Below are 72,089 nucleotides of genomic sequence, written 5' to 3' on the forward strand. Positions count from 1 at the left end.
TTGAATGGTGGCTCTGCTCCCTCTCTGAGGCATGGATACTATTGCGAAATAACATCTGGCTGGACATGCAAAGTCAGTAGAGTCTCTACTGTCATTATATCTGAGGGACTGGGGTAATCTACTCAGTTGGGGCATGTATTCAGGGTCTTGAACCCTTCAATTGGTGGTTGGTCAGAGACTTCTGCAGTAAGAGTCAGATCAGATGTTGCACCCCATTTCTCTGAATATATGGAACAGAACAGTGAGGCACTAATCAACATTGTGTGAGTGGTCACAGTACATGGGGTGTCATTGTGTCAGCCTCACATCCATTTATCAGTCTCCAATCTATTCTCTGTGTTTGTGTCAGGATGCACTAATCTTCTGTGCAAGTTCCAATGGGAGCAATTGACTCTTCTGTATCTCACCATCTTCAATGACTACACATACATGGATATGAAGACCAGTGCTAGATTTGGGGAAATGGCACAGAATAAGAGAATAAACAGAGACACTGGACTCCGCCAAAATGCCACTTCTGTTGACTACTGACATTTGCAGGTTGTCTTTGGTGTTTAAAAGCAAAGAGCTTGCTTTAGTAATATGATATGGAAGTTATGCACTTAACTGTAAAAGTACATGGATATACCATAACAATATCTCTGTGTAACCCATTTACTGTGGTCTGTTGTGGAACATGCAATTCCTGAGACCAAATATATAAAATATTAGTGTCTCGAATCTATGTCTACCAATACTTCTCTCAATGCCACTCTCTTTGCATCTATGCACTTTCTGTGGAAGAAGTGGTATAGTTTCTGCTTGACTGTTTTATCAATACAAGATAATTAGAAAACATTCTGCAATTCCTATCTTATAAACTCATTTTAACATACCAGAACGTTAATACCTTATGCTTAGAAATATAAAGATTTCAAGAGCAACTAATCTTGACTTCAGAATACTTCCTGGTCCATTACAGGATAAGCCTCAAGTATATGTAACAATCCATCCGACATTAGGAGAGTTAAAGGATACCTTTTCAAGTAGTTCATAGTATGTTTCTGTTAGTAATTAGGTTTCTGGTTACAGAGGAATGCACCTTGGTGAAGCAGGAACAACAACCCTAGTCAAGGTATGTCACAAACACAATCTCGGTTCATTTGTGCTCACTCCCCGGTAGCTTGGCACAGAGCAGTGAGGCTTAATTTAAGAGGCAATGTGTAAATAATTTTTGCAACACTTCAAACAGTAAAACTGTGCAAACACCACACAAAATGATACCACAGCTAGTTAGAAAAATATAACTCAATGTAATTAATATAACAAGATGAAAACAATGAAAATCCAATAAGTACAACTTGAGTTATACATTTTTAAAGAATACATTTTAAAAAAGCACTTAGAAGAGAGAAGCACTAATCGGGGATATCTGCTTGTGCGGGACCAGGACAAAGCCAAGAGCTCGGCTGGCTTTGATGGAAAATGGGCCAGATACAGGGACCCACTTAGGTCTGCAGAACAAAAAGTACCTTGATCCTGGTCGCGTTGATGTCAAGGAAAATGAAGGGTGCAGCTGAGGCAGTGTGTCGGTTTCAATCCCACCACAGAAGGAGGTGCATCAGGGGAGACTCACAGATGGCAGAGTCCAGGATCAGATGCAGGTATGTTGGAAGTCTTTTATGTCCCTGAGACTTAAGAAAACAGAAGACCAGTCAGCTGGCCCTTTGAGTCACACTGCGGTATGGGGTGGAGAGATGCAGTTTCAGTCCTTCTCATTCCCGAGGAAACAGTCAAGCCCAAACTGCCAGGCCAGGTTCTCCCTTGACCAGAAACAAGCATTGCTAGAAATGGGGTCTCTAGATGGCAGTCAGGAAAAATCTTTCCCAAGTAGGGACCCTCACTCTGGTCAGGGTAAGGGAGATACACAGCTCAGATAATCTCTGCTCACCCCCTTGGCAGCTTGGCACAAACATTCAGGATTATCTCAGGGGCACTGTGCAAAGTATTTGTACAAACACACACAGTAATACAGGAAAAACACCACAAAAGGTCTCCACACCAGCTTAAAACAATAGCCAACATTGATCTAAATCAAACAAGACCAAAATGACAAACATCCAACATACACAAGCAAAGACATAAATGTTCAAAGTGAAAAGATACTTAATCCATAGAAATCAATGGATGCGTTGTTTTAGCACACAGTACCTGGTATTCGTCAAAAACAAAGCTGCACTGGTGAGCGTGTTTCAGAAAAGCAAGCGATGCATCAGCTCTTACTCGCAAGTCAGGCCATGCATTGATTCTTTCTCCACCAGGTAAGCAATACCTCTATTTTTTCCTTGCAGGGAAGGGATGTATTGATTTCCAGACAAGCAGCCTCAGGTCCGTGCAGTGATGTTGAAGATTTTGATGCCCATGGTCGATGCATGGAAAATTCTGACGCACTGTGCGGAGGGTCTGCTTTGAGAACGGTAGTGTGTCTATTCTCCAGCACTACTGAGCAAGTCAGGACTCTCAGCAGAAGATCCGTGGCACTGGCAAATTAAGTCTTTGATGTCCCTGAGACTTCAGAACAGGGGCAAGCTCACTCCAAACCCCTGGAATAACTTCACAAGTAGGTTTATAGAGAGCAAAGTCTAGTCCTTTCCCTCTTCAAGCAGAAGCAGCAGTAGCAGGCCAGCCCAGCAAAGCAACAGGCAGAGTGGCAGGTCCTCCTCAAGCATCAAGCTCTTCTCCTTTGCAGAGGTTCCTCTTAATCCAGACGTAATCTAAAGTTGTGGGGTCAGCAGTCCAATACTTGTACTCATTTCTGCTGTTGAAGTAGGCCAACTCCAAAGGAAAGTCTTTGTAGTGCACAAGACCCAGCCTCTCCCTTGCCCTGCCCCAGACACACACCAGGGGGTTAGAGATTGTATTGTGAGAGGACAGACACAGCCCTTTTAAGTGCAGGTGTAAGCTTATTCTTCCCACTCTAGCCCAGGAAGACTCATCAGGATATAAAGGACACACCTCAGCTCCCTTTGTGTCACTGTCTAGAATGAATTTATAAATAGCCTAACTGTCAGTCTGACACAAACGTGTATTCAGCAGCCAAGCAAAGGCACAGAATGGTTAAGCAAGAGAATGTCCCCTTTCTAAAAGTGACATTTTCAAATTTATAATCTAAAAACCAACTTTACCAAAAGCTCTATTTTTAAATTGTGAGTTCAGAGATCCCAAATGCCATATCTTTATCTGCTCTCAATGGAAAATTACAATTAAAAGATTTTTAAAAGCAATCCACATGTTTACCTATCGGTGAGATACCTTTTAATTACACTTGAACCTTCCCATGGGATAACCTAGGGCCACTCGTAGGGGTGACTTAGATGTTGTAAAAGGGAAGGTTTGGACCTGGCAAGTGGGTAAGCATGCCAGGTTGAATTGGCAGTGCAAAACTGCCTTTAATGGCAGGTCTGAGACATGTCTACAGGGCTACTCATGTGGGTGGCACAATCAGTGCTGCAGGCCCACTGGTAGCATTTGATTTGCAGGCTATGGGCACACATGGTGCATTATAAATGATTTACTAGTAAATCAAATATTCTAATAATCGATAAACCAATCACCAATACAATTTAGATAGAGAGCATATGCACTTTAGCACTGGTTAGCAGTGGTAAAGTGCTCAGAGTGCTACAGCCAATGAAAACAGGTAAAACAAAGTAGGAGGCAAAAATTTGGGGGATGACCGTACAAAAAGGGCTAGGTCCAAAAAGCATCCTGGGACCAGTTTCAGGATATCACTCATCATCAGCCAGGCTTGCTTGAATCCAGTGTGCTAAGGAAAACTTAGCGTAAAGAAATGACGTTAACCTTTGCAACACATCATAAGGAATAAATACGCTAATGCTGCAAAGTGGCATTAGCATGATTAGCTGCACTTTTTTATGCTAATTTCGTTAGCGCCAGGTAGACCTGGCATCCTTGGTGTGGTCTCCCCTACAGCTAAAGATTAACACCATTCTGGCTCAGGAGCCTCCCAAGGACAAGATTGAGGTGAGAGCCAATTTAAGTCTCATAGGTTACTAGAGGAGGTTTGTTAAGGAGTTTGACTCCCTTAACATAGATAACTTCCAAGAAACAGCCAAAGAAAGTGATCAGGTCCGAGTATTGCCAGACAGCTTTTGATGCCCTGAAGGCAGCCATATGCACAGCACCAGTGCTGAAGGCCCCTGACTTCTCTCAAGAATTTGTCCTGCAGACTGATGCTTCAGAGCATGGTGTAGGAGCACTGTTATCACAGCTAAACCAAGAGGGCCCAGATCAACCTGTATTGTTCGTCAGTATGAGGTTACTTTCCAGGGAACGTAGGTGGAACGCAGTTGAGCTCAAAGCTTTTGCTGTGGTCTGGGCACTGAAGAAGCTAAGACCTTACTTGTCTGGGACTCACTTCTGGGTTGAGACTGACCACAGGCCCCTCAGATGGTTATTACAAATGAAGGGTGAGAACCCAAAACTGTTGAGGTGGTCCGTCTCCCTATAGGAAATGGATTTTACAGTGCAATACCACCCTGGCACAGAACATGCCAATGCTGATGGTCTGCCCAGATTCTTCCACCTTAGTGAAGAGAACTACCAGGAGGGTGGATAGCTCTCCCCACTGTCAGCTGGTGGGGTACATGTTAGTCCTGGCATCCTTGACGTGGTCTCCCCTAACGTTTTGCCTCTACTTTCCCAAGTTGTTACTGTGTGCTGGACTCTGTTTTTGCAGTTTTTGTTGCTCTGCACTTTACCACTACTGACCAGTGCTAAAGTGCAAGTGCTCCCTATGTATAAATTGTGTATGTGCAAATGGCTTTTCCACAATTGGCATATTTGATTTACTAGCAAGTCCCTAGTAATGTGCACTAGAAGTGCCCAGGGCCTGTAAATCAAATGCTAAGAGTGGGTCTGCAGCACTGATTATGCCACCCACATGAGTAGCCCGGTAAACATGGCTCAGACCTGCCACTGCAGTGTCTGTGTGTCAAGTTTTAAACTGTTCATTTGACTTGGCAATTGCATTCACTTGCCAAACCTAATCCTTTCCTTTTTACACATGTAAGGCACCCCTAAGGTAGGCTATAGGTAGCCCCATGGGCAGGGTGCAGTGTATTTTAAAGGTGGGTCATGTATTGATGTGTTTTGCATTTTTTGACAGTGAAATATTGTCAAATTTGTTTTTCACTGTTGCAAGGCCTATCTATCTCATAGGTTACTGAGGACTGCCTTAAAAATCCTTAAAGTGCAGTTTCCCTTTAAGGGCAGATAGAAATGTGGAGTTTGGGGTCTCTGGCTCACAATTTGAAATACATCTTTTAGTGAAGGTGGTTTTCAGATTGTTAGTTCGAAAATGCCACTTTTAGAAAGCGGGCAGTTTCTTACTTATACCATTTTGTGACTCCGCCTGTTTGTGGATTCCTCGTCTGGGTCAGACTGATAATTGGGCTGTTTGTGCATCTATACTAGACAGTGACACAGAGGGTGCTGGGTGTAACCTGCATATACTGATGGGCCATATGGGCTAGAGTGGAGGGAGGAGTGGTCACATAGACGGGTCAGCTGCAATTAGCTGTGTGTGTCCTTGCATTGTGGGTAATGACTCCATCACAATGTCGCTTTAACACTAGATTGCAGCATTTGCTCCTCTAGGCACTATTTTTGTGTTTTTAATTGCTACTTGTGTATGGTGGATTATTATTGTATTTGGTCTTGTCTTATTTAGATAATTATTTACTATTTGTCTAAACCTCTGTGGTGTCCATTTTGTAGTGTTCCTCTGTATTACTGTATGTGTTTTTGCATATACTTTACACATTGCCTCTGGGTTAAGCCTTTCTGCTTGTGCCAAGCAACCAAGGGGGTGAGCGGGGGTTAACCGGGTGTGTTTCTCCTTTACCTTGGCTAGAGTGAGGGGCTTTGCTTGTACAGGGGGTATCCTGACTGCCAACCAAAGACCCCATTTCTAACATCACCATATTTGCAGCATTAACATAAAAAAGCCAGTGGTCAGGAAAAACAAATCTGGGAGCCACGATGGAGAATGCAGGTCAAGAGAGACCACAGAGATATTCCAATCAGCCCAGTACAAACCAAGATGGACCAGGAAATTCCAGGAGAAGGAGAAAAGGAAGTGGATGTGTCACTTCTGTGAGGAGGAGAATGACATCTTGGTCAAAGAGGTGATAGAGCACCAACACCATCTCTTTGACACCTCCAAATTGCCAATGGGTAGGAGGCAGGCCATGTGGCTAGCAATTGTAGATAAGCTCAACAGTGTGCCAGTGGCGAAGAGGACTGTCACTGATTGTAAGAAGAGCTGGCATGATTACAAGCGCAAAACTGAAGGGAAACTGTCCAGGAATGGAAAGGTAGCACTGCAGACTGGAGGTGGAAGTCCAGCACCACGGAAGGACCTGGATGAACTGGAGGAGATGGTAGCAGTGGTCATCCCAGACGTGAGGATGTGCCAAAATCTAACACCACCCTAGGGGTGGCGTTACTATTGTGCAACAAGGAGAAATGCTTTCCTTCCTCCTCGTGTTTTTGCTCCTCCTATATGTGCTGCATCCTGCACATATAGAGTGCAAATGGCCATAGAAGATTGCTTTAACAGCCATCCCCGCCCTATGGTACAAGATTGTCTGTGTTGGTTTTCTGTGTTGGAAAATGGATTATTGATAAGGGCAGGTAAGTACCTACACCTCGCATTAGGGCACTAATCTTCACTTAGGTCCAGTTAGGTCTCAATAAATGAAACCCAGCTCAACTCTTGGTAGCTTGACAACGTGCGACAAGGCTTAACTTAGGAGACATATGTGTAAAGCATTTAAAAATCACAAAACAGTTAATAAGTAAAACACAAATAAAAATCCAGCACCAATGTGTGGAAATAGATTATATTTTTATCTTTAAAATGACACCAAAACAATTAAAACTGGATAAGGAGAACCGGAGATATGATAAACTTCTAGATATTCTTCTAGATGTTCCTTTAAAGTTCTTTTGAGGTCCACGTTCACCCCAAGGTTCCAGAAGCTCTGAGATGCTCCTTGACACTGGGCACCACAGCAGTGCACCTATGGATGCACTACCTATGTTGGGGTCCCTAAACCCCCATGCCCTACCATATACTAAGGACTTATAGGTAGGTTGACTTAGCCAATTATAATTAGCCTAATTTGCATACTCATTTTATACAGGGCCCTGGGACTGGTTATCAGTACCCAGGGCACCATTAGAGTCAGGAAAACACCAGCAAAAAGTGAAAATGGGGGCAAAAAGTCAGGGGGCCTCTGCAGTCAGCATTGTTTTCTGACACTGCAGCAAAAATAGAGCTGGCGCAGGGGCCCACGCAAGGGTGCACTTTATACGCTTAAAAAAGGGGCATACCTGCGCATTGAAAATGATGGAGTGGGGTGCCTCCAAATGTGGCAAAGCATTGCACTCCATCATTTTCTAGTAAATCCGGGCCTTAGTTTCTACAATGATAAGGCAAGAGGGTCACAACTTATAATCCAACCATCAAATTGTGTTTCTTATCTCTTGTATTTCTTCATCTGAACTTCTTGTATGCCCTCTGCTTATGTGATTTAACTTCATTTGATGCTTCACTTCAACTTTGGTGATTTTGTACTTATACCACATGTTTCTGAGATTCATTTACATCAGTTTGAGCCAGATGTATCATCACAGCCCTTTGGGATTCGGAAATAGCGATTTTTAAGAAATCGCTATTTCCGACTTGCAAAGTGCCATGTATCACATTTACGATTCGGTAATAGCGATTTCTTAAAAATCGCAAATGCTATTACCAAATTGCAATACCGGCCCTATTCGCAGCTATGGGCTGGCCCATATCTGCGAATTGTTTGCATTTCCAAAATTGCGATTTCTGAACCAGAAATCGCAATTTTGGAAATGCAAAACCCCAGGGTGCTGGGGGGCTAAGGCCCCCTCTGCTGCACCCCAAAACCTTTTTGGGGGACTTGTAAGGTGCACACATGCCAAAAGGGCATGTGTGCTTTACATGTAAAATGTAAAAATGCATTTTAGATGCATTTTTGAATTTTGCACATGGTTACTACCAAGTTAAACTTGGTGGTAATTAGTGATTCCTAAAAGCCAAAATCACATTTAGGAATTGCTTGATACATGTGCTAAGAAATCGCAAATAAGGAATCCTTATTTGCGATTTCTAATTTAGAGAGTCGCAATTTGCGACTCTCTAAACAGGGTCGCAATTTTAAGGAATCGCTATTTGAGCGATTCCTTAAAATTGCGTTCAGAATGTATTTCATACATTCTGAACTGGCATTTTGCATTTGCAAATGGGCATGGTGGTCATTACAACCCTGGCGGTCGGTGTGAAAGCGGCGGTAAGACCGCCAACAGGCCGGCGGTAAAAAATTTGGAAGCACCACCTTGGCGTAAACCGCCAACAAAGACAGCCACTTTAACACTCCGACCGCCACGGCGGTACAAACAAACAGCGCGACGGTCACCGCCAACAGACAGGCGGAGGACAATGTACCGCCCACACTATTATGGCAGGCCAATCCACAACCTTTTCTGGGGCGGATTCACCGCGGATAAAAACACATCGGAAACAGGAATCCCGAAGGGAAAACGCACACCTCTACACACCCCACGAGGAACGAGGACGCCATGGACCCGGAACTCCAAATTCTACCTGCAATAGTCTTCCTGCTCCTCTACCAGGAGCACGAACGCCAGCGGCGAAGACCACGGTGAGTACTGCACCTACGACACAGGCGAGGGGGGAAGCAAAAAACAGGGACACACACACGCAACACCCCCACCCCCACCCACTACAACACACACACTAATACATATCTATACATTATAGTTACACTGCCCAAACCCCCCAGAAGAATGCAAAGACAATAGAAAATGACTGTAACCATTGTAATATATTAAAAGCAAGTAGGCAGAAATATATATATACACCATGCAAGGTCAATGAAGTCTTTATTCGATATTTCATCATAAAAGACATGATACACGTCATAATACTTATAAATTATCAGTGCTAATGATTAAAACAATAAATACAATATTTCGTAAGAGCTACTAAGAACGTATTAAATCTATCTAATGCTTCATTTGTTAAAAATTTTAACATATTAAAAAAAAAGAAGTACATTACTTTAAAAACTCAATTCTAAGGTTCAAGATAACTTACTTATCTAAAACATGTAACTGTTTTAGTAGTTCAGAGCGAATTATCCATGCCCACCCCAGGAATTTGGCCACCCCTATTGCTATAGTAGGTGAGAGATCAGTTTTAAGGATCCTATAAGCAGTCTCGGCCGATTGTGTGCCCAGGCTTTTGCATAGGGGTACCAACCACTTCTTCCTTGGGGCAGCATATAATGGACAGACAAAGAACAAATGGCTCACATTTTCCCGCATTTCAGTACACAATGGGCAATTATCTGGGCCTCCAGTGCCCCAGGTTGAGGTTAAGCACCTTAATGGTATTGAGCCCACTCTAACTTGGTGATATAATTTACGGTCCATAGGTTTTGTAATAACATCCCAGTACTTTTCAATTGCAGAGACATCTTTCACATGTACAAATGTTGTTGTAAGGGAACTACCTATAAGGGATGAGTGTCTTATGCCTACCACCCATTCCCAATATAGTTGTTTCAGCTCTTTTTTAGAAGGAAAAGTAGCTGAGTCTGGGTTGTGCCAAAGGGCACCTAGACCCATGGCACAAAGGCTGGTTCTAACACCCTTAAACCAACCAATCTTGTCGGATCCTAGGGTATCCCTTACCTCGAGGCATGCTTTCGCATATAATAACAGCTCTGGGGTAGACCACAACCTCCGCCAGAAGGCCAGGGGCCGAAATCTGGCTTGATCTTCCACCGGTTGGAGCCCCAGGTCATAAAAGAGCGGAATACGTGGGGATGACCTCGGGAGACCAACCGCCCCTCTAATAAATCTGTTTTGGGCCAGCATCAGTCGATCCAGATTGCTATAACCTCAAAGCTCTGCCCCATACAAGACTGAGGGAAGAATTCTTGACCTATAGATTTCCATAAGTGGGGACATCGGGTGGGTAAATGATCTTTTATATTCCTTAAGAAGGGCACCGCCTAGTTGAACATGTTTAAGTGCTTGGATATCAATCTGGGGTTTCCAACTGAAATTATCACTAAAATGCACACCCAGATATGTAAATTCATTAGTTTGCTCAAGAATAGCACCACCCATTTTAACCCTTGCCACAGTTTGTGTTCGACCTCTTAGTACCATGAATTTTGTTTTAGAAACATTTACTTCTAGCTCATGCTCGTTCCAAAATAACTCAAATCTGAATAGGGCCTGCTGGAGCCCTTGCCTTGTCTTTGATAATAACAAGGTATCATCCGCGAACATGAGCAATGGTACTTTCATTCCCGCTATCTGGGGAGCATCCATGGGATGTGTTGCAAAATATTTGGTAACCCCGTAATAAACAGGGAAAACAAGGTGGGAGCCAGGACACATCCTTGTCTAACACCTTTCAATACATGGAACCTGCCCGTAACCTCACCAGGCTTACCCCAGCGGACTTGGGCATAAGTGTATGCATGGAGATTCATTAGGAGTCGCACTAGAGCCTTGGGCATTCCCTGTTCCAGTATGCAATCCCATAGTTTAGTCCTAGGGACCAAGTCGAATGCAGATCTTAGATCCACAAAAGCTAAATACAACTTGCCCTTACCCAAAAAAACTGTTTTCCAATTTAACAGGGCAAAACGAAAGACTTGATCAAGGGTGCTTACATGAGGTCTAAAACCCGCCTGCAACTGAGTCAAAATATCTGAGTCTGTTATCCATTCCTGTATCCTCCCTAAAATGAGGCGCGCTATGATTTTTTGGATCGCATCAATAAGGCTGATAGGCCGGTAATTTGAGGGTACTGAGCGATCGCCTTTCTTGTATATAGGAAGGATTTCTGCCCCATACCAGTCAGGAATTTTAGCGCCTGCTGCAACTGCATTCACCAGGTGGAGTATATAAGGTACCCACAGGTCCTGGTCTTCCAAAAAAATGTCAGCTGGAATACCATCTGGGCCAGGGGCCCTCCCTTTGGGGATGTTTTGCAGGCAATTGATAACTTCAGTAGCTGAGAATATTAACGGCTCGACGGGCTCAAGACAGTAGGGTATAGTCTCTTCTACTGTATGACACCTAAACTGATCCTCAAAAATTTTTAACCACTGATGATTAGAGACAGATGCTGGGCTATAATGGGCGTCCTGCGAGATACCCCATTTTATGAGGTACCAAAACTTTTGCATATTGCGTTTGCCACAGGCTTCTGACAGCATAAGCCAGCGTTCCTCGTCCCACTTTTGTTTTGCTTTGCGTTTTGCCTCATTATAGAGTTTTATACAAGATCTAATCTGGCTATGATTTTTGTTTTTAGTAGCCTCAAAGAGAACTCTTTTAGTCTTGCTACACTCTTTATCAAACCAGGTAGTGGATGAGTATTTCTTGGTCCTAGGTTGTTTAGGGATAAATTTGATGAACAACTTTTTAAGATCCTGAAACAAGTCAGAATGGGTACGTATGAGTTCACTGTTAATCTCGTCCTGTGAGCCACAATTGTTTAAAAGCTCCACAGAACTAGACACTAAGGTTCTTATCGCCCTGCGGGCCCCAGCGTCCACAGCTATTTTGGGCCAGCGTACAATGACCTCTTTTTCTGTTATATTAGGACCACTGCCCTCAGACCTCTGAAAGCTGGAATCCCTTAAGGTCAAATCCAGCGGGTCATGATTGCTCTCTGGGCGTTCCGTAACTAGCATATCAACAACTGCAAACCACTGCCTCACATCGACCAAAATATAGTCGATACGACTACTGTGTCTGCCGTTGTTGAACGTATGCCTGCCCTTCCTATCTGACTTGACCCTTCCATTAACAGCTCTTAGACCCATATCCAGGCATAGCCCCTTGATATAGGTGGCTGAGCTCGACCACTTGGCAATCGGAGGTATCTCGAGTTGGGGAATACCCCAGGATAGATCCTCATCCTCGGTGAGCGGGCCGTCCTCTATACCCAAAGGCTCAAAACAAGTATTAAAATCCCCCATCACAATCTTGTGGCCATCGGTCGTTGTTCCTGATAGAATGTCATCCAGCATGAGGAGGGTTTGAGAAACCCTTCCTCCCTGGAGGCCCCTGACATAAATATTAACCAGCAGAATGTTTGTACCATGGTTTGACCTTATCTTTAAAGCAATTATGTCTGGACTATCAATTGTCACTTCTTCAACTCTTACACCCGCACTTTGGCGGACCCAAATTGTAAGACCTCCAGCAGGACGCCCTTTCTGGCCTCTAATTGCTGGCTTGCTAAAGGTCAGATACCCTACCCGAAATATCGGTGTGATAGCCCATGTTTCCTGGAATGCAATTATATCGCCCTGATCTATGAAGTCCCTCCAATCAGGAATACACTGGCTGGACTCCAGACCGGCTATATTCCAGGATATATACCTAGATAACATATCAACAGGCTCAGCTGAAGCAGATGGTGAGTCCGTACTAAAATTGGGTAATACAGACAATGTACCAACAGGGGTAATGTCAGGGTTATTACTTTGATCTGTGACAGTAGCCTTCCAACTTATGTCTTCTATGTGGGGGGATTTCAATAAAGTTAAATTAACTATTTCTTCTCTACCGATGAGTCAATCATTCTCATCTAGGAAGGATAACGGCCCATATTTCCCGGCAGTGATCAAGGGTTCAATGCTTTCTGATGGGAGCCAACCCCTGGGAGGATTAATGACATTTTTGTTAATCTGGGAAGGCACCTTCACCTCGGGATACACCGTAGGATAAAAATCTGGTAGTTCCCACGTGACAATTGGTCCATCTGCAATTTGCGGGCACCAGCCTCTCAAAAATGGGACCACATTGGTACTCCTGAAGTTAACTATTACCAGATCACCTGGGATATCTTTAATCATGTGGCCAAGCCAACCCACCCTTCTCACATTTAAGATTTTACCATCAATGGTAGGGGGGAGGGGTCTATTCTTAGTAAACCAGAAGGCTACTTTGTTTTTTAAGTCATTGTAACCTTCTTTTTTACCTGAACTAAGTTCTGGGACTCCTGACAATATACATACAAATGGAGCGGCCTCAGGTGGGAGGTCAATCCTAACATTATAGTTATTGTTGCGCTCTCTTGTTTCCTTATGGACTCGAGTTGGTTGAGGCCTACCCTCTAGGGACCCTTGAGTCACTTCGGGTTCCCTAGGTATAGTGGGCTCCGCCTCCAAGCTTGTTTCGTTGCATGGGGCTTTATGTCTTAAACTGCTGCCCGCATGTATTGCCTGCTCAACACAATTTCCAGATGGTAAAACTAGAGGTACCGTTAGTACATCTGCTGGTGTCGATGTTATTTGTACCCTCAGATTATGAACCTCTTGGGTAAGTACTTCAATTTTCAGCAATAATGTGCTAAAAATTTCAGCCATTTTTGTCGCTAACTTGTCCTCTACTGTTGCCAGTATATTTTCTATGTACTGCCTGTTATGACAACAACCCACTGGCTTATCAGATCCCCCATCTAAACCTTTTGTTTTAATAGTATGGGTTTTTGCTTCGAGGGGCTTTCGAGAAATGCTGACCTTCCCCACTCCTCTTTTGCCCAACGACTTTCTACATGCCCTAACTGCTCTTGCTGGGTGGGGGGGAGTCTCTGCCATAACCACGGGGCTAGATGGGCTCTCGCCAGTTTTACCCATTGAGTATAAGGGATTAGGATGTATCTGTACCTCAGTTAGTATCATATCCTTATCAGTGTTGGCACCCAGATCCTCAAAAGTAGACACTATGTGTGGGGAGGAACTAGGGTGTGTCTGAACAGGGGAACCTCCTTTCCCTAGGGAGACTCTGCAATCGCTATTAATCTTTTTAACCACCTTAACCAGGTAGTTATCAAGCATAGTAGCCCCTAGAGTTTTGGCGGAGTTATTACAGTTAGCCATCACAGGTTGGTTGCACTAAGTACCACCAGCTATAATACAGGAATACAAAAACACAAAACCGCGTAAACAAGATGTAGAACAGCTAATTTGCGGTTTAGGCAGAGTCCGTGCCCAGTCCAGTCCAGTCTCTTCAGGCCTCTGAGGGCCACAGAAGGCCCACCCTTAGCCCGCGCTCGTCCCGCGGTGTACCTTGTTGCAATTTGAGGGCCCGGGGGGTGTAACAGCACTTGGCGCACAGGAAACCTCCCGGCGTGTATTAGCAAGCAGCCTACAATGGCGGCGGTCCGAGCCGGCAGCCCTGTGACCCAACCAAAGCACGAAGATGCCCACGGTGCCCACGAAGATGCCCACGCTTGGCACAGGGGTACCGAAAATAACGGTCCACGCCGTCTCTCCTGTCACTATGGTCTCACAGTAGCCAATAAAGAATCATCAACCAATATAATATAATAATAATAATAATAATAATAACAAGAACAAGCAGCGCCCCCTCCGGGCAGCAAGCACCAACTTCGGCGACCTCCAATCTGCTGTAATCCGCACGCGGGGCGTCACGTTCCTCGTGGCCGAAGCACGTGGTAGTGTCCCACTCTTAATCCAGTCTAGGCTGGGGGTGCCGTCCTGCCAGCTGAGTCCCCGCTACTGCCGTGGGCCGCTCTTGCAGCGAGTAGGCGCTGCACCCCTCCGGTGCTTTTCCCAGCGCCGATGCTGCTGCTGTGCAGGGGCGGGGTAGCGCATGGCAGCTGTGGAGGGAGACGCTGGGATTCAAGGACACTCAGCGGGTAGAGCCGCCGTCCTCTGCGCTGCTACCGCTGCGTCCCTCGCCTCACCAGCGGCACCGAGATGCTCCACTGCAGCACGGTGCCTCCCGTGGGATGCCGACCAAGAGGAGCGGTTGTACAGCCTGCTGATGCCGTGACCACTGCTGCGGTGCCTTCTCACATGCAGGTCTACTGCTGATACCTCACGCTCTGCAACTGGTGCTGCTGGGTCCCTCGCCTTCTCCCGTTCTGTGGCGGTTCAGTGGCGGTTCGCGGCGTCCTTCTTTACTTCTTTCCGCTGCTGCTCTATTTTCTCCCCTTGACACACTAAGCGGGAGACGAATGCCTCCACGACAAATCCGCTGTTCTCCGGGGCTCCTGCAGCTCACCGCCGCTGCTGCGATGCCCCACTTCACTCTTCGCTCTGCCCCACCTTGCTCCTGCGTCCTCCTGCTGTTGGTGCGTCCGCTCTGTTTGTCCGGGTGCACTCCAGGCTGGCCGGCACAACTCAGTACTGCTCAGTACTGCTCCCAGTCCCAGTCAACTTCCCTTAGGCTCCCCAGGGCCAGGGCACCGTCGTGCAGCCCCACGACACAACCGCTGAGCCACCCGACCCTCGCCCTCCAGGTGCTCAAACCCTCCAGCCAAGCGGGCCAGCGCCCAAAGCCTCCATTCGCTCCGACCAGGCTCCGACCAGGCTCCGACCAGGCTTCGACCAGCCTCGATCCGCTCTGACCAGGACCCGGACTGCTCAACACCGGGTTCCCGGCCCTCGGACCACTGACTTGCCGGGCCACCGGGCCGCCGGACCGGGCTGCCTGGCTGCCGAGTTGCCGGCTCCGGCTCGGCTCCGACGAAGCTGTAGAAGACTGCGGAAGACGCTGTGTGAGCCCGCTCGAGCAGTGGCGCTCCGACTCTGAGTCTGAGTCCGATTCTGCTTCCGCTTCCTGGGTCCCGCCTCGCTTCCTGGGTTTCAGCTCCTTCCTTCCTGGGTTTCAGCTCCTTCCTCCATGCACATAATATATACCAAGCATAGTAGTCCAGGTAGTGTTCTAAGAAAGTCCGTGGAACACTGGGACCACACGGTATGGGCGAGGCCCACACAAGATCCCCGACCATGACGGAGAGAACACTGCAGGGGCATCAGAGAGCAACTAAACAGGCACCTCAGGAGGAGGGAAAGGGGGAGCACCTCAGCCGCTTGAGTGCACGATGCCAAATCCACGAGGGGGACACATGCCCACTGTTCCATCCTGGGGAGTGCAAAGCCACAGTCTCAAAAGTCTCTACAGTGGGTGGCTTGCCCACTGTTCAATCCTGGGGAGTGCAAAGCCACAGTCTCACAAGTCTCTACAGTGGGTGGCTTGCCCACTGTTGAATCCTGGGGAGTGCAAAGCCACAGTCTCTCAAGTCTCGACAGTGGGTGGCTTGCCCACTGTTCAATCCTGGGGAGTGCAAAGCCACAGTCTCTCAAGTCTCTACAGTGGGTGGCTTGCCCACTGTTCAATCCTGGGGAGTGCAAAGCCACAGTCTCACAAATGGATGCCTTACTCTACTGGTTCTGGAGGGGGCTTTGTGACCAGAGTGCTTCATCCTGCTAAGGACAGAGGTAGTGGATGCCTTACTCCACTGGTTCTGGAGGGGGCTTTGTGTCCAGAGTGCTTCATCCTGCTAAGGACAGAGGTAGTGGATGTATCTCTCCACTGGTTCTGGAGGGGGCTTTGTGCCCAGAGTGCTTCATCCTGCTAAGGACAGAGGTAGTGGATGTATCTCTCCACGGGTTCTGGAGGGGGCATGGTGCCCAGAGTGCATCATTCACCACGTGACGGACTCAGTTGCGTCAGTGCCCTTGCCGCTCATGGGCCAGCAGTGCTTGACATGGCGGTGCCCTGTTCAACGGTGCTTGAGATGGCGGTCTCCATTGCAGGGTCTCAGCTGCTGGCGGTCCTTCATGGCCCAACGGGGCATTTGCTGGCGGTCCTTCATTGCCCAACGGGGCTTTTGCTGGCGGTCCTTCATGGCCCAACAGGGCTTTGCTGGTGGTCCTTCATGGCCCAACGAGGCTTTTGCTGGCGGTCCTTCATGGCCAAACGGGGCTCTTGCTGGTGGTCCTTCATGGCCCAGAGGGGCTGGCGCTGGCGGTGGCCTCCTGGGCAGTGGGGCTGGTGCTGGCGGTGGACTCTTGGGCAGCTGGGATGGTGGTGGCGGTGGCCTCCTGGGCAGCTAGGATGGGGATGGCGGTGGCCTTCTGGGCAGCGGGGATGATGGCGGTCTTCTCCACCGTGCTGCTCTTCCCAGACTTGCAGGGTTTCTTGTGGCCCTTCCCCAACTTGGAAGGTGTCACAGCTGACTCCACACTCCCACCTGTACCCCTGGGAGCGGCTTTGGTGGTTGGAGTCTTCCCCCTCTCCCGCCGGGCACTGGCCAACTTCTGATGCTTCACAGGTGGGGGACTGTCTGTGCTGTGGGTCCGTGCCACACTGGCTGCCCTGGTGGCCGGTGCACTCCAGATTCCGGTGACTACAGGCACCACTGGTCCCGGAGATGTTGTGGCTGAGATGCTAGTTCGGGACTATGAGATGGAAGGGGTGGGGGAGGTGTGGGAAAGAGGTCAAGGGTGGACAAGGAAAGTTTTTTGGATATACTGGGACGGGTAGCTGGAGGGGGTTTGGGAGTGGAGGAAGAGTCGGTGGTTGTAGGAGGTGTACATTTGGTTTCTTTGAGTGAAGGGGCAAGTGCTTGAGGCTGTCGTGATGTGGATGGCTGTTGGGTGGGTGTGTACCTGCATTTGTGTATGTTGGGAGGGGGCATCACAGACACACTGGGTGAGGACACAGGGGACGTGTGAATGGTAGTCGGGGTGGTGACTGCACGTGAGCGGGGTGTGGTGGTGGGTGTGCTGGAGAGGGACATAGTGGCTGTAGAGGTAGTGCATGCAGGTGTGAGTGTAGACGAGACTGGGAGGGAGGAGGGAAACAAGGAGGAGGGGGACACAGTGGAGGCAGTGGATGTTGGTGTGTCTGCATGTGTTTGATGCTTGCATGAGTGCCTGTGGGATGTTTGGTGCTTATGTTTGCCTGAGCTACCCTTGGGTCTTGATGTGTGTGCATGTTGGTCTGTAGGTGTGCTTTGGATAGGCTGAGGTACAGGGGATTGGGTTGGGGTGGAGGAAGTTGGAGGGGGGAGGCTAGAGACAGGGACAGTGGCTGCCATCAGTGCTGAGGCCAGAGTCTGAAAAGCTCTCTGAAGGGCCGTCTGACCAGAATGAATGCCCTCCAGGAATGCATTAGTTTGTTGCAACTGCCTCTCTACACCCTGGATGGCATTCAAAATGGTAGACTGCCCATCAGTGAGGGACCTGAGGAGGTCAATGGCCTCCTCACTGAGGGCAGCAGGGGTGACTGGGGCATGGCCTGAGGTGTCTGGGGCGAAGGTGATGCCCACACTCTGGGGTAAGCGGGCACGGGGCAAACGCTGAGGGGCTGCTGGGAAGGGGGTGCTGGTTGGGGGGGGTGGCGGCTGTACCTGTAGATGCGGGGGGCACAGATGTTGCCACGACCACAAGGGAGCTCCCATCAGAGGGCGAGTCCGTGTCGCTGGTCTCAGCTCCTGTCCCCGCCGTGGTGCTCCCCTCGCCCTCCGTCCCACTGGTGAATTCTGACTCTGTAGTGTCGCCCTCCAGGGCCATGTGGGATGCAGCTCCCTCGTGCTCCGGTGCCACTGCTCCTCCGCCTGGTGATGCTAATGCACACAAGAACAGAGTGACCCCAAAAAGGGGGGGGGAGACAGAAGAGAGACATGTTGAGTGCATGCTTTACCGCTACCGTTGGCGGACACGACAGACACAGAAGCCCCCTGCACTACGCCGCACTCTTGCGCTCCACTGTTCAATTCCTGGGAAATGGCCTACAAGGCTATGGACAACATCTGCACACATAGATGACACAGGGGCATGACTAGATGTACTTGGCACTCCACAGAGGTGGGCTGGGGTGCCACATGGGCTGCCTTACCGAGGGGCCTTGCCTACGGAACTCGCCCTGGCCTAGGGAAACCCACAGACCACCTCCCCCACCCAGACACCTCCACTGCTCGCAAAGTCAGCAGAATGAGAGTGTACTCACCCCCTTGTGTCTGCTGTGATGCCCTCAAGCGCCCATCCAACTCCGGGTAGGCCACCGCCAGGATCCGGAACATCAGGGGGGTCATGGTGCGACAGGCACCACTCCCACATTGGGAGGCCATCCCCAGCTGAGCCTCCGCCGTCTTCTTGCCCCAGCGGCGAATATCCTCCCATCTTTTACAGCAGTGGGTGCTCCGTCTGTGGTAGACCCCCAGGGTCTGGTTGTCCTTGGCGATGGCACGCCAAATATCTTTTTTCTGGTGGGCACTGACCTACATGAAATGTACAGGAGAAATGTTATTACCAACTGCACAGTCAAAGTGATTGGCCCCCATCCCTACCCTTGCCATGTGGCACATGCATTCACCGTCCTTCATGCACGCAGCACTCTCCCCCCTTCCTTCTTACATCCAGCCCTCTCCACACAGGCATAGCCCATGCAACATATTCCCTGTGTACATACCTGTTTGTCTGGAGGACCGTAGAGTAGAGTGCACTGGGGGAGGACCCCATCCACAAGCTTCTCCAACTCCTCCGATGTGAAGGCAGGGCCCTTTCCCCAGACACTCGAGCCATTGTCTCTTCCAGACCAAGGTCACAGCAGCACTTGCTGTGTAGGTCCTCTCCTGTCGAAGATCAGGTATCGAGTGATTGAACAGATAGAAAATGGCGGTCACGTCCACGGCGGTGCGTACCGTCACCGCCGGCGCACATTGTCATTGGCTCCTGGGACCCATAGGGTCCAATGTTAACCAATGCAGCATTGCGCCGCAGTCTTCAACCGCCTACCGCGATGGTGTACAACGCCAGCGCAGTTACCTCACATCATATTGTCCCACTTTAGAGGTCAGGCAGCCACCATTTCAGGGGCCCACATGGCTTCATTTCCAACTGCGTCACCAGGCCTAGACTCAAAACACATACAGGCCACCTTTTGTGTATGATTGGTGTTCTGGGTAAACTGTGGGTACATACCTCTGAGTTGTTTGACTCTGTGCTCGCTGTTGTCATTCATAGGCACTGTCAGCTGGGACATGTGAGGAGATGGCGGCATCCTCCGGTGTACCGACCGTTGGTGGACCTGTCGACAATGGAGGAGCGACATGTCATAATCACATACAGGCTTGACCGTGCCACAATCCAGGAACTGTGTACCCAGTTGGAGCCAGACCTGATGTCAGCAATCCGCCATCCCACAGGAATCCCCCTTCAAGTGCAGGTGCTGTCAGTGCTCCATTTCCTTGCAAGTGGGTCTTTTCAAACAACAGTGGCCATAGCATCAGGGATGTCCCAGCCTATGTTTTCTAACGTATTGTCCAGAGTGTTGTCTGCCCTTCTGAAACACATGCGGAGCTACATCGTTTTCCCTCAGGTGGAGGATTTGCCTACAGTGAAAGGTGATTTCTATGCCCTGGGACATATCCCCAACATAATAGGTGCCATTGATGGGACACATGTGGCTTTGGTTCCCCCCCACAGGAGTGAACAGGTGTACAGAAACCGGAAGAGTTATTATTCTATGAATGTACAGATGGTATGTTTGGCCGACCAGTACATCTCCCATTTAAATGCCAAGTTCCCTGGCTCAGTGCATGACGCCTACATCCTGCGGAATAGCAGCATCCCTTATGTGATGGGACAATTCCAGAGGCACCGTGTGTGGCTATTAGGTGAGCACCTGGAGGCAAGTCAGTGGGAATGGTTGTCTGGGTCTGGGGTTGCCCTACAGGTTAGTGTGTGTCTAATACTTGTCCCTCGCCATTTGCAGGTGACTCTGGTTACCCCAACCTGCCATGGCTACTGACCCCAGTGAGGAATCCCGGGACAAGGGCAGAGGAACGCTACAATGAGGCACATGGGCGAAATAGGAGGGTGATTGAGCGGACCTTCGGCCTCCTGAAGGCCAGGTTCCGGTGCCTCCATATGACAGGTGGATCCCTATTCTACTCACCAAAGCAGGTGTGCCAGATCATCGTGGCCTACTGTATGCTTCATAACTTGGCATTGCGACGGCAGGTGCCTTTTCTGCAGGAGGATGGTCCGGATGGTGGTGTTGTTGCAGCTGTGGAGCCTGTGGACAGTGAAGACGAGGAAGCAGAGGAAGAAGACATGAACAACAGGGACTCAGTGATCCAGCATTATTTCCAGTGAGACACAGGTTAGAGTATAGACCTGCCTACTACATGTACTTTAACACTACTACCTCTCTACTGTCTGTCGTTTTCACCCAGTGTATGGTCACTGAGTTGTCACTTTCCCTTACGATTTCACAGATGTGGGTCCCACTGTGTGACATCTGCTTAGATTCCTCATGGACTTGAGCTGTGCGACATAGGTATGTTGACATTACAATTGAAAGAGCATTTTTTCACTGTAATTACTAATACACTATTTCAAAATCACAGACAGACTCCGGATTGTTTTGTGTTTTAAGTGTGGTTATTTAAGTGCTCAATATTGGAGGGGGTAGTGAAATGGTGAGGGGTGATGGCGGAGGAATGTCCATGGCAGAGTCCAGTCTATTAGTCTCACAGGTGCACTGCCCAAATGGGCATAGGAAGTGGAGCTGGGGTAGTTGAAGGATGGACAGGGTGACAAAGTGGGACAGTAGTATGACAATCAGGGTGGTCTCATTTCTTGGCAGGGGTCTTGGCATCTTGCTCTGTCTTTGTCCTGGATCTCAAGGACCGTTTGCGGGGTGGTTCTCCCTCTGCAGGGGGTGGGGTGCTGGTGTGGTGGTCTTGTGGCGGGGCGTCCAGTCCACTAGCGCCGGCGGAGGTGGTGGGCAGTTCATCGTCCATTCTAGTGTCAGGGGCCCCTTGTAGTGCCACAGTGTCCCTCCTGGTGTTGAGTAGTTCCTTCAGCACCCCTACGATGGTGCCCAGGGTGGAGCTGATGGTTCTGAGTTCCTCCCTGAAGCCCATATACTGTTCCTCCTGCAGGTGCTGGGTCTTCTGAAACTTGGCCAGTACTGTTGCCATCCTCTCCTGGGAGTGGTGGTAGGCTCCCATGATGGAGGAGAGTGCCTCGTGGAGAGTGGGTTCCCTTGGCCTGTCCGCCCCCTGTCGCACAGCAGCCCTCCCAGTTCCCCTGTGTTCCTGGGCCTCCGTACCCTGGACCGTGTGCCCACTACCACTGCCCCCAGGTCCCTGTTGTTGTTGGGGTGGTGGGTTATCCTGGGTTCCCTGTAGTGGTGGACACACTGCTGATTGACGTGTCCTGGGGACGGAGGTATGGGCCCGCTGGGTGGGTGCTGTGCTGGTGTTTCCAGAGGGTTGAAGGTCTGTGATGGCCTGTGCCAGTGTGAGGGGAACTGACTGTCCCGAGGTCCCCGATGGGCCGCGCTGGTCATCTAGATCCAGTTGGACAGAGGTGCTGTCCTCACTGTGGGCCTCTTCTGTTGGTGGTGTGGACATGTGTGGACCCTCCTGTCTGGTGACGTTGGGTAGGAGTCCTGCAGGGGTATAAAAGGATGGTTATTACATCTGTATGTGCCATAGTGTGCAATGGGTGGGTGACCGTGTACCCCAGTGCTTGCATTCCTGTGTGGGAGCTTGTGTGATGGTGGTAGTATGTGCAGTGGGCATGCTTTAATGATGGGTGTCCATGCTTTGTAGTTGCATGCAGGGCTTGGTGTTGGGATGTGTGGTTGGGACATATGTGAGGAGTTGGGGTGCTGAGGGTGAGGGTGGGGGTATGTGATAGCATGCAGGTACTGCGGGGGATGTAATAGTTAAGATTTGACTTACCAGAGTCCATTCCTCCACCTACTCCTGCGAGGCCCTCAGGATGCAGAATCGCCAAGACCTGCTCTTCCCATGTTGTTAGTTGTGGGTGAGGAGGTGGGGGTCCGCCACCAGTCCGATGAACCGCCTGGTGGTGTCTTGAGACCACAGAAGGCACCTTCCCCGTAGGTCGTTCCACCTCTTCCTGAAGTTCTCCCGATTTCTTGGGTGCTGTCCCACTGCGTTGACCCTGTCCACTATTCTTTGCAATGGAGGTGTGCTGCACCTGTGATCTGAATAGCTGTGGCTCTACCCGGACGATTTCCTCCACTATGACCGTGAGCTCCTCCTCCGAGAACCAGGGGTGTCTGTGCCATGGGGTGGTGTAGGTGATGTGTGGGATGGATTGTGTGGTGATAAGTGTGCTGATATGCAGTGGTGTGTTGTGTGAGGTGCGTGGAAGTTGTGTGGGTGATGGTGTTGTGTGCCTGTGGATGCTGTTGTTCTTGCTGGTGGTGTCTCTCTCTGGCCTTCTATCGGAAATTTTTTCGTGGGGGGTTGTGGGTGATGTTGGTGTGTGTTTTATATTGTAGTGGCTGTGTGGGAGTGGTGTGTGTATCAGGTGTGTGTATTTCGAATCGTCCAATGTGGTTGTGTTTTGTATGTGTGTGTGTATTTTGAGCACGGCGGTATGTACCGCCAATGGAATACCGCGGTTGAAAGACCACCGCGTGGATCCGTGTGTCGTGATAGTGTGGCCGTATTTCTATTGGCGTGACGGTGGAGGTTTTGTTTTCGCCAGTTTATCACTGACCTTTGGTGTGGCGGACTTGTGTGGGTGTCTGAATTTTGGCGGATTCCGTGCTTTGGGTCATAATAGCTGTGGCGGTTTTCCGCGGCCGCGGCGGTGTGTTGGTGGTCTTCTGCACGGTGGTAAGCAGCTTTTACCGCCAATGTTGTAATGAGGGCCTATGTCTCTTAATTTGTAATAAGCTTTTGAACTTTATTCTCCACTTCCTGGATTTAATATGTGACTAAATAGGTTATACTACTAATTGAATGGAGAGGTTGACTTTGACTGTCCCTTACCTTTCAAGCATCCTAAAAAGGTCCATCAGAAGGAAGAGAAATACATATATTGTCACAGAGCCTCATCACTTGCCTCTATTCAAAACAGAACATTAACAAATAGTTTTGAGAAAGAAGACAGGTGTTTTTTTTTTCCGATGGTCACATTTTCAAAAGTTGGCCAAAATGAGAGGAGACAATAAATATCACAGCTCAGGTTTATGTCAAAGGGAGGAAGGTTAATTTAAGAAAGAGTGTGTTTAGACTTATCTTATTTTTAAATGCTCTCTGGTGTCATTCAGTGACAAGACTTTAACTAATTGGTCTTCACTGACATGTACCATCCACAAACTGGAAGAGGTTATTAACTTCATCCTGTGAAAAAATGTGCACTATTATATGGATACTGCAGAAACAGTCCGCTGTTTCATGCACTTTCATTGCACCTTTATGATGTCCTTTGAAAGGCACTTATTTTGTCGAGATCAAGTTGTATTTAATTATTCTTGGAGTTAATAATTTGATTTTGCATTTAATTGCCACATATGATGCAGTTGTTTTTGTTGTGTTTTAACTTAAAAGTGAAAGGAATGTGGAAGGAATTTGAATATGTAATATGTGAGTTGTTAGAAGTGACTGCTGTTTTTCTGATGACTATTTTTAAACGTTTTGTTGTATTTGTTGTTGCACTAGTTGAAATAATTTTAATTTTTGATATTTTAATTGATTTCATTTGAAATAACACACCATCTGTTGCTATTGCTACACACAGACGTAATTAGATAAGGATGCTGCAGCCATTGAAAAACTTGACTGCAAGTAAAATTACTGACCTGCACAGACGGAAACATGTTTCTGCTAACACTGCTATATGTTCAGAAAACAAAAAAGCAAAGTTTGGAGAAAGAGCATATCCACGGCTTCTGCCAATTATTGGAATACACTTCTTCTGTCTGAACGGCCTGTTACCAATCTGTTATATTTTAGAAAACAGTATAATCCTTGCTTTTTAACCAATAATATGATTTAATTTCTTTCATTTCTGGTTATTTTTTTTAGATATTACCTTTGTTGTGCTCCTCTAGCATCATGAAGCTTCATTTCATATATATGCTTGGTAAAAAATAACATAACACTAAGGCCCACATTTATACTTTTTTAGCGCCCCATTTGCATAATCTTTTGATGCAAAAGCGGCGCAAACTTACAAAATACAGTTGTATCTTTTAAGTTTGTACCACTTTTGTTTCAAAAAGCGGCACAACTGTGGTGCAAAACAAGTATAAATATGGGCCTAAGGCCCATATTTATACTTCTTTTGCACCGCATTTGTATCACTTTTTGACACAAAAGCAGTACAAACTTACAAAAATAGTATTTTGTAAGTTTGCGCTGCTTTTGCGTAAACTAATGAAGCAAATGTGGCGCAAAAAAGTGTAAATATGGGCCTAAATATTCTTTGTAGATAATTATATTAGTAAATAATCGCACACTATTACAGAAACAACTATATTCATGGTGGGTTTTTAATCAATATGTAAATCCATAGCAGAAATCTCTGCACCTCAAGCATCTAACAGTTTTAGAAGACTCCCACAAGCACTATGGCCCATATTTAAGAAAAATGCCTCACAAGTTTGCTAAGTACTTGTGAGTCATTTTTTTTAGTGTGAGCTAATGCCATTCCATTGCGCAATCCATGCGGCACATTTAACAAATGACGCAAAGTGATGCTAAGGACTGGCTAGCGTAAAAAAAAAATGATGCTAGCCGGTCAGGAATGGCATTAGGGCAAACTGCTCTAGTGGGTCAGAAATGAGGCTGGTTAGCGGCAAAAATTCTGACGCTAATCAGTCTAGCGTCTTTATTTGACAAACCAGCAGGCAAAAACATGACTCCTGTCTAAGTATAGACAGAAGTCTTCCCTACCACCCCAATGGCCACCACAGGGGTCCAGTGTCCTCTGGGCAAGCCCAAAATACCCTGTGCCAGGAGCGGGTCCCCATGTAAGGGGACCCCAGTGGCACGCCATAGAAATTAAAAAATACTTACCTGGGATGGGCTTCCTCCACCAATAGTGCCTCTGTGGTGTGGGTGGTGGTGTTTCTGGGGGTTTGGTGGGCATCCTTGTGCCAATTCCATGGCGTTTCACCATGGAAATGGGCCTATCTGGCCCTCAATGCCTGGTCTGACCCAGGTGTTAAATAATGGTGCTAAACAGGCTTAGCTCCATTATTTAGGTCTGTCTCATCCTTGCGGGTTGTTTCTGCACCAGGAGATAAATATGGCACTAGGGTGTTAGAGCCATTTTTAGGACGGGGAAACCTACCTTGCATCACATTGACGAAAGGGGGGTTCGTGCATCCTAGAAATTAAGCTAACTCCAATATTTTGACTCTAGATCGGTCTAGTGTCAAAATATAAATATGGAGTTAAGTTTGCGCTATTTTAACGTAATGAGGCTAAAATGGTGCAAACTGACCATAAATATGGGCCTATCTATGCTGAAGGTGAAAAACATGCATTTGACACTCAGCATGACTCTTATTGGGACCATGGTATTAACATGGGCTACTAATGTGATATACAGTTCAAGGCACTCTCAGATGTTTTACATTTTCTGCTATCTACTCCATTAATATGAACTCGATTTCGAATTATGATAATTTAGTACCCTACTATGGTGTAATGCTTTTGGACCTATATTGATACTATAGTAATAAGAAGTGTGAACTTTCTCAGACACCGCACAGACACTGTTCTTCTGAATATAAACTACTTTTGAAAGCAGAGCTGACTAGATATGCCAAAACCTAGGTCTTCTGACAAGGGTTGTGGTGCCACTTAGACATCTTCTGAGATGCTGCCCAAGCATAAACTTGATGGGATGGTGAAAAGTAAGGTGCCTTGTATACAATTGCTCTTGGCCCCAAACCTGATAGTGAAAGCAAAACGTTTTGCAGGATCTCTTGTAAGAGGATTTATTTATCTCAGATAAAATCGATTCTCTAATATTTTGCATACTGAAGCACTATATAGATAATATTTGTATGCTCTAGAAGGGGACATTGTCAGTATTTAATTTTTTTTTTTTTTTTTACATGTTGATTATTTGTTTTTATGCTTATGTACTGACAATGCGGTCAGCAGGTGGTTATGTTGGCGCACTTAGCTGTCAGTGCAGGCAGCAGGAGTAGATCGATTGCCCCTCGGCAATTTTAAGGTAATGTTGAAAAATAGCTAACACACTCCGATTTTTTGTGAGGGTGTTGCTGTGCAATTAATAAAATTGCTCTTTATTTATTGTTATATATAGTTCATGTTGTATATATATATCCTTAGACATAACTATAGCTGTGAACTGTTACTGTTACAATTTTTCTATGATAAGGAGATACATTGCGATATTATGTAATTAGGTCATCTAGTATGTAAGAGTTTCATTGGAATTGTATATGGTTTCACCTACTGGGCATGGTTGCTTTATCTTGACATTTAAGTTTACATTTCTTGACTCTCCATCGGTTTTTATTTTAATTTGTTGAACTACATGTCCAGGAGTGCCTCATTATGGGCTCACTGTGGTAGTAGTGTTTAATGAAGATCATAAAAGGACTCATCAGCCTTGAACAAGACTCTTCGGAGTTGAAACGTGATTGTGTGGAATAAACATTGTAAATTTTTTAAGAGAAACTGAGTGCAGTAGTTTCTTTTCCTTTTTTTTTTTAAACCTAGTGTAGCCACTATGTAGTTATAGTTGGGACATATTTTTGTAAATATTCTAGGTATTATTGCTAATAACGTTAGTGCCATTTGATGAATCTTCACAAAATATTCCCAAAAACAAATGTGGTCACTGCAGCTGCTGTCTGGAAAGTTTTGAGGTGATCTGTCAGGAAAGGGCAGAGAAAAAGTGGGGTCCCAAAATGGGTTTTCCCCATTAATTTTTCCATATGGATAACACCAAAACCACTGAAAAGAATTACACCAAATCTGGTAGAAGCATAGCTTATGGTCCGGAAAGAGGCCTTTTATTTATGTGGTGTAAATCCATTTAGTAGTTTTCTAGTTAATAAATGAAAATCACATTTGTATGTATAGGGGCATGGATCCTACTTGGATCCTCTGTGGATTTGCAGGTAAAGCAAAGCCCTAATTGGCTGGCTGCAACCTGACAGTAATATTGCAGCTGCTATTTTGTTTCGCGCATTACCTGGGAAGGGGTGGTAGAAAAAACTGTGTAAAAACATATAAGGGGTCAGGATACAGGTATCCTGACCCGATAGGACACATGGAGGGGTCTCTTAGGGACCCCCCATGGGCAAAAAATTGCCCTTTTTTTCGTCTAATCCACGGATTCAAGGATCCTCCTCTGAACCTCTTCTGATCCTGGGGAAAAGCAAGGTCCTGATTGGCTTGCAGCAACCTGACATAAATATGAATGTGTGCTTTAAAAAAAACATAGCAATTCAATGAAAAAAGAAAAGGTTATAGGGACGTTATAGTTAGGTTGACGTTTTTTACCCATACAAAACCATAGAAATTCAGCATTTATAGTTATGATTATACTTATCTGAAGAAACTTTAACTCGCACTTGGAAGTAACTCTGGGCAACAAGTTATAGTCTCTTAACACAAATATAACTATAAATATAACTGCTGAATTTATATAGTTTTGCGTGGGCAGATTGTCAACCTAACCATAACGTTCTTTTAACCTTTGTTTTTTTCAGTGAATATACATATTGTCGCAAGTAGGTAGTTATAGTTAGGACCATGTTTCTATAGGAAAAGGGTTTTTTGACTTGCCTATATCTCTTGTGCTGTTTGACGGATCTTCAAAACTTTTCTTAAAAAAATGTGTGTATTAAAGGAGCTTTGGAAACGACTACAGTCCAAACCGCTGGACGGAATTACACCAAATTTAGCAGAACGCTAGATTTTGTTCCACAAATTGTGTTTCTGGTATTTGGTATAAATCTGTTCAGTAGTTGTGAGAAATTTAAGGAACGCCAGATTCATATATCTAGAGGCGTGGTTCCTTCGCAAAGACTTTGTGAAGAATAACAAGCTTGTGCAGAGAAATGCAGAGCTCTAATTGGTTCCTGGTTGAAGTGTTGACAACCATCTTGGGACTCAGCTTCAGTCGAGTCCTTCAAAAAAATTGAAATGAAAGAAAAGGTGGCAAGGTAGGAATACCCTGACCCCCAAGCCTTGATCTTGGAGTCCCAGAGAGACCGGGCAGAGCAAAAAATATATATACATTTTTTAATTGTGACAACTTCACGAAATTCGCACATTTGGAGGCAAATGTTTTTTTAAGAAATAAACATTGCCTTCCACACTTGTTTTGAATATAGTCCCCAAATGGGACAGGTCCAAGGAGCATTGTTTAAAAAAAAGGGGTGGTGCACAGGGTCCGTCCCAGAGGCTCTTGGACCCCTGGGACCACCACCTCCCTGGAGATTTAATTATAAAAAAGGTAGAGTCACAGGGCCCCCCCTCCTGAAGCTCTATAAGCTCTGGGACCACCACCTCCCGGGGGCTAGAGAAACAGTAATGAGGGGGGCTACATGGACCCCCCTAAGCCCCTGGGACCACCACCGCCCAGGGCTAAGCAATGTCTAATGGAGGGCCACCTGGACCATAGAAATTCACCTGTTATGGAGTTATTTCAAGTACTGTAGCTCGTACCCTGAGGTAACTACAACTCGCACCCCCACTATGCACAGTTTTTTCATCAAACATTACATTGATATTATCAATGAAGTTATCAAATATGTCATGAGTGCCCTAATTTGTCAGGTAATTAAGAATGCATGGCGAGGGTGCGAGCTATAGTTACCTTAGGTAATGAGTTGCCTGATATAACTATAACTATACCTATAACAGGTAAATATCCATGGTTTTGTACATTCAAAATGTTAGTCAAACTATAAGATCCTTGTAACCTTTGATGTTTAGTGAATTTCTATGGGATTTTAAATCCTATTTCCTAACTACAATGTTCCTGTAACCTTTGTTTTTTCAGTGAATTTCTTTGGATTTTTTTATGTATAATAATTTTCATTGCTATACTTTAATCCATCCACTGTTGCGTATGGCTTTTGGCCGTGCACAGCAGTAGTTGCCCACAGCACCCCATCCTGCACCGTGCATGGCCTTCACATGTGCACAGCAGGGGTTGCCCAAAAGGCATGGCTTGCAGTCAGTTCCTGCAAGCAAACCCCTTAACCACCCAACCCTACTCTGCACACGGCCTGTTGGCCATGAGTGGTGGGAGTTGACCATAGCCTATCTCTCTAGATGTGAGCATAGGCGTCAGAGGATGTATCTGGAAGTGAGAGTGGCTGTGAGAGTCTCTGTATAAGTGTAAGAGTGCATGGATCAGTGTCTTAGTTGGTGCCACAGTGTCTGTGCAGTTCTGTGAGTGGGCACATGAGGATGTAGGTGTGTCTGAGGGTGGGAGTATGAGACTCTGAGTGGAATTGTGAGTGGGTGTGTGAGTGTCTGAGTGGGTGTGAGAGGGTCTGACTGTGGCTGTGAGTTGGTGCATGAGGGTCTCAGTGGCTCTATGAGTGGGTGCATGAGCATCTGAGTGGGTCTATGAGTGGGTGTACAAGGGTCAGACTGGGGCTGTGAGTGGGTGCACAAGGGTCTCAGTGGGCATGTCAGAGGGTGCATGAGTGTCTAAGTAGGTCTGTGAATGGTTGGGTAAGGGTCTGAGTCTGTGTGTGAGTGGGAGAAAGAGATTGAAAGAGAGACAGAGAGTGAGAGGGAGAGAGATAGATAGTTTTTTAGACTGTGATGGATGATATACTCAGAATGAGATATTTTTAGAGAAATTCTGAAGAAAAAATGTATTCATCACTTAAAAAGAGTGAGATCACCTTTCAGTATGAGCCTTAAACATTTGAAGTTTAAAACAAATGAAAGCAGGGAAATGATCATGGGCATGTCTAGAGTAGAACCCTCAAATTCCAGTTTGAGGGTCTGAGATATTGACCATTGGGCCATATGTTTCTTTTAATGTTGTTTTCATTTTATGCATTTTATGCATTTTATGGGCTATCTGCGACTGCTGGGGCAGCATCAAGGCCTCCCCCATGGTCCCTGCTGTTTGTTTTTAATTTTGTGCCATTTACGGGCTATCTGGGATGGCGGAGGGAGCCTCAAGGCTTCTCCTGCGTTCACAGCTGGCTCCTGCCTCTTGCGAGAGCCATCATTGCTCCAGCAAGTAAGGAGCTGCTTTGAATAGCAGCTCCCTGCTTGCTGGAGCAATGTTTTCATCTGTCTTCCCTACACGCATATCGGTGTGCAGGGAAGACAGATGAAAAACACCTGTGAAACAGGTCATGCTGTCAGAAAGCAGAGTTAAGTTTGGATTTGCTTGGTGGGAGCGATCAGCTACCGCCAAGCAAAACCAAACAGTTATATCCCAGGGGTGGGCATCCAGGGACATCTCAGGAGCCGGCCCTGAGGGGTGGTGGTCTTCAGGGCCATCAGTCTCTCCAACAATCCGGTTTGGCTTGGGTAGGTTGTGGTCCTCGGAGTTGCTCACTTCATTGTAATTTGTGCCCTGGGGAGGTGGTGGTCCCCGGGCAGCATTCAATTTACCAATCCCGCAGGGAGGTTTTGGTTCCCGGGTTGTGGGGGATGGCATGTGAACCCCCACACATATTTTATGTTATGCCCCAGGGTAATGGTGGTCCCCTGGACTGTGCATGGATATTGGCCGTACGTGGTGGGGTTGGCATGCTCCCAATCCCATTCTACTCTCAGCCTTGTGGGTTTATGGAGTGAGACTGGGTGAGTTTTTTTTTTTCATTGGGCTTTGAATCTGTTGATCCATTGCCGATTTACATTGGGGGTCACCCTGCACACCCTGGTGTATCCGCAGATCCAGGGATCAGCCAATTAAAAAAAATAGCAGTTTTTTTTTCATACGGAGTTCTTCAGAGACCCCTTCATGTGTCTTATGGGGTCAGGATACCTCTATCCTAACCCCTTATGTGTATTTTTATTTACGTTTTCTCCCCGGGTGCCCAGCCAAGAAACAATTTGGGGCACAACTTTCCTTTCAGGTTGCAGAAAGTCAATCAGAAGCTTGCTTTTCACCCAGATCCCCAACAGGTACCTGTGGACTGGCAAAGTATCAGTGTGCATAGATAACTATTTTTTTATTTCTTTTATATCTTCAGAATTACTAAACATATTTACACCAAATAACAAAAATTAATCTTTCTGAATCAAATTTGGTGAAAATCCATTCAGGCGTTCGGGCTGTAGTCATGTTAAAAAATCCAAAAATCACCAGACATATTGCATGGGGGAAAGAGCATTTTGGGACCACATCCCTCATTCTCAGCCCCCGTTTGACGAATCACCCCAAAACTTTCCAGACAGCAGCTGAACGAACTAGCATTCAAGTTTTTCAAGTTTTGTCAAATGTCGCCAAAGTTAGTAGCAAAATCAAAAGAGAGAGCTATATGATGAGCTATATATATATATGTGTATATATATATATAGTAGTTATAGTTAGTACCTAGATTCCATACAAAAAGCATTTTTTGTTTTGTCATTAACTTTAGCTCCGCTTCAAGAATCTTCATGAAATTTAAAAAATAATACGACAGTCAGTCCAGCTGCTCTCTTGAAAGGTTCAGGGTTATCTGTCAAGAGGGGGCAGAGAAAAAGTAGCAGCCCCAAAAAACATTTTCTCAATCCATTTCCCATAGGGATTTTGAACTCGACTACAGCCTGAACCCATGGATGGAATTACACCAAATTTAGCTGAAAGCGAGCTGTTGGTTCAGAAAGGGTGCTTTTCATGCTTTGATGTAAATCCATTCAGTTGTTTTAGAGATAAAGGACAAAAAATATAGATATCTTGGGACACGATTCCTCTGTGTATCAGCCGTGGGTCGAACTGCAAATCCATGCACCAAAGCAAGAATCTGATTGTTTGGTTGCAACCTGACATAAAAGTTGCGGCCACCATTTTGGTTCATCAGGGAAATGGTCGCCGGGATGAAATATAAGGGTCAATGTACATGATTGGTTCAGTGTAGAGGTTTCCGGACCCGATAAGGGTGATATAAATACAATTGTTTGACAGTTTTTAAGATCCGCGGATCCACCCGCGAGGTTCACCGCGGTCCCCCAGTGAAAATCTGCAGGTGGATCAGCAGATCCCGGCAATCATCAAAAAAAAAATATATATAACCACAAACCCACTCAAACAGGCAGACACTCTCCCACTCACTCTCACACCCAGACAGACACTCTGACATCCTCTCCGACACCCAGACAGATACTCTTCCACTCACTCTCTCAAACCCAGACAAACACTCTCAAACCCAGAAAGATACTCTCATACTCTCTCTTACACATAGAAAGACACTCCCACACACTCTCTCACAACCAGAGACACACTCCCACACCCACTATCAAACCTAGACAGACATTCTCACACCTTCTCTCATACCCAGACGCACACTCTCACATCCACTCTCACACCTAGAGAGACACTCCCACACCCACTCTCACATTAAGGCACACCTTCTTACACCCATTCTCACACCCATCTAGACTCGTTCACACCTACTCTCGGACAGACACTCTTATACCTAGTATCTCACCCAGATAGACACTCTCAATAAAGTGTTTGTATGAGTATCTGGCTCCAACCTGAGAGAGAAGTTGTGGCCACAATTCTGGTTCATCAGAGAAACAGGGCTGAAATGTAGGGAGCAATGTACCTGATGGGGTCAGTGTAGAGGTTCCCTGACCCCTTGGAGGTGATAAAAATGTGATACAGTAGTAAATAATGTGCTGGAGATGCATACAAACCTTTTTTGTTGATGTATACAGTAACTATGCAATGTAGCACGTAATTTGCTTGGCCATTGTCATCCATCCTATATACATACCATGCTGACATATACAAGAGCTGTCAAGGCACCTACCAGCTCTAGTTCCAGTCCATTGGTTGAACTGTAACTTCCCTAGGTATTTCAACTAGGAATGCATAATATCTGCCACCAGACCTCATCAATTGTACATGTATCAGTTTACCAGTTAGCCTAACTTCACATACCCTATAGTCAGCAGTTCACCTATGTATGGCAATAAAAGTATCAAATCAATGAACCTGTACCGTGAAGCCCATATCTGTAGTGGAAGTTAGATAGCAGCCCCACATTCAGTCAAAAACATTCCCAGTAGATAATGTATTCAGTCCCTGTGAGAAAACTAGAGTCACACAGTAGCACATACAGGCATGCTACGTAGATGGGAGTGGACTGACACTTCTGAGCCACTAATGCAGATGGATGGAGCTGGTGATAGTCAATGCTTAGGGTGATACTAATACACTCATCCTTTGCATGGGCAGAATGATCTCACACATGTGGCAATGTCATATGAGCATCTCTACATTCCAGACATGGAGAGGTATTTTAATGTGAGATGTACATCCACTTACAGTAAAGCATGCCAACACATCTACTATCTATACTCAGCCAGGGTACAAAATACCCATTTCCAATACACAATACACAGGATGTCATTACAACAATGTCACTTTGCCTGCAGTGAGGCACAATATCCCTATCAAGCTCAGTCAAGTATCAGGATCCACTCTGTACTCACCCCCTTGTTGCTGCTGTGCTGCTTTCAAATGCCCATCCTCCTCTGGGTAGGCCACCACCAAATTGCAGGCCATTAGGGGGGGCCAGGGTCTGACGGACACCTCTCCCTCATTGGGAGGACATCCCCAGCTGTGCTTCCGTGGTCTTCCAGACCCAGCGTCTCAGTCTGAAGCCCTATCACCTGCAGGACATGGCATTATGGCTCCCAGTGACAGGACACAGCTGCTCAGCTCACAAATGTCTTGCTTGCAAGAGTGTCAGGAGTCAAGTGAGCAAGGCTGCAGAAAATGGCAGTCATGGCCGCTGCCTACAGGACCGTCGCCCATGGGCAGCAATGTTATCCAATGAGAAGTTGCACTGCAGTTTTGACCACCATGATGACATACGCCAGTGGACTTAGGTCACTTCCAACTTTCCTGTGCAACAGGCCAGGAGGATGCCATTTTGTACACATATTATGCCTTGCAATCCTTAAATAAGTGTGTCATACACATTTATGTGTGTAGTGCTGATTAGGTCTCTGCTGTGCCATCGTAGTTTAGCCAATAAATGTGACATCCATGTAACTGTAATGCTTCTGCTTGCCCATAATGGTAAGTGTCAGCAGTGTGACGCATGTCTATAGTGTTCGGTGTGTGCGATGATGACATGTGTGAAGTACTCATCACTCAGTACATTTTTTACTCTCAAGCCTAGATACCTTGCCATGAGGAGATTGAGACATGCACCTATGTACCGACCACTGGTTGACCTTGCAACCATGGAGGACAGGCATATCCAGACCTATTGTCTGAACCGTCTGACCATCATGGATCTATGTGACCATTTGGAGCCTGATCTCTTGCCTGCCATATGCAATCCCTATGTCATCCCTCCCAGAGTATAAGTCCTGTCAGTGCTACACTTTTTTGCCACTGGGTCCTTTCAGAATACAGTGGGCTTGACAGCAGGGATGTCACAGCCCATGTTCACTTTTGTGTTGAAGGATGTACTGTGTGCTTTATTTAAACATCTGGACAGCTACACCACGTTCCCCCAAAGTGGAGATTTGGCCAATGTGAAGGCAGACTTCTATGATGTGGGACATATCCCTCATTTGATAGGGGCCATAGATGGCACCCACATAGCCTTGGTCCCTCCCAGTGCCAATAAACAGGTGTACAGGAACTGGAACAATTACCACTCGATCAATGTCCAGGTGGTGTGTCTGGCAGACTAGTACATTGCGCAGGTGACAGCCAAGTTTCCAGGATGTGTACATGACTCCTCCATTCTGAGGAACAGCAATGTCCCACGTGTGATGGCATGACTACACAGAGAGGGCTTGGCTAATTGGTATGTATGCATTTGGATGTGTGTCTCTGTTATGGCACCTGTCATCAGATTCTTCCCTGTACCTGCATTGTAACAGGTCCTACCTTAATGCACACAGGTGACTCTGACTATCCTAACCTTCCCTGACTGTTGACACCAGTGCGGTATCCTACCACGGAAGGGGAAATCTGTTTCAATGAGGCCCATGGCAGGACATTAGGCCTTCTGAAAGCCAGGGTCAGGTGTCTGGACGTCTCTGGAGGTGCCTTCCTCTACACTCCCCAAAAGGAATGCCAGATCATAGTTGCCTGCTGCATGCTCCACCATCTTGCCCTGAGATGTCAAGTACCATGGCAAGCTGATGAGAGAAGGCAGCTGGACCAGTGGCTGGTGATGCAGATATGGATAGTGATGAGGAGGCAGATGAGGATGGTGCAGCTCCTTCTAGGACTGAGCTCATCAGTCAGTACTTCCAGTGACATACATGCTGACTGCGTATTTTCAAGTGATGCGTATCCACATTGATTGCTGACAATGGTCCTCCTGATTTGTTACATCAGTGGTGTTGTACTGTGTTCCTATCTCTATGTGTGTGTTGGTGGAGGTGAGTGCTGAGTTGACATGTATCTTATCTAACATGTGTACTCGCTGCAGGTTGCTAGTTTTGCATCTCCTATGGTCAGACCTGTGTTGGGCTATGTGTCCTGCATTCTCCATTCCTCATGTTATTCCACCCACTAACTGTGTTCTGTAAATCAATGCCTCTGCTTCCGATGGCTTGAGGCATTCATGCTGATTAGCCTTTGGTGACTGTATAGAGAATGGAGTTTTGAACATGACAGATGGCAGTTACAGTGTATTGTCATATATATCCTGTGACTAGGGATGTAGAAATGTCATCTTTTTTGGTGGCTAACTACATTGGGCTGAACAACTATAGGTGCTTTGTGTGGCACCATGCCTTATATCCTGATGTAACTCTGTGTCATGGTCTCTTTTGAAGGTTGGATGAGTAATTTCACTGTAATGAGTGCCTGGACTAGTGACTTCTTTACATCTGCCCTGGGACATATCTGTTGTACTGTTTCTCCTGCAGAGAATGGATCCTTCTGCTGTCCATTACCCTGCCTGTCAGTTTAGGAGAGCACACCCATATCACATTTTACTGACAAAATAATTGTACATGTTCAAATAAATACACAAATGCAGTTGTGTGTTCAGTAGTGTTTAATGGGCAAACAGGATAGGTGAACACACATTCTATGGTGCATATAGTGACATACAGGTAATGAGTGGGGTCATGGTAGTTTTAATCATCAAAGTAGGTGGCACATCTGTAGGTAGCACAGGTGCAGTGTCCAAAGGCCATGGGATAATGGAGTTTTGTCATTGAACAGTCAATAGGGTGTCTCAGTTGCACGCAATGGAGAGAAATCAGGAGAGTTTCACTTCCTGGCAGTGGGTGTTTACTTGGCATCTGCTCCAGCCGGATGTCTGGATGGATATCCACAATTGTAGGGGGGGGGTTCATCAGCTACAGAGGGAGGGGTGCCAGAGTCCTGTGTTTCAACTTGGAAGGGCCCGCATTCCACTAACTGCGGCAGATGTGGATAGCTCAGTTGTTATGTGGCTAGTGGAAGGGGCCTTCTGGTGGGTGGAGGAAGCACACAGGGTGATGTTGAGATCCCAGACCCCCCTGCAATGGAGGCCATGGTAACATTGTGGACCTGCCACTGCTGCATGACCTCCTGGTGGTATTCCCTCTGCAGCTTTTGGTTTTCCCCCAACATGGTGATAATCGATCCTGTTTTGGGATTGTTGGTATGCTCCCAGGGCTTGGGAGATGAATTCCTGGTCAGTTGAGTCCCTTGGGGGCCCCATCCTCTGACCCACAGGTTCCCTCTCATGCCCCTGAGCCTGAGCCTCTGGCCTGGTGTGCCCTCTCCCAGTGTCAGCAGGAACTTAATTGTCTTGGGTGTGAGGGGTAGACTCAGGTCCCTGTACTGTGGGGCACACTATTGATTGAACTGTCCTTGGGACACAGGTTTGAAGACAAAGGGTTGGCTGTGTTGTTGATGCCACAGGGTGGTGGGGGGTTGATGTGGGTAGGGTTAGGCAGGGAGTAGTGGACTGACAGGTGTTCCAGATGGGCCATGTAAGTCGTCAATGTCCAGACATCCAGAGGCGTTGTCCTCACTGGTGCTTTAATCCTGAGGAGGGCTGTATGTCTCTGGCATCCTCTCCATGGTAGTAGCAGCAGGGGTACCTGTGGATGGAGTGAGAGAGAGATGCATGTTGGAGGTGTGATTGGTAGTCTCTTGGTCTGATACATACAGTGGCTTGACATTATTCCTAGTAATGGCAATGACAGATGCAACACTGCACACATTGTTTGTGGATAGTGGATTGTGGCATGTGTACCATGCTCCATTGAGGATTGGTGTCAATCTGGGTACGTAATTTTAGTGGGTGGGTGTTATCAGGTCCTGTGTGATGGTTCACATGGTAGGTGTGTCCTGTTTGCTCATGGTAAATCAGGGTTGCTAGATGTGAGTGGGGATGGTTGTACATTGCAGCATGGGTTTGAAGTGGGAGGTATGTGTGTATGCATGGTAACTTGTCCCGTTTGTGCATTTGGTGCATGGGGTTTATCTTCTTACTTTCTAGCCCATGGTCAATCCATTTCAGGGTTGTAGATCAGGATAAGCGGACATTTGGTTTGGTTCAGTGCTGTCGCTGTGTTTGGCCTTGTTTGCCATTGTGTGGTGCCATTGCACTGCTGTCATTCCCATGTAGTGGTCCTCAGTCAAAGCATCCAGTTGGCGTACCTAGTGCAATAGTCATACAAGCAGCAGTTGTGCTGTGAAGTTGACATAGCAGGTTTTGCTATAGAAAGGCCAATGCATTGTAGGAGTCGTAGTGATTGTTATTGGTACTGCCATCCGTTCACTTGCCAGGGCATTGGGGCTGGGTGGTGGTTTGGCATGTGGGAGAGGGGAATTAGGTGATAAGGTGGGAGGAGTAGTGAGAGATAGAGTGAATTGAGGAGTGTTTGGGTGGTGATGAAGCATGCTGGAAAGGCGTAAATCGTGGCAGGGAAGTGGTAGTTACTTATAAGAGTCCTGTCATCTGGGTATTCCATGCAGGCCAGCTGTATGCAATTTGTCCAAGACCTTCTCCTCCCATGATGTGAACTCTGGGGGAGGAGGTGGTTGCCACCGGCAGTCTTCTGCAGGGCAATTTGGCAACTCGATGTCATGGAACACACCGTCCCCTGCAGGTTGTTCCACCTCTTCCTGATGTCCTACCTTGTGCGTGGATGGTTGCCTACTCAATTGACCCAGTCGACAAATCTCTGCCATATCACCATTTTCCTGGCAAGGGAGGTTTGCTGGACCAGTGCTCCAAACAATTGTGGCTCTACCCTGACAATTTCATCAACCATAACCCTCAACTCATCTTCTGTGAAGCGTGGACGATCTATGTGGGGATCTGTGGATCTGAATTAAATGTAAAAATTAAGAAATTAAAAATCAATAAATACGTGTATGGTAAAAGGACTGGATCTGAAAGGAGAATTTGTGTTTATGATGTATAGATGATCACTGCAAATGAAACAGGATGCAGTGCCTGAAGTTCTACAGGAACACCCTGTTGCATTTCTCTGTCAGGTGAAGTCCATCAAAATCTAACAGTTTTATTCACATGTTTTGTGGATTTGTCTATTTGTGGACAAAATACAGTTGACTAGTTCCACTTCTGCCTTTGGCCATTGTTGGAGAAAACAAAGGCAGTGTGTGGAAAAGTGTCATTACTTTCCAAAGGTATCCTTCATTAGGATTTTCAAGCCTACCCTTGTAACTGTGCCCAGGTCATTACCACCACAGTGCACAATCATAAGGTCTGGATGTTGACAATCCTTAATGGTTTCAACCAAAGGGAGCAATTGATGCCAAGTAAACCCTCTCTTGCCATCCCAGTAATATCCACATTAGATAAATACAGGTCTCTCTCAATGCCACTCTTTATTGCAAACTCTCTAGCCCAAAACACAAAGCTGTGACCCAAAATCCACATTCTCAGCATTCTGGATGGAAGCTGGATTACCACACAGGACAAGACTGCAGCTGAATGAGAGAGATTTCTAATAAAAGACAGTTAAAATGGAGGCAATTAGTTGGAATTTAAACTAACACATTTTATTGTTTGTTCTAAATATGTTGGTGCATAAAGCTAGGTAGCGATTTTCTGAGAAAAGTGAATATATCTTGAATTGGGTTTTGAGAAAGTAGAAAAAGTGTTGTTGTTTGGGAAATGTGTATTATTTGAAAAATTCAACCACACCTGCTATATTGTATTCAAAAGTGAGCATGGTGCTTGCAGAATCTGCATAAACTTGTCATCTAATGGTCCAAGAGAATGTTGCAAAATACGTTAGCTTGGAAGCAGATCTATAGGAGCATGTGGGGAAAGGAATAAAAAAGACTAGACTGTGACATTGTATTTGCAGTTATCCTAGAAAAACATTGTTTAAATGTGTGAAGAGGAATATATGGCATTATTAGACAAAATAGGGCAAAAATAAATTTCATACTCCCACGAGGATCCGTGGATCATCCAAGAAGTTACACAGGGGACGTGCTGAACACTGTGGATGAATCAGTGGATCCGTCAAAAAATGGTATGAAATTGGGCTATCTTTTGAGGAGTGTTGCCAAGGGTTAGTTTATCATACATTGTATATGAAAGAGAGATTCTGATTTGTTTTGTGACTGAGTAACCTTGAAGCAAAGTTGAAATGGTTCTCTTTCATGAGAGTGGTGTACCATTCTTCTGCTTAGTTTTTCACATTTTCAGTGAGAAGAAATTCAAACTGATACTAGAGACAAATAAGCAGACCAGCAGACACTCTTAATAGGTATGTGCAGTAAAATGTATTTTAATTTAAAAAGTGTTACTACAGGAATAATTGCTATAAGATGAATAAAACAGAGTAGGGTGTTTTAAAAATTAAAAAAGGAATAAAAATAATAGGCATGTTATAAGAATAAGGAAAGGTAGAGAAATCAGCAAAGAAAGATTACAGTTCCCTTTTAGCACACAATATAATTCCCCTAGGTAGGCTAAAGGTAGGCCATACAGCAAGGTACTTTATTATTAAGAGGTTAAACACGTTCTTCTCATTGTAACTTGCAGAGCCTTATGCCCACATATCTATCAACTCTGACATGTATACTGCAACTCATATACTTATTAATAGAAGGATAGAGGGACTTACACAGTCACTTAGACACTTAGAGGGCTGCTTATGCATTGATGCATACACCCAAACAGCAGGAATATTTTACAGTATTGGAGCCAGTTGCACAAGGAATGATATGCCTCTGTATTCACTATAGTTACTTAAAAATCTGGTAGGACACCCATAAAGGTACTGATACAGTCAGTGAGATATGTAGTCAAATACTGTCACAACCTACTCTCACATCCACAGAAGTAATCTTTTAAATATGACTGGGTCTACTACTGTAGAATCTGGAAATGCATGTTTACTGTTAGCTTGACTTCCCATTAGAAAGGCTGCTTGTCTGTCATTAAACTTTTGTTCTGCTATTGAAAGTGGGGTACTCAGCTAGGCTGTAGGTAGGCCGTAGAACAGGGTGCTTTGTAGTTAAAAAATGAAACTTGTCCTTCGAAGTTTCACTGAGTTAGAAGTGCACTTACACACTCTTCTATGCTCACTTATGTATGCAATGAACTATCCAAACTGTAACTCATATACCTATTACCAAAAGGGTAGACCAAGTCACACAGCCAGTGAGACACTGAGAGAGCCCCTTATACATTCATACACATACCGAGGCAGCAGTTAAGTTTTCAGCAGTATTGGAGCCAGTTGCATAAGCCGTAACATACTCCTGCACACATCACATTTACTCAAACAACTAGTAGGACACTCATAGAGGTACTGATACACCCAGTCACATATCTAGCCAAATACTGACAAATCTCCTCACACATGAACACTAGTACTTCTTTAGATATTGCTGAGGCCTACTACTTCAGATCTTGGGTGTGTACTTTTACTGTTAGCTCGACTTCTCATTAAAAAGGCTGCTTCTCAATCCTTAAACTTTTGTTCTGCTGCTGAAAGTGGGGTACTCAGCTAGGTTATAGGTAGGCTGTAGAGCAGGGTGCTTGGTAGTTAAAAGGTGAAACATGTCCTTCTAAGCTACAGTGAGTTAGACGTGCACTTGCACACTCCTATCCTCATTTATATATGCAATAAGCCATCCAAACTGTAACTCTTATACCTATTAACAAAAGTACAGACCAAGTCACACAGCCAGTGAGACACTGGGAGAGCCCCTTATACATTCATACGCATACTGAGGCAGCAGTTACATTTTCAGCAGTATTGGAGCCAGTTGCATAAGCCGTTACATACTCCTGCACACACCACATTTACTCAAACAACTAGTAGGACACTCATAGAGGTACTGATACACCCAGTCACATACCTAGCCAAATACTGACACAGTCTCCTCACCCATGTACGCAAGTACTTCTTTAGATATTGCTGAGGCCTACTACTTCAGATCCTGGGTGTGTACTTTTACTGTTAGCTCGACTTCCCATTAGAAAGGATGCCTGTCAATCCTTAAACTGTTGTTTTACTACTGAAAGTTGAGTACTCAGCTAGGCTATAGATAGGCCACAGAGCAAGATGTTTTGTACTTAAAAAATTAAACATGTCCTTCTGAGTTACAGTTAGTTAGGCATGCACTTGCAGAGTCCTACGCTCACTTATGTATTCAGTGTCCCATCCATACCTCAACTCATATACTTATTCAAAAAAAGCTAGACCCACTGACATATCTAGTCCGACACTGAGAGAGCAACTTGTACATTCATGCACACAATCAGACAGCAATTATGTTTCCAGCAATATTGCAGCTGGTTGCACACTCTGTAACATATCCCTGTATTATTCATATTTACTTAAACATTTGGTGTAACACTGAAAGAGGTACTAGTGCACTCTGTCACTTATGTAGGGAAGTACTGCCAAAATCTATTCACCTATCGAGACAAGTAATCCTTTAAACTCAGCTCCAGTCTATTATTACATACTGTGAGTGTGCACTTCTAGTATTATACTCAGTGGCGTTAAAAATCAATTTTCTAAGCCTTAAAGTCTATTTTTGGTACAAATGACTCACCCTTCTCCTAGACAATCAGTGACACATATATACTTGGCACTGGACAGACAGATACACCTAATTATTTCCGTTATGTAATTAATAATACTCTCTGTAGAGCAAATTTTATTTTTATTTGATTTACAGACATCCATTTCTACAAAAAAAAAATCAGAATGCCTGAAAAGAGACAAAGAAGAAAGAAACAGCGGAAACAATACTGCAAAATTCAAACTGACAATAAAAAGACAGATAAGAAGGAGAATGTAAGCAAGAAAAAAAGAACAACTTATAAGAGCACAAAGGACTTTCTGAAACAGGGATGTGCAAAATTGAAAACTAAAAGAAATGTATGCAGTAAAAACAGGAGTTTTAAAGAAAATGAAAACAGGAAGGACTGCATACTTCTAAAAGTATAAAAGGAATAAGCAAACACATAATTTGACTTGGAGACAAAAACAGTTTGTGGGGATAAGACTAAAAATGTTTCCAAGCTAAGTTAGGAAATATACTACCTTACAAGGCCATTCACTGGCATGCCTTTCAAACAAAGTGTGTAAAATTACTTTTCATCACTTTGGAACATTAGCTGTGCATCATTCAAAAATGTGAAATTTAGTATGAAGACTTAAAAACTCCATCTTCAGCTTTAGGAGATTTGATAGAGCTCCCTTACACTGTGCAAAGGGTTGAAAAGGTTTGAGAGGCATTCAGTTCTGTTTCTTTTGCCCTGAAGAAGAGAAAATGAAAAATAAGGAGATAGTGATGGAATCTGTGGAGGAACTCGACACACAGATTAGTATTGAAAAATGTAGAAAGGAGACAGAAAAGTGTAATGCACTTTGTTCTGAGAAACCTGAGTATTATATATTTGCGGTCACCCCACTCACTATAAAAAAAAAACTCATAATGTAGTTCTATATTCTATAACTGAGCAAAATTACAACGATGAGTGGCAGGAATTTGGGGCATATCTATTTGTAGAAGAATGTTTTGATTTAGACACAAAGGAAACAATATGTATGCATTGTTATGACAAATTAGGGGATAATAACATCCAGCTAGAGCAATTCATAATAGATTTAAATAGGGTGCAATGCCACAAGAACTTGGTCAATTAAATGTGTATGAATCAATTCTAATACAAACTGTCCATCCATTTCAAGCAATAATTCGAATGGAGCCAAAGACAGGCAAACTGCCACCAATAGAACTACAGAAAGGACTTTAAGGAATTTTACATATGTGTATTTACTTTTGGATTTTAAAAATATATTGCCATTGTGGGTGTTGAGAAAGATATAGTTCAACCACTCATTAGTCTAGTAAATGGAGTGCCCACAAAATCTGGCAAGGATTAGTGGAAGTGAAGAAAGTTAAAAAAGTCCATTCCATTTCATCATCATTTAACTTTATTTCGGTGAGTAAAAACAAACCATTAAAGTTCAATACACAACAAAGAGAGTGAGGACTTCTAAAAGCAGGGAGGTACTAAAAAAATAAGGTAAAAGCACAGTTAAAAGGGACAAAACAAGTTTTAAAAAACAAACAAGAAATAAGCAGTCAGATAAACATCACTTAATATAATGAAAGGCAATACTCAAAAATACGAATAATTCCATGAATCAGCACTAGTTAAAAATATAATACACCAATATCTGTATGCTGTGGAGCAAACACACATCCAATTTGATAAATATAAATAGATAAGTCTAAAAAATATAATTCCCCACTCTTGCTCCTTAAAATTGCTGATCTCAGATGTCATAATAATACAAAATGTTTCCCCTTTTTCCCCCCATTAAAAAAACTGTCTGGGTGGATGATTTTCGCTTTAAAATTCTCACGGCATAAAGTAAGGGTATAGTTCCGTAGGTCTATAAATAATCCATAAGGAACCAAACCAAGGTCCATGTCCTGTACAAAAAAAAGCTACAATCATACATCCAAGTCAAATAAATATACAGAGGTAAAACTAAACAATAACTACACAATTTTGTCCCTTAAACTTGCTAATCTCAACCTCCAGATAGACTCGAGAAAACTTGCCACTGGTAGAGCTATCTGGACGGACGGGTCGCATTTTAAAATTCTCTCAGCGTGGAGACAGGATCTAACTCCTAATTGTTTGAAAAGCGGGATGAGCCAAAGTGCTCTTTGTTTGTGATATGCTTGACAGTGGAAGAAAACGTGTGAAACAGTTTCTTCACTTTTACAACCCATGGGGCAACCTTTAGATCAATTAGTTGAACTGGACCATTTATACGTAAGGCAACACAGAGGGAGAGACCCAATCCTAAACCTGATAAAGAGGGCACGAGCAAATGGAGGTAACTTTGCATCCAAAAAGGGCTCAAATTCGTAATGGCATTTAACAAGTAAAAAATTGTCGGACATAGACAATGGAATAGAACCAGCAAATTGTCCAACCTGAACATTATGCCAATAAGCATCCTTTAACAGCTGTGCAGCATTTTTAGGAATAGAAATAGGATCATGCCAATAGGAACCTAACCCCAGACGGGAAAAGGATTGTTCAACAAAAACACACCATTTAGATTTAATACTAAAATCACGGCCCACCACATTTAGGAGGCCACACCGAAAAGGGGTTAGGGCATTAGTTGTCCACAGCTGAATCCAAAACAGCAGGGGCCTTAGGGCAGCAATCTGTGAGATTGAAAAAAGATTTAGGTCCAGGTGAATGGGCAAGGATGGGTACTCGATGGAAAAAAAGTCACATTATGCTTGAAAGAAAATATATTGTTTTACAAAAATGTTGATATTATTAGAGATTGTAAGTTGTATTAATGAAGAAGTACTACCATCAAGTGGACAAATAGTAACAGTGGATAAGAAGAAATCAGAAGAAATATATGAGCACTATGATATGCATCCACTTCATTCAAAAGAAGTTGTTGGGGATGCTATTGATCTGTTTCAAATAAAACAAGCCAGAGCTGCTCCAATGAGTGTGTGGGAAAAAAGGTTAGAAGCTCGCTGTTAGCCACAGTTATTTCTCACAGGAGTAGGTGGCCACTACGATGAAGAACGACCTTTACAAATGCCAGCAGATGAATACAGGTCAACAAGACTATATTCAGAGGACCCTAGGTTTTGAAAATGTATTCCCTACATATTCCATCTGTTATTTGAGAATGACTTATCAGGAATCTCTTATGCTGTCAAACATGTTCTTAAGACAGAAGTCAATATGCAAAATCTTTCTGCAAGGGAGTTTTTTCATAAAATGCATGGTAAGGATGGAACTATGGACTACAACTTAATTAATTTGATGGCAAATCAACGTGGAACTAATGAATACTGGAGAATTTAAATGTATGCTCCAAAACTTAGGTCCACCTACTTGGTTTGTAACACTTAGTTACACTGAGTATGCCTGCAATGGTTTACTAGAATTTTTAAGATAAACAAACTCTAACATTGAGGATATCCATCTGAAGACAGCAGGTGAACCTAACACTTTAGATCCTGCTAATGTATGTAGGTATTTCAATCACACATTAAAAACGTTTTTAATGAAAAGAATACCAATGAAGAAGTGCTCCTCATTTACAAGTACTTCTATGGATGAAGAATGCACCACAATTTGGAACTGGTACTGATGAGGGTGCACTGTCTGTCATAAAACAGTATGTTTCATGCACCATCCCAGATGAGAATAGTAACAAGACCCTATGACAACAAGTTCTACGCTTCGAAACACATTGATGTGGCAAGTACTGCAACTGAAGACACATATGTAAAGGAAAGTTTTTTGCATGGTGTCATTTTGGATTTCTAAGGACTATCATTTCCAAAGGAACAGTGAGCAGCTTTTTGTCTGCAATCGGGCATACACTGACAAGCACATCACCCAAAAATATATATACTCTCAGAAGATCAAAGGCCTCTAGATGTATTAATGATTATAAACCTGTCATTCTCAAATTATGGAATGCAAAGATGGACAAACAGTGTGTTGCAGAGTAACTCTATTGCTGTTGCTCACCATGTCACTTCATACATCACAAAATCAGAGAAAACAGAGATGAAGGATACCAGGGAGGATATTTCTTCAGAAAAATCTCTTTCTAAGAAATTGTACAATTCCAGCTTGAAAATGCTTTTGCATAGGGAGATAAGTTCCTTTGAGTGCTGTGGCAGGTTGAATTCAGATAGCTTGTACACAAAGTCTAGGGGGATTGTTTGGGTTAATCTAGGCCTTGCCAACACGCGAAGCAGAGTCTTGAAGTGTTTCCCAGAATTTTAGTACCTAGCAGAGTTCGATCCAGAGAATACAGATATTGTAAAAACAAACATGTTGAATACCTTCTATCCATGAAGAAGGTCACACCTTGAAAATATGTGTTTTTACGAAATTCTGCAACATTGTAGGTATAGAAACAATGTGTCAGAAAACATCGATGAAGGCAAGTATGTTTTAGTTGATTGTGACAGTTGTTGGGTTTGGCATGCAAAAGGTGACTTGATAAATCATAGAAAATGTACTTGTCAAAATAATGAGAAAAAATAATTGTTCTGCTTAACACTTCTCCAGCTATTCAAATCATAGTGTTCTGACACAGAGTTACTTGGAGTATATGACTGCTACTAAGACTCTTTCCATGCTGTAAAAGACAGCATTGAGTGTCCAAAATTTCCCAGCTATCTGAAAATGTTAAATCAAGAAATTAAGCAAGAGGAAACAATTGCTGCTGAGATAGCAAAGGATAGTTCACAAAGCAGCAAGAGTTCTGGACCTCTCAGTTGAGATCCTCTTGGGCAGCCAATAATCAAAAATGAAGCCACCATAGTGATAAATGATGTAGAGACAGCTATGCAAAAAGTAAGAGAAGAAAATGTTGACTTGGAACACTTAATAGAGAAACTGAATGATGAGCAGAAAGAAATATATATGAAAGTCAAAGGAAAATAGAGCATGAATTTCTCCATTAAAACAATCAATGCAAATGTTCAAGTTTGTATCAAAACAGAAATGAGGTTGAATACTTAGCAATTACATTTGATGAACTAGAAGGTGAGAAACAGATAGCAAGGTCTGTTGCGCATTTCTTGCTTGTAAAAAAAATTTATGTTCACAGAAAACAGTTTCCAGGCCCTGATTTACACTTTTGGACGCTAAACTATGCTGAAGCAGTTTAGTGTCAAAATGTATACCACCTGCTAGCGCCATTCCAAGATGCCTGCTGGGCATCTTATTCATGGAATGGCACAATGCAACGCAAAGATTAAGCAAAGGGTGGGCTAATGTCATGGAGAATGACCACTATTGCCTCTGCTCAATCTTAGCCCTGACCTCCTTCCTACACAGTCACCTGCCACTACTCTGGAAGCAACTGACCCATTTAGAGAGAAGCAATATCCTCTTTTTGTACGAAGCAGCGAAAAAGGGGAGGGGAGCAGGATGCTAGTAATAATGACATTCAGGATCAAGCGTAGTCAGACTATACTGCCAACTTCACCGATGATCGTTCAGTTGGCACAACGTCAAAACCAATCATGGTTGAAAGTTCACCTTCCAAATCTGATTCTAATATTAGCTCCGGGGCTGAAATGAATCACTTTGTTATGGAACAGAATTCTAGGGGAGACCCAGTTGCACTTCATGGTCCTCTTTGCCCACCCGACCCTCCTGACCCTCCATCTGCAATTGAATTAAAGTTAATCCAGATACTTAGTGAGATTAGAGTATTGAAGGTCTCACAAGATGAAGCTAATAGGAAAATGAATGATCAGTTGGAGCAGATTAACTCTAGTATACCCCATTTTACACAGAGGATTTCAGAGGCGGAGCAAAGGGTTTCAGACCTCGAGGACACGCAGTCCCGACAAGAGTCAGTGATTGCCCAATCACAGCTAGAATTGGAGGAGCTTTGGTATAAACTCGATCATATTCAAAATAGATCACAATGTTCTAATCTGAGATTTATTGGGATTCCTGAAGATCTCGAGGCAACATCTTCAATGACAGAAGTAGTATCTGATCTCATTTATAAATATATTCTTCCAGAAAAATCGGACTCTAGGACCGACTTATCCATTATTCGGGCTCATAGAGTCCTCTTTACTAAACCATCATCTTTTAAATATCCACGTATTGTTATAGTAAATTTTGGGGACACTAGGATTAAGGAGCAGGTCCTGTCTCGAGCGATAGGAGTAAAAACTTTTAAAACAGCTGAGAATGATATCTTTAAAGTTTTTTCTGACATGTCAAGTGCTCTTGCTCGCCAGTGCCGTGAATTTGTAGGTCTTATAGATCACTTTAAAAAAGCAGGGGCAACAGTCCCAAAATATATATTCTGAAACAGTACTCAGTGGCTCTATTCGCCTCATCGGGACTAGCAGTCAGAGGAGTGGCAACATATCTCAGTAAGAGAGTCAATTAGATCATAAAAGAGGTCATTAGAGACCCCAAGGGGAGGTGGATTTGGCTTAAGATTTCATTATCCGGAATCCAAGTTAATTTGGTTAATTACTATGGGCCAGTTACAGATGGAACTGAGTCACTAATGCAACTCTATAATATTGCTGTGAGTGCCACAGGCCCTTTTATTATCAGGGAGGATTTTTATTTCATTCAGGATATAAAATTGGATACTGCTCATAAATAAAAGGCAATTAAAACATAAAACAAAAAGACTTATGAACATATTAAAGGGTGATTTCCAGTTAGCTGACTCCTGGCGGGAAGAATATCCAGTAGCTACTCAATATACTTGTTTTCGCATCAGTATAAAACCGTCTCACGGATAGATTTCTTTTAAAAATCTTGTACGTTGAAGAGGGGGGGGGTCAGTGATACCGGCCAATGCATTCTCCGACCATTCAGCGGTCTCAGTGACACTAGAACTCGAGTTAGTTACCAAAGACCCAGATTGCAATTTTATAGATCTTTGCTTAGTAATCAGCAGTGGGTCACAGACATGAGCAAATTTATGCAAAAGTTCTTTCAGCTCAATCAGAATTCTTCGTCCCCATTCAACATATGGGAAGCATTTAAAGTGTCAGCCGGGGGCCAAATCATCTCTTTTAAAGCATTTCAGATGCAACAGCGAGAATTTCAAGTGAAAAAACTTCAGATGGCAATAGATAAGGCAACGGACGAATGTATTAAAACAGGAGGTCTGAGAATAGCTAGGCAGAACCTTAGTCAAACTAGGGCTAAGCTAAAAGTTTTTTTCTTCTTGAGGAAGTCACTAGTTAGAGGATGTATCAACAGCAGGTCTATGAAGAAAGTCAACAGATAAGTAAATACTTGGCCTGGGCTACTCGCACAAATCACGAAAAACAGATAATACATCAAATCCAGGACCTCAAAACTGACACCATTGTTACTAAAGATGAGAATATTGCTTGGGTATTTATTACACATTATTCTAGAATTTATGAGACCAATTATGTAGTTTCACTGGCACAGTCAGAACAGTATTACAAAGCTATTCAGCTACCCAAAGTTCAGCAAGACATAGTGCAGAAGATTTCGCCAATCGAGATTAAAGGGGCTATCCAGAAAATGCCAAGTCCAAAAGCTTGTGGGGGCGATGGCTTTCCAGCTGAATTTTTGAAAACGTTTTGTGAAGAGCTTGTACCATTTTTAATGGTTCTATATAATGCAATACTTGAGGGAGCAGTAATTCCTGCAACGTTTAAAGAATCAACGATAGTTAGCTTTCTGAAAAAAGATAAAAATCCACTGAAACCTGATGCATACTGTCCCATCAGTCTGCTGAATGCAGATTATAAAATGTTAACAAAGATCTGGGCTATTGTGCTCACACCTGTCGCGAAGCAATTAATACATATAGATCAGAACAGTTTTGTAGCCGGCAGGCTGATGAGTTCCAGTACAAACCTTTTAATACAGGCAATTGATTACTTCTCAGTGAATATCAGTCCTGCAGCAATGATAATGGTAGATGCAGAGAAAGCTTTCGATCTAGTAAATTGGGGAGCCTTGTTATATTGCTTAACAAAATGTGGCTTCTCTATGCAATTTATTTCAATGATAAGGCAGCTGTACCAGGGTGCTCAGGCTCGAATAGTTATCAACTCAAAGATTAGAGGCACAATTCAGATTAAAAGAGGTACTAGACAAGGATGCTCCCTCTCTCCCATACTCTGCTTTTTTTATTGAACCTCTCGTCCAGATAATACGTAACTCAAAGGAAATCATTACTCCTATTACTGATATGCCCATAATCATGCTATTTGTTGACAACATTATTTTGTATTTAAAACCAGAGACTGCCAATATTAAAAAAATACTGACCAGATCAATTAGTTTACTTAAATAGGGGGTTATAAGATTAATGAAAGTAAAACTGAAATCCTTTTATTTAATGCAGGGTTAGATAATCTTCCTTGCACATTACAATCGCAAGCAAATTCATCTGCACCTATTAGGTATCTGGGAATTTATGTCAAGAAGCAACATGGACCGTTGTTTGATCTTAATTATCTTAAGATACTTGCAAAAGTACAAGCACTCTTGGATTGAGGGATAGCTCTTCCGCTGACTTTGATAGGGAGAGACTCTTTAATCAAGATGTAAATTATGCCCTTATTTCTTTTTTTAATTAATAATGTCCCGATTAGGATTAATAACGCTTATTTTCGTGAACTCGATTCTATGACACAATGTTTTATATGGAGGAAGAAATCCCCAAGGGTACGGATTTCAGTTATTCAACTTAATATAAATCAAGGGGGCTGGGCACTTCCTAATTTTCAAGTTTATTACTAGGCTGCATTTCAGGATATACTGGCATGATTTCTGTCTACTGGAGGAACCATGGAAAAAATGTTGGTTAAAAGAATGATTGCAGAATCAACAATAAGTCTCTCAGCATTTATCAAAACTACGAAACGTCCAAAAAATCTTGATATAAATATATATACGATCTTGAAAAGAGATTAGAGATCCTAAGAAAAACATATCAAATACCAATAGGTTATATTTATTTACGGTTACCAGAGTGTAAACATTTCGGATTATATCTTCCAGAAACAGTAATTGCCCAATGGAATAGTAAGGGTTTTAAAGAGCTGGGTGACCTCATTTTAAGTAACAGGTACATTACTTGGGAAGAGATTACAAATAGGTTTGGGGATATGGCAATTAAACTTTTTTTTAGTTTTTTCCAGATTTCCCGGTTCATTAGAGCATATATAATGCGGGAACACACCCTGGAACGTCCAACATGGAGGGCCTTAACCAAGAGTAATGTACTTGGCACAGGGAACTGGTATAGACTTCTAGTGGATATTCACGATTCAACAATAATTTTAGATTTTAGAGATCATAATATTTCTAGAACAACACATTGTTCAATATTTAATGAGGAATGGAAAATTATTTTTGAATTAGGTTATAAATCTTTGAAGGCTGCTAACTACAAAAGAATGTCTTTTCTTTCCAGATGGATGACTAACTATACTCCTGAGAGGATACATAAAATGTTTCCTGCAGTTCCCGATCAATGTTTTTGTTGTCATCAGGAGGGGTGCGGGAACTGGCTACATGTTTTTTTAGACTGCCCTAAACTAACGAAGTTCTGGCTGGAAATAGATAATTTTATAAACCTTAGATCCAACTTCAGGATCCAGCTGGATCCAAGCTTATTTCTGTATGGAGTTTCAGAGAAAACACGCCAGTTAATAAACTATCAACAATACTTTATAGCAATAGTTTTTGCAGTAGCCTGATCACTCATACTTCAGCTTTGGCGTACCCAAACGGTTGCTACAATGCAGGAATGGTGGAATGAAATGTTAAGAACTAAGCAATATGAGGAAGCATACTCTAAACGTGTTGGGAGCATAAAAAGATTTACAGCTATATGGAACGAAGGGTAATAAGCTATAAATAAGGGAAAGTTAGTTTGGCAGGAAATAATCTTGCCAATATAATAATCTAGGATACATTATATTAAATGGTTGTCAGTATGATATGGTTAAAATATTGTGCAGTGATGAGAATCAATGTGTTGCTGATTCTGCTTTCAAGCTATTAAGCTGTATGTTCGAAGGGTATTATGATATGATCAGCCAAAGAAAGATTGTTTCAGTTGAATGCTACTTTGGCATAATTGTTTTGTATTAGTTTTGTATGTTTTCACCTGAAATACATTTTTTTTTTTTTTTTTTAAAGAGAGAATGGCGTTAGTCGGGTGGGGGTAATGGAGTAGTGGGTTTAGAGTTAAAAATTACCTTAGGCTAGTAAGAGTAAAAAAAGATGTCTCTAACCAGCCTAGCATCATTTATTGATGCTAAACCTTCCATACCACATGACTCTTGTCTTATAAAAGACAGGAGTCATGCCCACCACCCCAATGGTCAGCACAGGGGACAAGGGTCCCCTGGGCACGGCCATTGCACCCAGTGCCATGTCTGGGGGCCCATTTCTGCCCCCCCATGGCACTTTAAGAAAAAAAGGTAAATACTTACCTTTACTCACCTGTACTTACCTGGGATGGGGTCCCCCATCCTCCACTGTCACTTTGGTGTGTGTGGGGGTGTCCCTGGGGCCTGGGGAGGACACCTGTGGGCTTATTCCATGGTGTTCCACCATGGGAATGGGCCCACAGGTCCCCTAATGCCTGCCCTGACTCAGGCGTTAAATAATGGCACTAAGCAAGTTTAATTCCATTATTTAGGCCCGCCTCCCTCCCGTGCACCATTTTTGCATGGGAGGATAAATAAGGTGCTAGGGCCTTTGAGTCATTTTTTGCCCGGGAACGCCTACCTTGCATCTCATTGACGCAAGGTAGTTTTCCGCAGGCAAAAAATGACTCCAATATTTTGGCGCTAGACATGTCTAGTGGCAAAATATAAATATGAAGTTAAGTTTGCTCTTAATTAGTGTAAAAAAATGACACTAATTCAGAGTAAACAGAGTATAAATATGGGCACCAATAACTATATAAGTTTTCAAGACTTAAGTGTGGATGGAACATTTATTAGTATTGGTAGCACCATGTTCATGGAAGGTATGTCATAAATGGCATTGTTATGGATTATAACTGTGTCTGGTTTGTATCTGATATAGTTTGATGACACTAAACTAAGGGCTGGTTTGAGTTGTGTGATAGAGTATAACTGTTTGAGAAGCCCATATGCTCCTCATTTAGGGCAGTACCCAGTTTACAAAAAGCTAGAATCTTACCAAAATGAAAAATTCCATAGGACATTAGTGACGTTCCTGAGAAAAAAAGGAAAAAAGGAGAAGAAAGAAGTATTTGAGAAAACATTACTAAACATACTGATGAAATGATTGGTTACCAGTTCTTTAGCCTCTCTGGAGCCAACTGCTATGCCAATGTAGATCTCAATGCACTATTCTTGTTACCTCATCTGGTTCATGCAATTAAACAGAAAAAGGATAAAGGATTGCACTCTGTACTTTTTAGCTTGTTAGAAAGCTTGTGCAGTGATAGAACAAAAACATTTTTTGCATCTTTTATTAGAGATCTTGCAGATTTGTGCACTGGATTGGTACACTTTACCAATACTCAAGAAGATGCTCAGGAAATCTTAATGGTCCTACTTGGTATCTTAGAAGAAGAGATGCTTCGTTGAGATGTTAACACGGCGTCGTGACTGAGTCGTTCCTAACAAGCCGACACCAGCGGCGCCGGACACGGAGTCGTGTAGACCCCCAAATACAGTACCTTTGGTGAAGAGTAAAAACAAGCCGATGCGCGAAGTCGGGGATCGCAGCGTCGGTGCGAAATGTTGAATCCGTGCACTTCGAGCGGGGTCGGTCACGACGTGGTGCGGTGACTTCCATGGAGTCGCGGACTTCAGCGGGGCTGCTGCGGCGTCGGGCCTGCGAAGAGCGTCGCGTTCCAGCGAAGGTCACGGCGTCGGGTGCAGGCGGCGTCACCGGATTCAGCAGCGGCGGCGGTCCGGAGTCGTCCGAAGTCAATTTCCTTGGATTTCCACCAGCTTTCCTTTCATGGGCCCAGGGACTGGATAGGGCACCACTTGTCAGAGCAGGAGTCTCTCCAGAGACTCCAGGTGCTGGCAGAGAGAAGTCTTTGCTGTCCCTGAGACTTCAAACAACAGGAGGCAAGCTATAACTCAAGCCCTTGGAGATTTCTTCACAAGATGGAAGGCACACAAAGTCCAGTCTTTGCCCTCTTACTCTGGCAGAAGCAGCACTGCAGGAAAACTCCACAAAGCACAGTCACAGGCAGGGCAGCACTTCTTCCTCAGCTATCAGCTCTTCTCCAGGCAGAGATTCCTCTTGGTTCCAGAAGTGTTTCTCTAGTCTGTAGATTTGGGTGCCCTTCTTATACCCATTTTAGTCTTTGAAGTCACCTTTCTTCAAAGGGGACTCACACCTACTTGTGAAATCCAGCCTTGCCCAGGCAAGGCCTCAGACACACACCAGGGGGTTGGAGTCTGCATTGTCAGAGGCAGGCACAGTCCTTTCAGATGAGAGTGACCACTCCACCCCTCCCTAATAGCAGAGATGGCTAATCAGGAAATGCAGGTTACACCCCAGCTCCCTTTGTGTCACTGTCTAGTGCAAGGTGAAAAACAACCCAACTGTCAAACTGACCCAGACAGAGAATAAACAAACACGGCAGAGTCACAGAAAGGTTTAAGCAAGAAAATGCTCGCTTTATAAAAGTGGCATTTTCAAACGCACAATCTCAAAATCAACTTTACTAAAAGATGTATTTTTAAATTGTGAGTTCAGGGACCACAAACTCCAAATGTCCATCCACTCTCTAGGGGAATCTACGTTTTAATCATATTTAAAGGTAGTCCCCATATTATCCTTTGAGAGAGACAGGCCTTGCAACAGTGAAAAATGAAGTTGGCAGTATTTCACTGTCAGGACATATAAACCACATAACTATGGCCCTCATTCTGACCCTGGCGGTCTTTTCGCAAGACCGCCGAGTTACCGCCGCGTTGAAGACCGCCGACCGCGGCGGTATGCCGCTGTGCGCATTCTGACCGCTGGGAGCGTTCCGCCGGAAAACCGCCAGCAGCCACACTGGCGGTCGGCTGGAAAGTGGAGACTGGTCAACCTCCACCGCCATGCCAGCAGAACACCGCCCACAGAATTACGACCCACATTTCTGTGTGGCGGTCTTCTGTTGGCGGTCTTCTGTTGGCGGTCACCTCCCCATGGCTCCCGTCGCCTCCCGGAGGACCAACGCACAAGGTAAGTTGATCGTCCGTGAGGGGAGGGGGTGGGGGGTGTTGTGTGATGTGGGCGTGCATGGGGGTGTGCGTGTGAGTGTGTAGAGGGGGTGTGTGAGTGCGTGTATGCGGGCGGGGGGTGCTGCTGTGTCTATGGGTAATGTGTGCTGTTCGGCAGGTGCGCATGTCTGCATGTATGTGTGCGGGTATGTGTCCCCGTTGTGTATGTGTGTGTAGGGGGTGTGTATATGTGCATGTTGGGGGTGTGTGCATGTCGGGGTGCATGTATGTGCATGTCGGGCTGGGGGTGGGGAGGGGGTTCGTACCACCTCTGGGGGGTGGCAGGGGGGTGGAGGGTGTGGGGGGAGGACTCGGGTGGGTAGTGGGGGGTGGGGGAGACCCCTATCAGTGCCAGGGAAGGAATTCCCTGGCCCCGATAGTGCTTACCGCCATGGTTCGCACGGCGGTTCCCGCCCGCAAGAAACCGCGGCGGTAGGCAGGGTCATAATACCCTTGGCGGTCTTGGGACGACCGCCGGGCCGGAGTGCGCAAACTCCAGCCCGGCGGTCATGACCGCCGTGGCGGTCGGAGTGGAGAAGTGGCGGTCGGTCGCGGCGGGGACCGCCGCGGTCAGAATGCCATTTTTAATACCGCCGGTCTGTTCGCGGTCCGACCGCCGTCTCTCCGCCGACCGCCAGGGTCAGAATGAGGGCCTATATGTCCTACCTTATCCATACACTGCACCCTACCCTTAGTGCTACCTAGGGCCTACCTTAGGGGTGCTTTACATGCAAGAAAAGGGAAGGTTTAGGCTTGGCAAGTGGGTACACTTGCCAAGTCGAATTTACAGTGTAAAAATACACACACAGACACTGCAGTGGCAGGTCTGAGACATGATTACAGGTTTACTTGTGTGGGTGGCACAACCAGTGCTGCAGGCCCACTAGTAACATTTGATTTACAGGCCCTGGGCACCTCTAGTGCACTTTACTAGGGACTTAACAGTAAAACAAATATGCCAATCATGGAGAACCAATTACATACACATTTTAAACAGGAGCACTTGCCCTTTAGCACTGGTTAGCAGTGGTAAAGTGCCCAGAGTAACACAAAAAGTAAAATCAGAGTCCAGCACACATCAACAACCTGGGGAACAGAGGCAAAAAGTTAAGGGAGACCACGCCAAGGATGAAAAATCTAACACTAGGTATTTATGATCAGAGACCGTGTCCAAGGTTGTACTACTTAGAACTATTCTAGTTAGAGACAGGCGTCCGCACCCAATCAGCATTGTTTTGAATTTAGGAACTTTTATTTCCAGCGGGTTGGAATTTACATAATCAGCCAGTGTATTTAAGGAACGTTAGAGGCCCACCTTTGTATGGCTGAACAGTATAAAGTCTCTGCATGTAATAAATACTACAGACTATGAACCTTTAATAGAGAAGTTTATAATATGAAACTTTAACTTCTATCAATGTTTTCTTTCTTTCTAAACAGATTAAAGGACGTCGTTTGTGCAATAGTGTAGGTAACTACTTACATCATTCTTGAATCATACGCCATCCATACATATACTTTATACACATAGTAAATGATAGTAAAACAACAATGCACACTAATGTAATCACACCCTGACATACACATATGCATACACAATAACACCCAGAGACACATGCATGCATGCTATACCACACCCCAGCACACACTCATGCACTAGTACACTTAGATGCACACGAATGCATAGACTAACACACCCAAAAACAGACTCATTCACACACTGATGCATCCAACAACACACTGATACATAGACAAAAACACACACTAATGTATACACTAACAAACCCGGGTACTCAGTGATGCATACACTGACATACCAAAGCAGACACATATTTAGACTGACACACACAGAGACACACTGATGCATACACTGACACACCCAAGAAGGCACTAGTGCATACACTGACCTACTAAAATTGTGTCATGCAATGTAAGGGAGCAAACAGAATGGAGTTATGACCTTATGCCGTAGATCCCTTCATATTTATTTAATGCCCCTAGTAAATGATGAAGATGGATGATGGTTATTCTTGAAGATACTAACTGATAATGTTCCAGTCTCTATTTTTAATGTTTATGGTCCCACTGCTACATATTGTCAATTCTGGTCTGATGTTGCTCAAAATCTAATGCAATGTTCAGATGGTAACTTTATTTTTGTTGGAGATTGCACTCAAATTGCTGATCTGTATATTAAAAGAAACACTGCATCTCAATAGATTCCAAACAAATTACAAAAACTATTTGCACAAGCCCTTAAGCAGAACCACTTATTTGATGCATTGAGACTATGCAATCCGACGTTACAAGAATACTCATACTTTTCTCCAGTACATCACATTCAATCGAGGATAGACACATTTTTTGTTCATCTGATCTATCCCAGACCCTACACTCTGCCAGTATAGGTAATGTGTTAAGTTCTGACCTCAGTTTCTATACAATTGGACATTGTTCCAAAATCTAATACACCAAAAAGATGGAGATTTAGCAATTCACTTCTACTGGACACCTCCTTTACTTCATTGTTTACCTCTTTCTTTAATAAAATGTCCACCTTAATCAAAAGGATGATATTGCTTTTCATACTATGTGGGATGCCTTCAAATCTTCGGCTCATGACTGAATAATTAATTATGTATCGAAGAAGAGGAAATTATCTCATACTCTAATGAAATAACTGACAATTAGGAAGCTTGAACATTTCTATTATACATCTAGAACAAAGGTTTGTAAACTCCATTGAAAACAAACTATCACCTGAACATGCATCAACATACATTCTTAAATCCAGCTCCAAATTCTATGATGGTCAAAAAATATCTGGTAAACTTTAAGTTAGCTAGCTAAAAATCAAAGAAAATAAACTAAAGATTGCATTAATCATAGATAGTAATTAAATGTCATTATATAAAGATCCTGAAATTTTGCTAGAATTGATTCCGTTTTATAAAGAGTTATATACACCAGAGGATTCTTCATCTGACTCTGGAATTCTAAATCATCTACCTTCTACTTGAAAATCTTTTGATGATCAATTAGATCATTTATCATTGGACTCAGACATTACTCAGAGAGAACTGTATATCACACTAAACACACTTAAGAAAGATAATGCTCCAGGTCCTGATGGCTTTACAGTTGAAATCTTTACATATTTCTCTACATTACTTCTCCCTAAACCTCATATCCTCATAAATTTCTTCTCATATTCAAATTAATCATCTGGCTCCTTCTTATATGCCCTTATTTGCTTAAATCCATAAGAAGGAAAATATCCTCACTATTGTAAAAATGTACAGACCTATTTCTCTTGTCATTATTGACTACAAAAAGTTCTCTAAAGCATTCACTGTATGACTAGAATCCTTCATCCCTGAACTTAGTGGTAAGGAACAATCAGCTATCAACCTTACTGGCCTTTTATTTATCATACCCTTAAATGGTTTTGTTTTCGTCCCAAAATTGTTGATTTCATATCTCTTCTTTATTCATCCCCTCAAGCAGCTATCTTTGCAAGTAGACTTACCTCCTCATTTTTCACTCTGGGTAGAGGAGTTTGGCAGGGACCCCTTTTGCCCTTTCTTTTTAAATTTTCCTTAGAAGCTTTTCTAGCTTGGTTAAGACACAATCAAGACCTTCACATATATCCTTATAACACTCACCATATTAAGCTAGCAGCATATTTTTTATGATTTGTTTCAAAACCTCAATCATCCGCTCCAGCTTCATTAGGTGAAGTTGCCTCTAATGCATCTGTTTCTGGTTATAGGTTAAACTATGAGAAATGTGAGATATACCTTTTAATAAATTAACTTTTAAGCTGGGCTTTTTGACCTCTAACATTACATGGAATTCACAACAAACTAAATGGCTTGGTCTTCAGTTCAGCCAATCCATGAAAACATAAATTTCTCTAAATATAGTACAATTTATACAAAAGACTTACTAATTAATTAGTAGATGGCACTCCCAATACCTCTTATGGAACGGACACCTCAATACTCTCAAGATGACGTTAGTACCCATTATTCTATACGCCATATCAAAAATTCCCCTAAAGATACCTCTCAATTTTTTAAAGGAAATTAAGGTGGTCATTTTGACATTGGTGGTGACTTTTAAAGTGGCGGTAATACTGTCAATAGGCTGGTGGTAAATACCGCCAAATTATGATCATGGCGGCGATACCTCCCAAACACAACCAATGTACCACACCAACCACCACAGCGTTAACACCACTGACTACAACGGTAGCCATCAATAGCCAGGCGGAAGACAAGGTACCACCTACCATATTATGACATAGTCAACTGCCACAATTTCCGGGGCTGTACCAACGCCATCAAAAGCCTGGCAGAAACAGAACACAGTAAATAAAATATTCACCAACAGGTACACAGAGGACTTCACCGCCACCATGAAACCACAAGTCTTCCCAATGCTATTCTACTCCATGGCCCTCATGGAACCCCAACGCCGATGAAGACGACAATGGTGAGTACAGCCACCTAGCACACAAGGGAGGGAGGGAGGAAAAGGAGAGTGACACACACATGCACAACACGCACCAGTTACACACACACCATACACAGTACCAGCTGCAGAGTTAAACCAGTCTCACAGGACACACATCAAAATAAAACAATATAACAAGGACAACTATGAGAATCAGCAAACACTGTAATTTGATACTAACAGCCACCATATTGTCCATTCAATTACAAATGCAGGCAACAATGTTCAGAATGGGCCAATGGCTAGTCCAAAGTACAAAAATGCCACATGGCCACAGGGCACAGTCCAAGGCCAAACTTGACTTCTGGCAACTTCCGGAATCCACTGTTCAGGGGCATCATGTTGGAAATGGGCAGACGCCTCAGGGGGAATGGGAGCGGGGTAGGGGGGCACCTCAGCTGAAGTGGGGAACCTGCCCACTGGTTCTGGATAGGGCTCCATGCCCATTTCTCTGTGCTGGGGAGTGCAAGGCCACAGTCACTGAAGTGGGGAACCTGCCTACTGGTTCTGGAGGGGGCTCCATACTCATTTGTCTTTGCTGGGGAGTGCTAGGCCACAGTCACTGAAGTAGGGATCTTGCCCATTGGTTCTGGAGGGGTCTCCCTGTACAACAGTCCCTGGAGGGTGGCCTACATGCCCTCTGCTGGAGGTGAGGGCTGCTGTGTCTCTGTTGGAGGTGAGAGATGCTGTGTTTCTGCTGGAGGTTGGGGCTCCCTGCCCTCTGCTGGAGGTGAGGGCTGCTGTGTCTCTGCTGGAGATGGAGGCTCCTTGCCCTCTGCTGGTGGAGTGGGCCTCTTGCCTTTCAGTGGTGGTTGTGTGGGAACCTTCACTTTCATTGGTGGTTGAATGGAAACCTTCACTGTCATTGGTGGTTGAGTGGGAACCTTCACTTTCATTGGTGGTTGAGTGGGCTTCTTGCCTTTCATTGGTGGTTGAGTGGGAACCTTCACTTTCATTGGTGGTTGAATGGGAACCTGCACTTTCATTGGTGGTTGAGTGGGAACCTTCACTTTCTTTGTTGGTGGGTTGGAAACCTTCACTTCCTTTTCTGGTGGAGGTGGATCCATGTGTCCCCTCTAGTGATGGGTCCCCTTGGCCTTAGACATGTCACTTGTGCCCTTGCCTCCAAGACTAGAAGGTGTCTCCACTGTCTCCGTCTCATGTCCCTTGCTTCTCACCACCCTAGTCCTCCCTTTCTGAGCCGGTGGTGTGCTCTCAGTAGGAGTTGCAGCCGTCACACTCTGGGGCCCCTTTGTGCCAGCAGCTGATGATTGTTTGGCTGGGGTGCTGGGCTGGGTCTTTGGGACTCTGCTCTTACGAGGGTGGAGAGGGAGGAAGAGGTCAAAAGGTGCAAGGAAAAGCTTTTTAGGGGCGTGGGGCAGGATGTGGGAGGAGGGATGGGAGTGGAGGTTGAGGGAGTAGTTGTCATGGGTGTACGTCTGCCGGACTTAGATACAGGTGCATGGACAGTGTGCGTATGTGAGGTGGATGGCTTTTGGGTGTCTGTGCATGTGCGTTTGTGTCTCTTAGGAGAGGGGCAGACAGGGTGGGAGAGGACAAAGGGGATGTGTGGATGGATTTTGTGGAGGTGTCTGCATGTGAGGTGTGTGTGCTGTATGATATGGTGATGAGGTGGAGGGGGAGACAGTGGAGGCAGTGAATGTGGTTGTGTGTGCAAGTGTCTGTTCTTTATGTGACTGCATGTGGCCTGAAGTGTGCTGCTTGTGTTTGACTGTGCTACTCTGGTGTGATGTTTTGTGTGCATGCTTGTCTGTATCTGTGCCTTGTATGGGTTGGGATTGAGGAGACTGGGACTGGGAAGTGGTAGTTGGAGGGGGGCGGTAGGAACAGGGACACTGGCTGCCATCAGAGAGGAGGCCAGAGGCTGAAACGATCTCTGTAGGGCCGCCAACCCACCGTGGATGCCCTCCAGGTATGCATTGCATTGCTGCATCTGTGATTCCAGAGCGTGGATGACATTCGTTATGGTTGACTTTCCTACAGAGATGGATCTCAGGAGGTCAATAGCTTCCTCACTGAAAGCAGCAGGGCTCAGTGGGGCAGGGCCTGAGGTGCCTAGGGCGATGGAAATGCCCACCCTCCTTGGTGAGCAGGCAGGAGCAACTCAAAGGAGGGCCACTGGGATGGCAGTGCTGGTAAGGGGATGGCAGCTGTAGCTGTAGCTGGGGTGGTTCCAGAGATGTCTTCCACCAATAGGGAGCACCCATAAGAGGAGAAATCAGAGTCAGTGTTGTCACCTACTGTCTCCGCCGTGCTGCTGCGTTTGCCCTCTGTTCCACTGGTCAACTTGGTGTCGGTGGACTCTGCCTCCTGGGTCCTGTGGGATACAGCTTCCTCATTCGCCAGTGCCCCTGCTCCTCTGCCAGATAATGCTAATGCACACATTGACAGGATGACAGAAGATAATGGGGGAGAGACAGAAAGGGAGCATTGGGTCAATTACAGCAACAACACCACAGTTGGCATCCACATTACCATCAGACACAGGGATAACGACTGAGCACTATACATCACACTGGCATTACATTGGCTAAGTGTCACAGCAAGATGAGAGCCAACTACCGCCAACTGCACCCCTCCTGGAACCCACTAAGCCCTGTCTGACATGTAATGCTACCTATCTCGGCTACCAGATTTTGCTACACACCCATTTACCTTGATCTGGATCACACAGCAATAACTGAGGTGGCATTAAGGGGAACCCACTAACTGAAATCCACTACCAGGTTCCCTTGCCACCCAAAATATAATTGTTGTCGCACTCACTGTACTCATCCCCTTGTGGCTACTGTGCTGCCCTCAAGCACCCATCCAGCTCTGGGTAGGCCACTGCCATTTTGCAGGTCATCATGTGGGTCAGGTTCTGATAGGCACCCTACTCTTGTTGGGAGGCCATCCCCAGCTGGGCTTCCGCGGTCTTCCGGGCCCAGCATCTCAGGTCCTCCCACCTTTTCCTACAGTGGGTGCTCTGTCTGCTATATACCCCCAGGGTCTACACGACCTTGGCGACGGCACGCTACAATCCCTTCTTCTGATGGGCGCTGACCTGCAGAGGTAATACAGACAGGAGGACACCATTAACCATACAATCCAGCCTGTTACACATATGACCCAAAAATACAATTTCCATCTCCATTGGCACACACATCACCCAGAGCACTGCTTGTACACTACCACCAGACATACCCCCCACCCAAATTACACACTGTTAGCACACACACCTCCATGCACCCTTGTCACATGCATCATGCCCATGGTGTACTCACCTGTTGGTCTGAAGGCCCATACAGCTCTCTATACAGGGATAGGAACCCATCGACCAAGTGCTGTAGCTCCTACAAAGTGAAGGCAGGGGCTCCTTCCCCTATCACACGGGCCATGGCAGGATCCAGACACAGGTCACAGCAGCACACGCAGTGTAGGTGTTGTCCTGTGGAAAGGAAGGAAACAAGTTAGGTTTTAGACAGAAAATGGCGGTCACGTCTGCGGCAGTGTACACCGTCATCGCCGCCGGTGATCCCCATTGGACAGTGTACTCCATAGACCCCATTTTAGCCAATGAGTAATAACACGGGGTGCAAGACTGTCTCCCGCGATGACGCCCAACAAGGGTAGAGTTACATCACATCCACCTGTCCAAACTTACAGGTCATGCGGTCGCCATTTTATTGTGGTGGGCAACCTTCAGAAATAGTAAACTGTGTCATTGCTATAAATTGCACATACATTGCCATTCAAATTGTCGGACTACATAAATGCTCTATGTACACTGAGGTGGTGGTTCCATTGTTCAGATTGTGACACCCTACTCACTCTTTTGTCCCTTAGATACCTACCACTGCAGAGGAATAGGAGAAGGAGAAAACAAGAGCTGGTGTACAGACCCTTTGTGGACTTGTCTACACTGGAGGACAGGCACACAACACTGACCTATAGACTGGACAGGGCCACAATGACAAAGCTGTGTACTCAATTGAAGCCTGATATGATATCAGCTATCCATCATCCCACTGCGATCCCCTCTCTTGTGGAAGTACTATCAGTGCTCCATTTCCTGGCAACTGGTTCTTTCCAAGTGGCAGTGGGCTTGGCAGCAGGAATGGCACAGCCAATGTTCTCATTAGTGCTGGCAAGGGATTTGTCTGCCTTGGTCAAACACATGTGCAGCTGCATGGCTTTCCCCCAAGTGGAAGATTTAGCCACTGTGAAGGCTGGATTCTATGCAATGGGACATATACCAAATATTATTGTGCCAATTGACGGAGCACATATTGCATTTGTCCCCCCCTAGCACAATGAACAGGTATTCAGGAATCGGAAGAGCTTCCACTGACTCAATGTGCAAATGGTGCGCTTGGCTGACTAGTACATCTCCCACATCACTGCCAAGTATCCTGGGTCGGTGCATGACGCCTTCGTCCTGAGGATTAGCAGCATCCCAAATGTGATGGCACAACTACAGAGGTAAAATATGTGGCTAATAGGTGAGCCAGAATCCCCACCTACTGTATGTCAGTGTATACTTTCAGAAGTCATCCCCCATACCATTGCGTAAGGCTAACGTTTGTCCCTCAATACTGACAGGTGACTCTGGCTACCCAAACCCATTGCGGCTCCTGACCCCTGTGAGGAATGTCAGGAGAGCGGCTGAGAGTCGGTATAATGATGCAGATGGGCGAACCAGGCGGATCATAGAATGTACCTTTGGACTCCTGAAGGCCAGGTTCAGATGCCTCCATTTGACAGGTGGATTCCTGTGATAATCCCCAGAGAAGGTTTGCCAGATAGTTGTAGCATGCTGCATGTTGCACAACCTGGTCCTCAGACGACATGTGCCTTATCTACAGGAGTAGGATATTGGAAATGGCCCTGTAGAAGCAGTGGACCCTGATGACAGTGAGGATGAGGAGGCAGTGGATGAGGATGTGGACAACAGAACATCAGTTATACGGCAGTACTTCCAATGACAAACATGTGAGACAGTGTAACTGACCATTCATCTGATTATTTATCCTTTCAGTGTGCCTGTAGAATGATGGCAGTCAATTCCTTTGCGTCTCAACTAACTGTCACCTATGCCTTCTCATTTAGCAGATGTTGGTTTTATAACTACTGTGTACTGATGTGGTGACTACAGACAGCTACAGGTCATTATTTGTATGCTTTCATGGAGTTCAGGTCATTTGCACAAGATGTTACTGTTACCATAGTTGCACATTCTCTTCACATAGAGCACTATCACTCAAGTTTTGTTCAAGGGGGATTATTGTAGTGAAATTTATAGACAGAATAGTGCAGTGAATTGGGGTGATGGTAGAGGTAAGTCCAGGGTATTGGTCCAGTCTGTCTGTAGCACAGGTCCAGTGCCTAAGGGGCCATAGGAAGAGGAATAAAGGCAGTTCATAGTGGACAATGTGACAGAGTGGGACACAAGGGGGGCATTCAGGAGGATTGCATTTCCTGGCAGTGGTCTTGGTCTTGGCCAGTGTCTCTGGCATCTATCTGGGTCTCAGGGACCATTTGTGGTGTGGATCACCTTCTGCAGGGGGAGGGGTGCTGGTGGCCTGTGGGTCCTATGGCAGGGCCTTCTGTCCACTAGGTGCAGTAGATGTGGTGGGCTGTTCAGTTGACTGGCTAATGGAAGGGGCCTGCTGGTTTACTGTATATACCCTCATTATGTTGGCCATGTCAGCCAGCACCCCTGCTTTGGAGACCACAGTGGTGTTGATGGCCTGCAAATCTTTCCTGATCTCCTTATGGTGTACCTTCTGCAGCTGCTGGTTCTCCTGCATGGTATCAAGAATCTGGCCCATCTTGTCCGGGGATTGTTGGTAAGCCCCTAGGACATTAGTGAGTGCATCCAGGACAGTCGGTTCCCTGAGCCTGTCCTCTCTATGATGTCCAGCTGTCCTCCCAGTGTCCCTGTCCCCCTGTGCCTGTATACCCTAAAGGGTGTGCCCACTGCCACTGACCCCAGTACCTTGATTGTCTTGACTGTGAGGTATGGATTGGGGTCCCTGTATACGGGGGCGCACTGCTGATTGACATGTCCTTGGGCAGAGGTGTGGGGATGTTTGGTGGGTGCTGTGTTGTTGGAAACTGAGGGGGGAGGCTCTGTGGTGAACTGGGAGTGGCTGGGGTGGCTGACTGACCAGTGGTCCCTGATGGGCCAGGAAGTTCCTCCAGATCCAGATGTCCGGAGTTACGGTCATCACTGGGGGCATCTTCTGTTGGAGGACTGGATAGCCGTGGCACCTCCTCGCTGCTAGGACTGGCTGGGGCACCTGCTGGGATGTAAGTGATGTATTATGCTTCATGTCTGTGACTTATTGTACATCCCTAGCTTCCCCTATATAAATGATGTTGCCCTGCCACCTTTGTTTGTATATGGTGATGTATTGTGTGATTGTTAGTTCTCCATGCTGTGCATGCATAGGTGGTAGGTGTAAATGTAGGGCTGGGAGGGCTGTACATGCAGTGGGTATGGCATGCAGGGCTTGGCATTGGGGTTAGTCTTATATGTAGGTGCACTGTGTGGGATGGAGTGGAGTGATGGGAGTCAGGGTGAGGGGGTGAGATGGCATGCAGGTAAGGGGGGGTGATAGGTACTAAATTTTGACTCACCTGTGTCCAGTGCTCCGGCTACTCCAGTGAGTCCCTCAGGATGCATTATTGCCAGGACTTGCTCCTCCCATACTGTCAGCTGTAAGGGAGGAGGTCAGGGTCCACCACCCTTTCTCTAGATGGTGAGATGGTGCCTTGCTGCCTCCTCATCCTCTGCCGCCTCATCCTCACTGTCCTCAGGGTCCACTGCTGCCACAGGTTCATCTCCAGTCTCCTCCTCCTGCAGAAAAGGCACATGTCGTCTGAGGGTCTGGTTGTGCAACATGTAGCATGCCACTACTATCTGGCAGACCTTCTCGGTTGAGTAGCACAGGGATCCACTTGTCAGATGGAGGCATCTGAACCTGGCCTTCAGGAGGCCAAAGGTCCGTTCGATTACTCTCCTGGTTCACCCACGTGCATCATGATAACGGTTCTCAGCCCCTGTCCTGGCATTCCTCACAGGTGTCAGGAGCCACAATAGATTTGGGTAGCCAGACTCATCTGCAAGTATAGAGGGACAAACATTAGCCTTACACAATGTTTTGGGGATAACACCTGAAGGCATACACTGACATACAGTGGGTGGGGAATCTGGCTCACCTATTAGCCACAACCTGTGCCTATGTAGTTCGGCCATCACATTTGGGATGCTGTTATTCCTCAGAACAAAGGTGTCATGCACCGACCCAGAATACTTGGCAGTGATGTGGGAGATGTACCGGTCCACCAGGCACAACATTTGCACATTCAGTGAGTGGAAACGCTTCCTATTCCTGAACACCTGTTAATTCTGGCTGGGGGAGAAACGCATTATGTGTACCGTCAATCGCCCCAATAATATTGAGTATATGTCCCATTGCATTGAAACCTGCCTTCACAGTGGCCAAATCTTCCACCTAGGGGAAAACAGTGTAGCTGCACATGTGTTTCACCAAGGCAGACAATACCCTTGCCAGCACGATTGAGAACATTGGCTATGACATTCCTGCTGCCAAGCCCACTGTCACTTGGAAAGAACCAGTTGCCAGGAAACAGAGCACTGATAGAACCTGCACCAGGTGGGGGGATCACAGTGGGATGACTGATAGCAGATATCAGGTCAGGCTCCAATTGGGCGCACAGCTCTGTGATTGTGGCCCTGTCCAGTGACAGGGCCACAGGTGAATAGTATGTGCCTGTCCTCCAGTGTAGTCAAATCTACAAGGTGTCTGTACACTGGGGTTTGTCTCCTCATCCTCCTATTCATCCACAGTTGTAGGTATCTAAGGGACACAAGAGTGAGTAGGCTATCACAATTTGAACAATAGAACCACCACCTCAGTGTACATACAGCATCAATGTGATGGAACAGTGGGAATGGCAATGTATGTGCATTTTTTGGCAATGATGCAGGTATGGAAGATCTGAATGTTGTCCACCACCATGAAATGATGATCGCCTGTCCTGTATTTAGGGACAGGTTGAAGTGAGGTAACTCCACTGATGTTGGACATCATGGCGGAAGGCGGTCTTGCACCATCGTGCAATTCATTACTGGCTAATATGGGGTCCTATGGTGTACAGTGGCCAATGGGGATCAGCGACGGTGGTGACGGTGTACACCGCCACGGACGTGAATGCCATTTTCCATCTGAATCCTCACTTGATTACTGACTCTCCACAGGGCATCACCTACACTGCGTGTGCTGCTGTGACCTGTGTCTGGAACCTACCATTGACCGTGTGACCAGGGAAAGGGCCCCTGCCTTCTCTTCGATGGAGTTGGAGCGCTTGGTGGATGGGGTACTTCCCAGTATGGACAGCTGTATGGGCCTCCAGACCAACAGGTGAGTACACCTTGGGCACGATGTATGTGGGAAAGTTGTATGGAGATGTGTGTGCAGGCATTGTGTCATTTGGGGGGGTGCCTGGTGGTAGTGTACATGGTGGGCTTCGGGCGATGTGTGTGCCAACAGAGTTGGAAACTGGATTTGTGGGCCATATGTGTGACAGGCTGGATTATGTGTCTAATGCTGTCCTCCTGTCTGTATTACCTCTGCAGGTCAGTGCCCATCAAAAGAAGGGATTGTGGCGTGCCATCCCCAAGGACGTGTGGACCCTGGAGGGTCTACAGCAGGAGGAGCACCCACTGCAGGAAACGGTGGGAAGACCTGAGACCCTGGGCATGGAAGACTGTGGAGGTCTAGCTGGGGATGGCCTCCCAATGAGGAAGGGGTGCCCATCGGAACCTGACCCCCCCGATGGCCCGCATACTGGCGGTGACCTACCCAGAGCTGGATGGGCACTTAAGGGATTACAGCAGCCACAAGGGTGTGAGTACAGTGGGCGTTACTACAATAGTTGATAGGTGGCATGGGATCCGGGTGGTGGGTGTGAGTTAGTGGGTGCCCCTTAATGCCAGGATAGACATTGCAGCTTGATCCAGCTCAAGGGCAAAGGGTGTATAGAAAATGCAGGTAACCTAGCTCGGTTGCATTCCATGTCAGTCAGGGCTTTGTGTGTCCCAGGAGGGGTGCAGTTGGGGGTGGTTGGCCCTCATCTTGCTGTGGCATCTAGCCAATTGAATGCTAGTACAATGCATAGTGCTCAATCCTGACCCCTGTGTGTGAGGGCACTGTGTATGCCAACTGTGGGTTTGGTGCTATAATTGACCCAGTGCTCCCTTTCTCTCCCTCCCCCTTTCTCCTTCTGTCATACTGTTCATGTGTGCATTAGCATTATCTGGCAGAGGAGCAGGGGCACCGGTGACAGAGGGAGCTGTATCCCACAGGACCCAGGAGGCAGAGTCCCCCGAAGCCGAGGGAACCAGTGGGACGGAGGGTGAGAGGAGCTCTACGGCTGGGACAGGAGGGTGGGCATCTCGTTTGCCCTAGGCTCCTCAGGACCTGCCCCAGTGAGTCCTGCTGCCCTCAGTGAGGAGGCTATCGACCTCCTGAGATCCATCTCTGTGGGGGAGTCAAACATTGTGTGTCACAGTGCCCTTTCCTCAGGATCTGCACGCTGCTGAACAAAAGGCCCACTTCGCGGTGTCACCAACTCAGAAAGCTATTAGAGAAAAGTTATCTATAACACTAAAACAAGGTGGTTGATGCTTAGCAATGCACATCTGTTACCAAAAATGAACACAGTAGTACATAAACAACAAGTCTTGTGGCGGGTGCCAGCCTGGTGCAAGAAACCCAACCACCAAGGGTTCCGAGGTGCACACTAACACAGGTGGATATCAGAAAACACCTATGTCATGAGCTGTAAGTTGCAGATTCTGAGGAAAGAGCAACCAGGGCACTCCAAGATAAATGAGTCCAAAGTCGGGTGACTTAGTATGTAGTGTTTAATCCTCAGTGTTAGTTAGTTGAATCATACATCAAAGGTGTTAAAGTCCACATCTAAAAAAGTAAATGACAAGTTGCAATAACAGTCTGCCTCCTCAGAGTGAACAGGCAAACTTGAGAACCAAAACAGCCAACACGTGTTTCGTCCTCTCGGCCTTTTCCAAGGCTGCGAACAGAAACAGAAAGGAACTATTTACAAATGCTGGCACTACCTTTTGGTAGCTACATTTTTAGACTTTCAGAACATACACAAAGTGAAGAGACAAAATAATTTTGTCCCAATGTGAGAAAATAACAGAGAAGAGACAACCCTGTGAACTGGTACTTTGCATGCATTTAAAAGAAAAAAAGAGAGAAAGAAGAAGGAAGATTAGATGAAAACCAAATGTGTACATAAGAGAAAGGATAGAACCCGTTGCTTGGGGTACGTTAAAAATGTGACTGATGAATAGATTATTTAATAAAAAGGGGTGGGAAACAGAAAGCACACTATCCTAGACAAAGAGAAACGGGTTGTGCATATAATTAAGGACAATGTTAAAATAGATGCCCGTAACAGCCATGATTTACCTCTAGAAAGATTTTTTTTGAGAAAAATATCTGACGGTGTTCAATTTTCTATCCACATGATGAAAGGATCTCAAGTGAGGAGAGATAGACCTGGAAAATAAGTTGTTTGTTCTAGGATTAAGCTCAGATGGCACTAATTTGAAATGAAAGAAGTTAAAATATTTTATTGTTTTAAAAGGAAGGTAGAGAAAGTGCAAGTTAAATGACCTACCAATGAAATTTTTGTTATTGAACAGAATCCAAGGTACTGGATCTGCGTTCCTTCCAAATCAAGGCCAGGTATTCCTTACGCGTACTGGTTTCAAAGACTCAAGAAGCATGACCCCAAATCTGAGACATGTAGATAAAAAGAGGTCTAAGTAGACCCTGCCTGTGGAAGTAAATCAAAAAGGCAAAGAATAGGCATTAAACTGTATCTCGTGTATATTACTCATAGAGTTTAATGCCTATTCTTTGCCTTTTTGATTTACTTTTTGAACACCGTCAGATATTTTTCTCAAAAAAAATCTTTCTAGAGGTAAATCATGGCTGTTACGGGCATCTATTTTAACATTGTCCTTAATTATATGCACAACCCGTTTCTCTTTGTCTAGGATAGTGTGCTTTCTGTTTCCCACCCCTTTTTATTAAATAATCTATTCATCAGTCACGTTTTTAACGTACCCCAAGCAACGGGTTCTATCCTTTCTCTTATGTACACATTTGGTTTTCATCTAATCTTCCTTCTTCTTTCTCTCTTTTTTTCTTTTAAATGCATGCAAAGTACCAGTTCACAGGGTTGTCTCTTCTCTGTTATTTTCTCACATTGGGACAAAATTATTTTGTCTCTTCACTTTGTGTATGTTCTGAAAGTCTAAAAATGTAGCTACCAAAAGGTAGTGCCAGCATTTGTAAATAGTTCCTTTCTGTTTCTGTTCGCAGC

Source organism: Pleurodeles waltl, chromosome 2_2, assembly GCF_031143425.1.
Source record: "Pleurodeles waltl isolate 20211129_DDA chromosome 2_2, aPleWal1.hap1.20221129, whole genome shotgun sequence".
NCBI lineage: Eukaryota > Metazoa > Chordata > Amphibia > Caudata > Salamandridae > Pleurodeles > Pleurodeles waltl.